The sequence below is a fragment of the Hypoxylon fragiforme genome (assembly GCF_022984875.1).
Source record: "Hypoxylon fragiforme strain CBS 206.31 chromosome Unknown GGS25scaffold_4, whole genome shotgun sequence".
Taxonomy (NCBI): domain Eukaryota; kingdom Fungi; phylum Ascomycota; class Sordariomycetes; order Xylariales; family Hypoxylaceae; genus Hypoxylon; species Hypoxylon fragiforme.
Genome location: NW_026054759.1, coordinates 3,848,350 through 3,900,601, shown reverse-complemented (window position 1 = coordinate 3,900,601; position 52,252 = coordinate 3,848,350). Strand labels below are relative to the sequence as shown.

General features: G+C 46.8%; 7 protein-coding genes across 7 annotated transcripts; 2 read left to right on the top strand and 5 right to left on the bottom strand.

Annotated features, from left to right (window-relative positions):
• Window positions 1-1,473: 1,473 nt before the first annotated feature.
• On the bottom strand, window positions 1,474-11,904 carry GGS25DRAFT_514136 (uncharacterized protein; the record flags this gene model as incomplete). The annotated part of the gene is made up of 13 exons (XM_049262958.1): window positions 1,474-1,971; window positions 2,049-2,809; window positions 2,884-4,290; window positions 5,198-5,629; window positions 5,687-9,563; window positions 9,597-9,713; window positions 9,753-9,842; window positions 9,876-10,351; window positions 10,391-10,430; window positions 10,464-10,554; window positions 10,588-10,828; window positions 10,859-11,511; window positions 11,579-11,904. 13 exons carry the CDS (start codon window positions 11,902-11,904, stop codon window positions 1,474-1,476), a joined length of 9,009 nt encoding a protein of 3,002 aa, XP_049118381.1.
• Window positions 11,905-15,281: 3,377 nt separating this feature from the next.
• On the bottom strand, window positions 15,282-17,300 carry GGS25DRAFT_259608 (L-lysine 6-monooxygenase (NADPH-requiring)-domain-containing protein). The gene is made up of 3 exons (XM_049257269.1): window positions 16,271-17,300; window positions 15,613-16,219; window positions 15,282-15,551 (listed from the first exon to the last, which is right to left on the bottom strand). The coding sequence occupies exons 1-3, from the start codon at window positions 17,170-17,172 to the stop codon at window positions 15,474-15,476; spliced, it is 1,587 nt and encodes a 528-aa protein (XP_049118380.1). The 5' UTR covers window positions 17,173-17,300; the 3' UTR covers window positions 15,282-15,473.
• A 3,541-nt stretch (window positions 17,301-20,841) lies between these two features.
• GGS25DRAFT_259552 (uncharacterized protein) lies at window positions 20,842-36,237 on the top strand. The gene is made up of 5 exons (XM_049257268.1): window positions 20,842-22,061; window positions 22,125-25,249; window positions 25,305-27,412; window positions 27,473-27,543; window positions 27,614-36,237. The coding sequence occupies exons 1-5, from the start codon at window positions 21,067-21,069 to the stop codon at window positions 35,943-35,945; spliced, it is 14,631 nt and encodes a 4,876-aa protein (XP_049118379.1). The 5' UTR covers window positions 20,842-21,066; the 3' UTR covers window positions 35,946-36,237.
• A 2,228-nt stretch (window positions 36,238-38,465) lies between these two features.
• On the top strand, window positions 38,466-41,484 carry GGS25DRAFT_259441 (elastinolytic metallo proteinase Mep). The gene is made up of 7 exons (XM_049257267.1): window positions 38,466-39,289; window positions 39,356-39,747; window positions 39,812-39,936; window positions 40,053-40,478; window positions 40,572-40,989; window positions 41,057-41,146; window positions 41,224-41,484. Exons 1-7 carry the CDS (start codon window positions 38,933-38,935, stop codon window positions 41,318-41,320), a joined length of 1,905 nt encoding a protein of 634 aa, XP_049118378.1. The 5' UTR covers window positions 38,466-38,932; the 3' UTR covers window positions 41,321-41,484.
• GGS25DRAFT_488671 (nagb/rpia/CoA transferase-like protein) lies at window positions 41,409-43,917 on the bottom strand. Its single transcript, XM_049260838.1, has 2 exons — window positions 42,452-43,917; window positions 41,409-42,331 (listed from the first exon to the last, which is right to left on the bottom strand). Exons 1-2 carry the CDS (start codon window positions 43,796-43,798, stop codon window positions 41,951-41,953), a joined length of 1,728 nt encoding a protein of 575 aa, XP_049118377.1. The 5' UTR covers window positions 43,799-43,917; the 3' UTR covers window positions 41,409-41,950.
• Window positions 43,918-44,020: 103 nt separating this feature from the next.
• Window positions 44,021-46,789, bottom strand: GGS25DRAFT_488670 (UPF0187-domain-containing protein). Its single transcript, XM_049260837.1, has 4 exons — window positions 45,859-46,789; window positions 45,435-45,796; window positions 45,012-45,358; window positions 44,021-44,950 (listed from the first exon to the last, which is right to left on the bottom strand). Exons 1-4 carry the CDS (start codon window positions 46,054-46,056, stop codon window positions 44,451-44,453), a joined length of 1,407 nt encoding a protein of 468 aa, XP_049118376.1. The 5' UTR covers window positions 46,057-46,789; the 3' UTR covers window positions 44,021-44,450.
• A 1,625-nt stretch (window positions 46,790-48,414) lies between these two features.
• GGS25DRAFT_521202 (uncharacterized protein) lies at window positions 48,415-50,297 on the bottom strand (the record flags this gene model as incomplete). Its single annotated transcript, XM_049264016.1, has 2 exons — window positions 48,415-49,989; window positions 50,244-50,297. 2 exons carry the CDS (start codon window positions 50,295-50,297, stop codon window positions 48,415-48,417), a joined length of 1,629 nt encoding a protein of 542 aa, XP_049118375.1.
• Window positions 50,298-52,252: the final 1,955 nt, after the last annotated feature.

Sequence of the window (52,252 nt, the reverse complement as noted above, 5' to 3'; positions counted from 1 at the left end):
TAACCCTACCCTAACCCTAACCTACCCTAACCCTAACCCTAACCCTAACCCTAACCCTAACCCTAACCCTAACCCTAACCCTAACCCTAACCCTAACCCTAACCCTAACCCTAACCCTAACCCTAACCCTAACCCTAACCCTAACCCTAACCCTAACCCTAACCCTAACCCTAACCCTAACCCTAACCCTAACCCTAAGGGCAGTACATAAGGGAATTAACGAAAGAATGAAAACTGATTATTGCTAGAGAAGTTAGCTAATAGTCCTGCTACCATAGGGCTAATGATAGCTGCGACATTATAACATATGGTCATAAGGGCAAATGCCTTAGCTTGGTAACTGGAAATAACTTAGTAGAACTTTGTACGAGATAATAATAAGATCCTGTACCAGCGTTCCTCAACAACCTCTGACACCATTGTTGTTACAATTGCAGTATTGCTGTTGACAGCACCTTCAATTAGGCGGATGACTACAGCCTGACGAAAATCGCGAATAAAGCGAAAGGCTAGCGTGCTGAGAACTTGAGGGAATATTATTCTAAGCCAGTTGACATCCATAAGCGACTACGAGAGATGCGATGTCTAACGCGGATGTGGGAGTAAGCTCACATGACCCGCCTAAACCTACAAGAAGCACCATCTTCCTATCTCCTCTTGGGGAGTCGGCCAAATGATCCCATAGAACCGCCGTACTGCCTTAACCGAGTGTGAAGACGGTCTGGAGCAATGCAGCATCACGAACGATGGACTTGTCAGCGCCGGCTCCGCTAAAAGAAGAATGCGAAGGAAGATAGGGTAAGGTCAGCGTTAGGTAGGTCTGTTTTTGGTAAGCATACCGAGATAGAAGTCCTAAACACTGGCTCAGAGAAACATGCAAGGACAATGATGGCGACCTCACCCTTATTTGGCAGATCTGACCAAGACACCTCCACTAGAGATTCTGATATGTCCGGCCGGATACGTCGCAGGGAAATGACCTGTCGACAACACTTGAACATCAAACTACGTAGGGGAACAGGTTGCTACAATCGTGATTAATGCTTGGGGAAGAAGGTAAATAAGGAGGTAAAGATTGGTATAAGATAATCTTATTGATGGGTGAGATATGTGACGTTGCAATAGGGTTCTTCAATAAGTCCCTCCAACCTGAAAAGCAACCCCAGCTATGTAGCAATATGCATAACTGACATAATATTACAGCTTATACCTCTAGCTACCTCCCCTCTTCCAGTATTCGAGTCCTAACATAATAATACCAGACAGTGTTTTAACCTATCTACCTACCTACCTAGTACCTACCTACCTAGTACCTACCTACCTAGTACCTACCTACCTAGTACCTACCTACCTAGTACCTACCTAATATACATATATTTTGACCCAAATACATGCGTAGATCACGTACGTAGGTAGACGTATCTAGATAAACATCTACCTGGATACCTAGGTACCTACTCAGTCATAACACGATCATTCTTCTTCTAGCTCACGACCTGAGCATATCTGTCCCATAGGTGTATGTAATACGTTCTCCACTTTGCGTCGCAGAGCAAGCCACTCTAGAAGAAACGCTGCAGGGTCTTTAGCAATCTTTGTGAGTTCCTGCCCATTTCTCGACCCTTCGTCGCTAATCCGCTCTCCGTCCTTTTCCTCGGCGGATGATCGGAGATACCGAGTAAGTGATTTGCACTCAGCAACGTCGGCATAGAGGCGCCCAGCTAGAATTCCTATTTCAATCCGGAACCAATCGGGGAATATACAGTTCTTCGGTAGTCTCGGCAGGGTGTAGTATTGGAAGGTGTTGAAAAACATCATTGATTTAGTTACAGGCGCGGCGTAGGCGATGAGGTAAACAGCACATTCGACATCGGAAGAACGTAGCGTAGGGATAAGTAATTCAGCTTCCTCTGGAATTATGACGAGTGCGGTTTCTGTTGAGGGGCTCCAGAGGATCCATTCCACAGGACGCTGTATTTCAAAATGTCAGTTGCAACTACATCGGGGACTTTCACTGTCAGAAGTAAATGAAAGATGGTACGACTTACGAGGAAATCCTCTGCAACCTTCTGAACATTTCCCATATCAACGCTCTTCCCAAATTCCCTCGACACAAAGAGTCTTGAGCCTGTGGGATGTATGCCATGCTGTTTCCCAATATCTGACCTTGCTAGGCAAGCAAATGCATGCTCGAATGGAGGATATCCTTGATGAGACGACAAAGTCTCGAGGATCCCGGTGCGTGTGAATTGAAGAATTACTTGATGAATCCCAGGGAATTGCAGGGCGCCATGTCGCGGCGGCTTTTCCGACTGGCGCACCTGCTCAAATTGAACATGTACCTCTCTCTGTTGCTCTACTTCTTCCAAGGCTCCTGTCTGAACGACGTTGGTGTTGTCCCGAGATTCACCAAGTCGATCTACAAACGTTTGTAGCTCACGAGTAGCCATGCGCTCTACATTTATGTTGCCCGCTGAATCCCCTCGGTACAACTGCTCTAATGTTTGGCGTTCCGGCTGTTGCAGGATACCGAGCAATTTCTTCCTGTGTGTAGGGTTGGTCAGAAATCCAGGACAAGTCCGCACTGCGTTGGAGCGACGGCAAAAGTCGATGCCCTGCGCGACATGCAAGTTGCGCATATCCTCAATTCCACGACAAGTTTGTTCAAGGAGCCATGCGACAACATGTGACGAGTCTATTTCTCTGACAATATCTGAGCCGCAGAAATACCTGATACTTTGGTCGACTTCAGGTGGAGCGAAGAATGTAACACATTGCGTGGTGCTCAGTTGGCGAAGGCGCATGGCGGCTGCAGAGGCAATCAGAACAGGTAGGTTCAATTGGAGATGGGGGGGGGCACAGAATAGGGGGGACACTACTAACCTTGCATGATAGTATCTTTGCTTTGTTTGGGCGCGAGTGTTAGCGCACCATGGGATTCTGCTGGCAGTTTGAAGTCCACACCTCGCGTGTGTGCCTGGTCAAGATAGACAACACATTCACTTAGGTTTTCCGCGAACGGTGTTTCTAGGAGTGGCACGTCATGCTTCATGTCAACTCGATAGTGCACCCAGACCTTGTTGTCGTTACCAAAGTATACAGCCGCCTTGGCTTTATGGTCAATGGCGAGCCATGAGCTGGCGAGCGTTTTGTTGTCCATCTCTAGGACGTAAGCTCCAGCATCGATGAGAACGCGAATATTTTTCTGAGTCAATTCATGCAAAAGGTCACTTTCGCTTAATCGCCTACCATAGTTGTCCGTGGTCACTTGATAGCCGCGATTCCGTGGTTGCAACAGGTACGAAAGCACCTCGGCGCTTGTCTGTCGCAGACTAGGGAGGTCGTCTTGTTGAATGGTGAAGGGGAGCATTAGGCGATTATCGTTGGTCCCGCTAAAGCCGGTTGTCCTGGCACCGCACTGTGACTTCAAAGTTAGGGGGATATCCCACGAGGAAGCCTGTAGTTTAATGTCGAACTGCCGGGCGTGTTCCGGAAAAACAAAGCAGTTCATGTAGTGGTTTATGACAATACGATCTAGTCGCAAATGCTTCCATAGCTCTTCCATTTGGCCTCCATCATGAACGTTTATTATATTCCAGTGATGAAGTGCCTCCGGCAAGCTGTTGGATCTAGAAGTCCAGCGCTCATACTGTGCTGCTGGATCATCTGCCTGGAGAACATGTTGTAGGTCTTTGCAGAATTGCTCCATCGTTAGGCCAGAATAGTAGAAGGACAAGCATGTGAACATGATCGCCACATCAGGATGGCCAAATTCCGATTGTTCAGATGGTATGCCTTTCGCCTCGAAGGGCACTGCGAGTTCGATGGGTTGCCGGTTCGAGTCTAAGCCATACTGCACATTCCAACGCTTGCCGAGGCAAAGAACTAATATTCTATTCATAATAAGACCTCGGACAACAAGAAGTATCTTATATGCCGCTTGGGGGTCGGTGAATGCGCTAGAAGCCTGCACAAACGCGAGCTCTTCAGGTTTCCGTTCTGTGAGAACCCGCCGAATTACCGATCTCTTCGTCAAGAAGCTCGTGTCCGCACGACGGAGGAATATCGTCCGGCCGGCGCAAATGTCGTCTATAATACGCGCGTGAAGAACATCTTCTATCTCACTGTCGAGAAAGTGTACCATAGGATACGAGCCTGGGCGTTTCAACACGTCAATGCTGTTAGGAAACTCGCGCTTCAAGGTTGGGACGTAATGTGCCGCCAATGCCAATATTTCCATAGCCACTTCCCATCGAAAGGGACTGCCATCAATACTCTTTGATGATCCTCCTGGATAATTCGGCCCAGGTGGAATGACCTTCTAGATCGGAGCGTTTGACCTTGTCTCCACCTTAAACCCTGCTTAAGCCCTGTAAACACCCACTTAGTTAGATTACCCATACAAATTGTGTGCTGATCATATCTTAAAGTATGAGTATCCTAGGTAATTACATATACGGCGTAGTACTGTACCTATTATTGCTATCGGGCCCTAAAACCTTAAATCTAGAGCCTTCTCGGGCCGTAAAACGCCGGTTTCGAATTGATATTTAGATTAATAAGCCGGTTATTTGGATGGCACGTGATCACCCTTAAGGCCAACATACAATCGCTTAAATAAAGTCTTAATTATTTAATATCCAACCTAAACGTTTAAAACATATAGCTACAATGATGCAACCGGTATCGATTAAAAGAGAATTTAATTGTCCATTAAATGATATAAGTTAAATATGAGTGCGATACTTGGTTGCAAAGTTATTTAGGTATATATATCGGGAGATATCATGTGACAGCTTATCATGTGACACCCCTAGGCGATCGTGTGCAGGCTCTTAGGTGGCTTCAAGGGTGATCACGTGCGCCCGCCCGCCCGCCCAGCTAGCTTATTTACCTGAATAACTTTACAACCAGATATCTCACCAACTCGAGACCGGTATCAATCGATTCGTTATTCAATGCGCTTTCAATTGATACCGGTTGCACTTATATAGCTATATATTTGAATAACCTATTTAAGATAAAAGAATTAATTCAAAAGAATTAATGTACGTAATACAGTGTATATAACCATTCATAATTCATATTTTAAGATATGATCGCCATACAATTTGTTTGGGTAATGTAACTAAGTGGGCTTTTACAGGGTTTAAGATGGAGACAAGGTCAAACGCTCCGATCTAGAAGGTCATTCCACCTGGGCCGGGATAATTGAGCTGTGTCTTGGCAGAAAGGGTGACGTCGCACTCGTCCAAGACATCACGACAGTTATTGTCTAACCAATTTTGAAATTCAATCATAACCCCAGCCTTATCCATCTCGCCATCGGCAAGATGCTGCCAACCGCCGAGTTTGAACGATAGCACATGTTCGTGGCTCGTAAGGATCAAACCCTTCGCATCTCGCATTTCGCGATGTATACTGCGGTAGAGCTCTAGCATGTCCGGAGTTGTTGGTGTCTTGCGTGAAAATGGGAGGTGGCAGATCTCACGGCCGACGAGGCCCCCTAATCGCGATTGCATTGTCTGGGCTGTCTGTGTTAGTAGCGCCTTAGGGACGATTAGGCGAGTAAGGTTTTTGCCGTCAGCCAAAGTAGCAGCAACCATAGGCATAATACACGATGTTTTGCCTGCCAGCAGGTTAGCTTCATCGTTCTGAAGGCATGCCATGCATGTAAGCTACTTGCCTTTGCCCATATTCATCTGTAGCACGCTATTATTTTTCGATAAGGGGTCGATGATGGCTCTCGCAACGTCTGCTTGCTCAGCCCTGATAAGAATGTCGCTTTCAATTTCCAACAAGAGCCAGTCCGGCTGCTCAAGCGGCGACCAATTCTCATGGCCTTTGTTACGAAGCTCTTCATTTAACCCTCGCACATCCCTTCGCAGCAAAGCCCTTCGCATCCGATTCAGTTGTTGTAATTCGGTAATAGCAAGTCCATAGCCTATTAATGCTTCTTTCATACCAATGCCAAATTGGTGCGATGAAATGGACCTAAGAAGTTCAAGCATTGCGACAGGAGTCTGGCATGGCCAGATCTCGCCGAGTTGCAACCACACAGCCCGAGGGTCGCTCAAGGCAAGAGCATTGGAAATGCGCTCGAAGTAAATCATCACTATATTTGAATGTTCTTCTATAGCTTGCTCGATAGTCTCTGAGCCTGGCATTGGAACTTTCGGGTCTCGTGGAAGTGCCGAAACGGTATTTTTCAGTGCATCCAGGCTTTGAAGGAGGTCACGAGAATATTGCTTGCGCAATTCATCATGAGACATCGCAAATTTGTGTAAAATTCGCTCCAGATCCACGACTTCTCTGGAATGCTCTTTCTCGGGATTTCGATTGAATTCGTGGTTCCCAACAGCGATTCCATGATTGAATAGGTCAAGTTTATCAGTGTTTTCTATGCGAGGTCCTTGCTTGACCACTAGGTCTAGGGCGATTGAAGGTATTATCCGTGCGTGGTGTGGTCCAGCAAGCAGCGCTGGCGGCTCTTGTTCACAATTTGGTACCGTGAAGACATTTCTTCGGCCCTTCCGTGAATATATAACGCTTTGGACCTTTCTAATATAACTTTCCAAGTCGTCGTTTGCTCTTCTACGGTCCCATTCAGGCTTTACCTTTTCCAAGGCAAGAGGTATGTCGATGACTTCCAGAACTAGGTCCTCGGTCGACAGCTCATCTGCTGGTGTCGGCCACTGCTGTAAAATGTGACTGACAAATCTACCGCCATCCTTTTCGCACTGGACTTGATGTTCGTGTGCGTTGCGCCCGGCTCGGCCCCAGGGGCAAACGGCACGGTCATATCGAGGGACATAAATAGGATAAGCCTGGATTACGAGCTCCTGCAGAAGTTTAGCCGAAGGTCGCCCGCGTTTTGCAAATTCAACAAAATTGGGATATGTAGGTGGCCGAAGACTTTTGAGCTCTTCAATACAAGAGAACGCGGCGAGCGACCGAATTATATCCATGTTAGGGCTTGGCGCAAACGCCAGCAGCCCTAGGCGATATAATAGCGTATACCGGCTGTCCGGGTTACAGCAGAACTTGACGAGATCACCCCATTGTTCATTGATTGGATCTTCAATCTGGTTGACGAGCGGAATGTTCCTCAACGACGAGCTGCTGTTGCAATGAAATCCCTCAATAACGGGCCAAGACTCCAATATATGAACCATGGTCATGTTCATATAGATAGAAGGACAGTCCGTAAGGACTGCACGAGCTATTTCGTATACACCAGATGATCCAATGTCCTTTATGCGGTCGCGAGGGGAGTAGATCAAATCTTCAGTGACTTGATCAGCTGTGTCAACTATTGGGCGTTCGTAGCGTCGCCGGCATACTTCACCGCGACAACGCAGATGACTTGGAGCCTCGACATCGATCACTTTTAACCCTACATTAGAGAAACGGGCATAATTCTCCGACTTTTTCATGATAGCCCGAACTAAAAGATCGTAACTATCATGCTGGATAGTCATAGTCAAGTTGCTGTCCCACCTCACTCTTTGAAAGCGGCGAATCATCGGTGGATAATATTCCCTGGCCGGGCATAAATTTCTCAGGCCTTCTATCTGATGAGCTTCACCGAGTGCAGTCCATGGTTGAGAAGCGCAAGATTTGAGGGTGTGAAACGCCTCTTCTGTGCCAGTACGTCCGGTTAGGGTATCGGGCAAACAGAACGACGTCAGAGCATGACAGAGAGCCTTGGCGTACAAAAGACGGGGTTCGGGGGGGCATGAGAGTCGATTGAGTGTCTCATCTATCAGGTATGTCCCATATTCGCGTGCGTCTTCGACGTAGACTCGAACATGCATACCGTTTGTCTTGTACTTCATTGCTCCGAGAGGCACAATAATACTTCTTCTCTGAGAATCGATGCCTGTTAGCACGATTTTGCTTTCTAATCCATACCAAGTTCCAGCATCCTGGTTGGGGTCCACCACTGCCTTGAGCTGTCGACACTCAAGAAGATAGCTGTTGTTAACATAGAATGATAATTCCAGATGTCGTAACTCTACGGAAAGTCTTCCTTTCCGAGGTTGATACACTGTTAACTTCTCTGGGCGCTCGAAGCCCTGAAATGCTGTCGCAATCCAACGAAACACATCCGAGTGGGAATCAACCAGACTGACATCACCACGGTAAGCACGACGTCCTGGGATATTAATAACCCAGTCTCGCGACCGTTTCTTCCAGATTACAGGCTTCCGACGAATTTCGAGGCAAGCGGAGTTGATGTTGAGCCAGTGTACGCAGCCATCCACCAGTTCCGATGGCAAATCAAAATCGCTTTGCCCGGTAAAGATAGACGAAGGCACAAGCTCGAGCAACCCGCCTTTCGTGCAAGCACGAATAACGACCTGGTCGCCGCGCATGCCAAAATGTATTTCTTGGTTTTCCACATAATTTACCAGTCGATGAGACATTCCCGGTAGATTTGAGGGGTATGTTAGAAGGTGCTGGCTACCAAACATGTCTTTTATAATCTCATCATTGCGAATCTGAAGCGGCAATTTACCCTGTGGTTTTCCGTTTACAAGCAGGTGCCCTTCAATGATGTTGTAATGAATAGTCTGGCCGAAGGTCAATTGTCCGTTTGGCTCTGATGTTGTAGCCACTATCCAGCGGCAGTTGGGCTCGGGGAGAAACGTCCACTGCGAGAAGGTTGTCATAAGGCCATCGACGGGATCGTACCAACTCCTAATAACCCCTTCTGTGACGCTTTCTGGGTGAGCTCTTAGGCTCACTTGGAGGGCATACTGGAGATGATATGCCATTTTCGTGTCCCGAAGAAGCATGCTTCTCAATGCCGGAGTTAGCTTGCTAATGTCAACCAACAGACTTTCCTGTAATGCTATGGACGCCTGAACCCAAGAAATGAGATCCCCAGGAGTTAAGGCTTGTCTAGTAGGCTCGGAAAATACGATAAAGGTTCGTCTGCATAACAAGGCGGCATAAAACCCATAACTTGCAGCCCGTTCTACTGTATCAGCGTCCAACGCTGTCTGCATCTTCTTCCGAAGTTGCGTAACCCAATTCAGGGTGGTATTCCTAGCATCCTCCAGCAATGTTTCCGCACGACTTCTTAGTGAACCGAGTCCTAAGTTAATCAATCGAAGAATAATGGTTATGAGCAGATCCATGTAATTATGTTCACGCCAATTCGTTTCTAGGCTGGTAAGGCGTTTCGCGATTAGCTCTAACAGACGTTCAAGAAAGGCTGGCTCTTGAAACACAAGATGAATAGCTCGTAGGTCATTCCCCGGTGACTGTGGCCCGGCTTGTAAAGCGAGTTGGCTGATTAAACGGGCTGTGTCCTCTTTACTAAAATTGAGGTTCGACGAGCCCATTTCGACTAGTATGTTAGGCCAACGTCGCAAGTTGCCGGCAAGTAACTTTTGATACGCCGAGAATTCGTGAACAGACATGTTTGCGGGGCATTCAGTCTGGTTGGCCTGGACCTCATATGACGATGGCCCATCAACGGTAGGTGGCGGATGCTGCGCTTCTGGAAGCACCGAAGCTCGAAGTTCTCCAGGAATATGAACACCGCAGAGATGCTGGAATGTCAACGGCATCGTAAAATCCCTGACCCAGGATTTAGAGACACTGTCGTATAGCTGAAACCTCGCCGCAAGTGGTAGTAACAAGTTGCGAAGTGGAATCTTCCCAGCTTTAAATTTGTAGTGTGTTTGCGTAAAGCATTTAATCTTCGATGCAAACGAGATTCTTTGTGTTTTCGCCCTCACGAAAGGTTGAAGAGGTCTGCAATCCAGTAAGTTTATTTCAGCGGCCTGATTCGTAACCGGACGGTTTGGATGTGCTAAGCCGTATACAATCTTCCAAGTAGCATCCCGATACGCAGATATGACTTGAGGAACGGCGAGCTCAAAAATAACAGCAGCTCTGGCTGGGTCTCTTCCTGGGAGAAATTCCTCGTGGACTTGAATTTTCATATTTTTCCGGGTTCGTCTGTGCCAGCATTTTTGGCAACCTCTATGATCAGGTTTACCATTAGACCACGTACAACAGCATGTATACTTTGAAATGCCATCGGTATGTTCGTCATATTTCCCGCAGAGTTTCGTCCATTCCCTTTCCTTAGCACTACGAGCTTGATCAGATGCTCTGTCGATGTGTCGCCCTAGGAACTGCATCTCAGGTGACTGGGAGACATATCGGACCCCTAGGGAATCCTTGCCAATTTGCGTCATGATATTATCGTACTGGGACATAGAGTGCCGTACAGCAAGATATTCTTGAATAGTTTGGAGACGACGCATGGATGATACGGTCGAAAGCTGCAGTACATCCAAAATCTCGGAGTCAAAGACAGGGCGATATTCGCCTAACAGGGGGCAGGCCATAATTGCATATTCGTCAAGACGAATCCATATTGTGAAGAGCGTAAGGATCATGATGCTCATCTGCTCAGGGTCGGAATCATATGTTGAACCAACCTGGTCAAAGACATTGTTTATTTGATCAGCGAGCTCAATGCACCGAGTTTCGTAACCACTTTTGTTGCAGGGTCGAGGTTGGTCATCCTGACTAACCCGCATTTCTAGGGTTGCGAGACAAAACACGTGGTCTGTAAACTGTTGTGTTTGGCTTATGGCTTGGTCAAGCGGTCGAGGAAGATCAAGGGATGCGGAGGGCCTCTGTCGCAGCGGCATATCAGACAGCAAATTGTCGAAGTATTTTCCGCTGTTGGAGAGAGAGAGTTGAAGGGCCTGGTCAGGCGCATGTGAGGGAAGCCTGGGAATGATTCGAGTCGTTTGTTGTTTGAAGAGTCTCCATGCATTCTCCACCTGAGCACTCGCTTCTTCAATGACGCCCTTTATGATGGGACTACCTCGGTTGAAAAGAGAGTCGCAATCAACCGAGTTGACTGATTCAGCCTGCAATTGCCTATCCATCTCAAGCTTTGTCATACGACGGCAAAGCTTAGTGCGAAGAGTGATGGTCAACTCTGGAATCAAGGTTGCAGTACAGTCCTTAAGAAGTTCAGCAAAGAGAAAATTCATAAGCACTTTATAACTGAACCGGCCTTTCTCATTGCCGAGAGACAGGCAAAGTTGCCGTTGGGTAGCGACACGCAGGATCAGCCAAAATGGAAGTCTTCGCCAAGGTAAAACCCCCTCCACGATATTGACATCATCTCGCACTCGTTTGCGGATGATGGGAGACTGAAAATGATCACCGATGCCCATGAGAAGCGGTATGAGCATTTGAGTTATAAGGCTTGGGTGGGTTGAGTCTCTAGCTTCGGTAACTGACACGTGGGCTTTCTGAGCGTGAGCTTGAAGGCGATAGAGAGACTCCATACCAGCCTGTTCGAGGAACGAAGCCAGACTTTCTTGGAATGACGTGTCGGTAAAAGTTGAAAGGGGAATTTGAGCCGAACAACCAGGAAAATCCCATATCAGAGCATTGTTCCCGGCAAGAACATGCTCGGAGGTTGGAGAGGCTTCAAATGCTTCGAAAATGACTTGTTGTTTACCGTTGCTTAGGTATTTTCTAGAGTTAGCAACGTTGAGAAGCAAATTTCTTGAAGGGACATGTAGGTACTAACCAGATCTCACGCCGGATGAGTAGAGCGGCATTTTGCTCAACTACATACAAAATCAGAATATGGTTTAACTCGAGTCGGCCAAATTGTTCGACCAAGCTTGACTTTTCGAGGCAGCCTGAATGAAGTCGACGGCAGATGTTGAGGGAAGTCCCGAGGTTGTAGAATGCTTCAGACCAGGGTTGTTCAGCAAAAGTGTGACTCCTTTCGCAGGCGTGGATAAGACGTTTCAATATTTCGTCTGAAATAGCCTCCACATCCTCTTCTTGCTTTCCCGGGAGCTTGGCCGGGAGGACAAGATGGTCGAAGATAGAACGAAGTATGCTCATATTTCCTCCAATGTTAATAAACAATGCTTCCGTGCCTAGAAACTTAGCTATTTACTGAAAGTCCCCCGGATTAGCAGCTCTTCAATCATTAGAAGGTGAGAGGTTGAAGGTCGATGGCTCTTTAGTAGATAAGCCCAGCTTCCATCTATGAATGTGAAGCTAGGTGCGAGAAAGAACTCGGTTCAATTGAAAACCTACGTACCTATGTAGCATTATATTTTAGGATAGCTCCCTTAATGTCTCCAGATCAGTATACATTCATATGGGTGTAGGTTTAAAGACAAATGGTATCTAACCTATGTACATACAGGTAGCAGCAAAATATGACGAGTCGTTTTTGAGAGGCAGTTTACCATGTTGAAACTCCTTGTTACTTACCTACTTACATACCTCATATGTAGCTATGTAGGTAAGTGTGTTAGAGTGCCAAATCCAATGTACTGATCAATCTGGATATACATGCATATGTTGACTTCTGATCAATATTTCTCAAAGTGAGGCTGCCCATGTTATCCAATGGTGCTCGTGGCACCCATGTAGATACCCAAGACATGATAAGTGGAAACTCCAACCAAATTCACACGTATGCAGCGGAATCAAGCGATCGGAACGGAAGGTTGTTGTACATATAGGCTTTCGGGCTGGCTGCTTGACGGCGTTTGCGGTATACTCAGTGTTGGTCTTGAGTCTTGACTGCATGTAATTTAACTTCAATGCTACCGTTCAAGGGTATATGCATTCACATATTCTGCAATACATATGTGCGTGTATGTTTCAGAACGTATCCAGATGCATAGATGTAGTAATTATGCTAAGGTATGTAGTAGGAGAACAAAGGGGGGACCTTCTGCATTGACTGTACCCGTGCACCCGTGACTCAGGAATCGTAACTGTCACAAATAGCGCCCCGTAAAGTTGTTACATTAGGCTGGTCTATCCGTATATGCATATTATGCAATAGAATATATGTAATTTTAACATACTGTAAGTCTGGTGGAAGTGTGGGTGGGAATTAGGAAAAGAAAAGAAACAACAAGCAAAGAACCCCTGTGAGAACATTCAATGTTAAAGTTGACTAACCTAGGATGATATTGAGCTGGCTCGTGATGTCTCATCGACATTGTGTAAGCTAGTCACGTGATCCGATCATGGATATATCACACTCATTGGATCAGAGACATTAGAGTAGAGACTTCATGCTTCACCACTTCCAATACACACACACATTCTTAGCGCAGCGCAGCAGTCAATTGTTTTATGAGATGCATTTATCCCGATCAGATTGAATTTAATTGTTCTTAGACTAGAAGCGGCAAATAGCTGAGCTGAGGGGCTTCGTGCCTTTCCAGCTAAGTAGTCCTCTATCCGCTGAAGAATCCCATCTTCAGTTCAATATGTTATACTTCACGATAGCGGGTATGCACCTTGGGTAGGTATTGCAGATATATTATGTTGATATGTAATTATATCTGTGGTGCAGGCACATCAAATACACAGAAACGGGTATGTACATATATGTACGTCCAGCGACTGCGTACTATGTAGTTACATCATTAGATACATACATGTAGTATGTGCAATGTACATACACATGCATATATTTATAGATGTAGAAATTGTCATATTCATTAAAGTTCAAACATAGATGTTCTTTTAAAATGCTTTACTACATGTAGGTATACCTACATATGTATACCTTGAATTATTACCTTCTTGTCGGGTAAGGCGCTACCAATGGATTAAATTGATCAAGATACGCAGATGGTGGCAATATCACTTCAAGACTTTCTATATATCATAAAATCCCTACGATTGATATCATGTACCTTCGTTTCTATCAATTATATCTAGGTACGTGTCTAATTTGGTGCCAATCATCCGTACCTCTAGACCTACAACCCAAGTTCAGTGAACGAGGCTCTACCTACCTTAGGTATCTAGCCATACACCAACAGTAATCGAGTATCCAATAACCTGTGTTGAACTACACCTACGTGGCTCCGGTATTGAGTGGAGTGTGGCAAAATTGGCGGCTATAGTTGCATTGCTATGTAGGTTAGTTGCTACCTGTACATAGTAGAGGTGCCTAAATACCTACCTACCCAGGTAGATGGGTAGGTAGGTAGGCAAATCAATATCATACATTCCATCAGACCTGCAGCTTCCAACTCTTCCAGTTCCCAACATACTTGGCGCGGTTTTCTAGGCCCAATTGCTTCTTCGCTTATACTAATTGCCTTGAAAATGGCATGCATGAGTACCTAATAATCCAGTATCAGGAATGCTTATTAACGGAGTACACTTCAATACTTAACTATGAACCCAATGGAGCTTGCAGTATGGACACAATATCAATGATTACTTAAGCTTCGATGTTTGGCATGCTTAGCCAGTGTGGGAGTACATATTAGTAACCCAACGATGAGGACTTTGATACATCTAAAGAAATCGGCCATAGAATGGCACGTATTATTTCGTAAATTTCTTGTGTTTCCGTAAAGTGTGATATTTTGTGTTTTGTGTTTGGTGGTGGTTGAACAAGGATGGCTCGAACTTTGAACTTATACCCCTTTTACCTAAAACATATGAGCAGTAAACTTATATACCTATTCAATAAAGCAGGTGCCGTATATCATTCACATTTTTTAACATTCATCAATATTGATGAGCTGACAAGAGTCGATATAGGCCATCATGCTGACATCACGTCGTATATTGCTCTGTATCTGTCTCGTGTCACAAATACATTCTCAGTAAACCCCCTATTTCCGCCTCCAGCAAATACATGTTCTTAAGACTAAAGTATGACTTGTGCAAGGTCATATATGGTGAACACGGGTGGGTTTGGATATATGTTCCTGAAAGGCTGGCCGGCAAAGCTACCTAGTAGACTACGTAAGGTTTATACAGTTGTATACCTACCTACCTACCTACCTAGATACCTGGGTAAGTAATAAACATTAAAAATATATTAGGAAATCTACCTCCATAGGTAATAAGCCCTTCGGGGGGGAGGTGTATCAATAGAAGGAAATCAATATTAGTGAGAAAGTGATCAATTGCCTGTTAAGAGCCGACCATGCGCGACACAACTGAGAAGGGAAACAAAGGTAAAAATAATTTGAACTTTTAGTATCTAGGGGTCCGAAATCCATCTCTAGATGATGCATAAAAGCCACGACCATGCGATCAGCAATATTTTCCCAAGTGTCCCACAGTAATGTACAAGAAACGTTTGTATGGCCATAGCAATTACCGGAGACCGTGGAAGTATATGGGACATGCTTATATTTTAAGTAAATAGGTCGAAAAGGGGCATTCCCAACAAGAAACAAGAAATGATAACTCAAAGCGTGTGTCACGCTCTACCATTTCAAAGCTGAAACGTAATGCTTCATAACCTCTCGCAGCCCACCTCTTTGATACATTTTATGTGCGAATCATCAACATCTATCTGGTATATAATGCAACAGCGACAGATAGTACACCATACAATGACAAGAGAATAAATATATACCTACCTGGGTACCTAGTGGTACAACATAGGTACCTAAAACCTATTCGCCTTCCTAAGACTCCTTGCAGAATATTGAGTTGACAATTTCTCCAGATCGTGTTGCCAAAACTGACAACAGAGTATCGCTTAACTAAAGGGAGAGAGTTAGTTGGTGATTTAAAGAAAAGACACGAGACAAGTACGAAACTTACCCCATGTGTTCCTTCACAGCAACCTTGAAGCCATACACCGGACCCTTCGGATACTTTGCCCGAAGCAAATTGCACACTATAATCTCGTGAAACTCGGACAACCCGATTATCAATCTGAGCTTCTGAGAACTTGGATCTAATTTCTTTCTTTGGCTGAGACCCATTAGTCTGAGAGACTTCGGGTAGTAACTCGGCCACGTCTCTTATCATCGATAGGTGACTTTGTCGTTGATAGCCCGTTGCTGCGATGATGAGGTCCACTTCTAAGACCTCATCCTCCGCCACACCGTTACCTAGGCCATTCTGGCCAGAGCCATTACTAGTATTCTCTGCGATGCTAAGTGGGCGAATTGATAGCCGTAACTGATCCGAGGTCACATCAACACCGACTACCTCAGTGGTGCCCAAAATACGATGGGGCCATTTTCGCTCATCACTGCCGAGCTCGCGTCTCTGCTCGTACATTCGCTCGTATAGACGCTCAATAAGTTCTAGCCGAACGACACCATAGTTGGTGGTTCGAGCATCCTCCAGGAGAGAACGTCTATTGTCGGTAGATCTTCGATACAAGGAATCCACAAACGATGGATTGAAGATTGAGTTGACACTACTATATGTTAGGGTTACCAAATATAATTAATTGTGAAGGCAGACTTACAATGGTGAATCGTCGCTGGGCTTCAAAAACTCAGAACGCATGATCAGCGACGTCCGCGAATTGGGATAAAGGGTGTGAATGTTGTTGAAGATTTCAGCCGCGCTCTGTCCGGCTCCGACGACGGCCACCCGGTACGGGTAATTTGGCTTATTCAAAATCTTTGGCACAAGGTGGGCATACTGAGAAGAGTGTACGACTTGGGGATGGTTCGACGGTAGACACTTCGGGATGGATGGCTGCCCACCGATGGCTAACAGGACGTTCTTAGCCCGACGCGTTGTTAAGGCACCCGTCTTCGTATTCCTAGATGTAACAGCAAAGATAGACACTGGTCCCACTGAGTCTGGGGCCTTCACTGGTGAGACGGAGACGACTTCCGTGTTGTACTGGACGACATCATCGAAGAAGCTGGCACACCATCGGAGGTAATCCTCGTACTCGGCCCGAGCGGGCAAAAACGTGTTCAAGTTAGTAAATTCGACGAGCCGCCCATTCTTGTGAAGGTAGTTCAAGAAGGTGAATTGGGAAGTGGGATCCCTCAAGCTTGCCATATCCTTGATGAAGGATATCTGCATCTTTGCACCGGGTAGTAGCATCCCGGCATGCCACGCAAATCGTGGTTGCTTCTCCAGAAATAGGACGTTCGGTGAGGACTTGGTCCTTTGCTTCGAGAGCTTTCCCTTCTCGATAGAATCATGAAGTGCAACCGCAATTGCAAGACTGGCCGGACCAAATCCAACACATAAAAGATCATGGACGTCCTCCGATGACGACGACCTTTTCAGATGCGACTGATTCTCCGAAAGGCTAGGTATGTGCTCTTGAACCGCATTGCTGTCATCAAGATGGCCATTGCTGGCCGGGCTATCATCGTGGCCGTCCAGGAGACTGTGAGGTGCCATAGTACTGAGGCGTATATTTGCTGGCGTGTTTATCTTCGCTCGTACAGGAGGCGATGGTAATGACGTAGTTGAGCTTGAGTGTTGCGGAACAAATGTTCGATAAAACTCGGCAGATGAGGATCCTTTGCTTCTTTGTCTCTTTTGACGTTGACAATAATTCCCACGCGGTTGTGACCTTTTTATGCGGAGTTTGATAGACCACGAAGTACGAAAAGAGTTGAAGGGGAGATGGACGTAGGTGCAATAAGACTTCCTTGATGAAGATTTGTGAAAGGGGGGAGGGGCCAAAAGCGCTAATAAATATTTACAACAGGGTCGTCCAGAAGTTGATGCAGCTCCTAAATATATACCTATTTATGAATCCTGGTTTAGATATTGCAAAACGTGAAGACCAGGATTCGGTATTGCTACAAGTCGAATGGCCTGACACACCATCCATATCAGGTGGTGAATAGTCTTGTCCCATTACGAGAAAGAGCCATTATGAGTCCCCAGTCCGGCTTCGACAAGCTCTACTGAGCTAGTACTAAGCAGGTAGGTCCCTACCGGTAGATGGATGAGATTGGACAGAAGGGGGCGATGGTGATTGAAAACTGCTCTAGGGCCCAGGAAGTAGGATACCCATGTACTCAAAATCGGTTGTGTGTGCTGAATTACATACACGGCCTAGACCGGATGGATCGTGCGTGGAGAGTCAATTTTCTTGGAATTTAAAGGCCGCAGCTACTACTAGGTACATATGGAGGTAAGCAGTGCACATCCAGTCTGTCTCACCTGTTTCACTTCAAGACTCCAGCGTCGGCGTCAGGCTAGAGGCGGCAGTACCTATACTGTACCGCACTGAGAGTACCTAGTACTATATTCATATGGATGTATTGTATATGTGTAAGTATCTACCTACCATATAGGCGAGTTCTTGGAACTGGCCGAGGCGGACATACCAAGAATGGAGATTACTAAAGGCTAGCTTGGGCGTGGCAGGATATTCCCGTCCTACCCTTACCTTGACGGGTGGATAAGTTTAGGGCGTACGGAAGATGATGGGTGGTATATTTGGTACCATGCATGTAGGTAGCTGGTACATGCCTAGGCAGGCTGATGATCGATGCAGCTGGGCAAACTGAGAGGGGCCCATTAAACTGGCGACATCGGCGTTATCTTCGGATCAGATAAGATGCTAGTGCATGAAAGCACGACACCTACCTACCTAGCATCATATAGTAGACATCCAAGACTCCCCCCTTGAGTACCGGTAACCCCCGATGACGGCCAGGTATACGTACTTCCATCTCCATCCTTTTCTTCCTCACCTTCCGAGTCGCTACGAGATTAGTTACTTCGTACTTAGGGAAGTGTCTACATATGTATTTGACATAGTAAGATGTACCAGATATATACTGTGAGGATGGATCTTAGGAATAGGAAATGATACGTCCTGGTCTCAGCGGTTCAGGTTAGCTGCTCGTTAAGTACGAGGTAGGGAAGCAAGGATACCCAGTAGGATACGCTGTTGCGTGGGTTGGGTCGATCAGCTGAAAATAGGTATCATCAACGAACGGACGATTGGCGATGCCCACCTGTGCTCAAAGGCTTCCCCGATTTTCATGAAGACACTTTATTCGTAACCAGGTGAAGGGAATAGGGCCCTAAGGTTACCGGTTTTCGAAACTACGCCCCCATGCTACTGGACTCGAAGTAACCTTGGAAGCTTATAGGCACCGTACTTAGTTGAGTATTTATGATTAGTATAGTATCATAGGGTTAAAGACTCCAAATAATAATGTCTTCTAGTTGCATTCAGACGCCCCTCTACATAGTTAATCCTTGGATAGTAAAACATGTACTTTATGTTGCTCATTCTGCAAGACGCGTTTACGGGCTGAACTGATTATGTTCGCTGTAAGCATATTCCATAAGTGTAAGTAATGTACCTGATGTATGAAGGTATTGCAATCTCAAAGATCTTACCGAGGTGTATTGTGTGGATGATATTGGGATAGCAGTTTGAAACTACTGTGACTAGGTATAAACATAGCATCTGCATGAACCCACGCCGCGTTCGGGAGTGGATGTAATTCGTGGAAGAAAAACCATTGAGTAAAAAGAAGCAGAAAATTTTTCTCGTGCATGAGGATACCTGGAGGCTCATTCCACATTAGCTGAGAAGTCATAGTATTCATTGGCCTAAGAGGTTGAAGTATCTGATGATCTGATAAGATCATTCAAGATCTCAACCTGGAATTTAATAGCTTGGCACTGCTAGGGATCCTGGGCGAGCGCCAGAACCGGCACTAGGTCATGAGCAGAAGAGGAATCTATGCCGAAGAATTACCTAGTGATGGGCGCTAGCTAGAAAGAGATAGGTACCTAGGGTAGGCTACAATACACATGTGGGCACCACCTGAGCTGCTGGGCAGTCACCCTAAGCGAATACGTACTCGGCATGTATGGATAGGTATGGATACCCGTTGACCTTGAATTAGTACCGACAGCGTTACCGACTGCGTATATATTTACATATATGTTGGTGGGAAGATTAGGTACATAGTTAGGTATGTAGGGGTAATGTTAGCCCTTCCCGCCATCTTAGGCTACATATTCATATTCTACATCAATCATTGATTAGTAACAAGAGATATTACAGCCCTACCTACATACCAGTAGGTTAGTTATCTGTCAAAATTCAATGTTGAATGTCCGTGACACGCAACCGATTCCTAGGTAGGTATGTATTACCCGGTAATTCACACCTTGGTGTATGGTCGGATTCAATTTGCATAGTACGTAACCTAACCCAGACACCTTCAATGTTCGTAGTAATTCAAAGTCATAAAGAGCTTTTATTGAAGCTTGCATGTGAGTGCATGTGAGTGCAGGTAGGTAGGTAGGTAGTTACTACATGTAGGTAGGTAGGTGTGTATTGTACATGGATGTACAACTACATACCACTACCTAGTATGTAGTAGGTACTGGCATCATGATGCGATGGCAGGTAGGTATGTCAACTGGTATCCACCAGTCCGTTAGCATCAGGTGGCAGTGACATTGAATTCTCTTAGGCGCTTACCGGGTTCTAAAGTACTAAAACGTAATAGAATTACAACGTTTAACCAAGGAGGGGAAAATAAAAGCCTCATAAGAAAATACCCTAACCTTACTTACATACCTAGGTACCTTAGCCAACTCTCCCTTCATCTGATACCAAGAGTTTTTTTTTTTTTTTTTTTTCTTCCTTTTGCGCAATGTGGTGACTCTTCTCTGTTAAGCACGATCACAGCTCAATGACAGCCTAAGGCCTTTCTCATGCCCATCAGTTACTGTATTCCAGTTACTACATGTGGCGCAAAAAGAAGCACAGCATAATCCGTACCTACATGTACCTAGTGGTATAAGGGTCTCTGCAGCAAAGAAAGAGACAAATTGATGCCATAACAGACCACGCATACATCCTACTCAGTCCCTGTCGGCTTGTAGCACCTCTCAAGCTGGCAAGTAGGTCGCTAGGTAAGGCTACACGTGAGCATGATACTGCACTGTATCAGGCCTTGACGATGCAGTCATTGCCGTAATTCTTTTTGGCTAATGTTGGCCGAATTTATAGAACAATACATTGTTATGTTGATCATTCAAGGACAACTTGGAGACAAGAACATTACATGTAGGCGTTAGACAAAGGTTCTCGCGGGCAGCGTCAACTTGTAACTATTTAAACAGAGAGCTCGCTTGTTCTCAGAAGCACACGCAAATCCCTTGCAGCCTCCTTTACTCTCTGAATATTACGCTTACGTTTCCGAGACATATTTTTATCGCCATCATATATAAAAGCAATAATAACGGGTCATTTCATCTTGCTGTCACTGCCATTCTATTACGAAAAGTCGCCTCCTCAATTCGATGGAGTCAGATATAGCTCCAAGAGGGCTGTCAATCCTCAATGCCTCACCTCGTCTTATTCCAGGGCCATCCCTTTTACATGAGCTAGTGGCAACATCAAATAGCAATGGTTTTCCAGCAATAGAATACCGTTCAGGTACTGGCGACAGGACCAGCGTATCCTATTCTCAACTTCATAGAGCGGCTACTGCATTGGCTGCGCGGATGTCTGAAACCCTACGTTTCCTAGCACCAGCGATAGATCACCAACATCTTGTTATCCCGATTCTCATGCCACAGTCCCCCGCATTATATATAGGACTTCTTGCTATTCTAAAGGTCGGCGCGGCCTTTTGTCCGCTGAATCTCAATACACCAATCGAGCGCATCAAATTCATTTTTCAAGACGTCGGGGCCAGGCTCGTCCTTATCGACCCCAATTTCCTATCGAATGTCCCGAGAGATGATGGCTTATATAAGATTATATCCATAGATGAATCCTCATACCTCGACACGGGTGAAACGGTGCAACCGGCTTCTTACAGGATACCGCGGGCCAGTGACCTGGCATATGTCATGTACACGTCTGGCTCTACCGGGACGCCCAAGGGTGTTGGCATATCCCACCTTGCCGCGACACAGAGTTTACTTGCCCACGACCGGCATATTCCATCCTTCAAGCGCTTTCTTCAGTTTGCAGCACCAACGTTTGACGTATCCGTGTTCGAGATATTTTTTCCGCTCTTTCGCGCCACCACGCTCATCTCTTGCAATCGCGCAGACATGCTAACAGACCTGCCTGGTATCTTAAGAGATATGCGAGTAGATGCTTGCGAACTCACACCATCCGTGGCCGGTAGCCTTCTGAAAAGGAGAAATAAAGTTCCCGGGCTTCGACTTTTGCTGACTATCGGAGAGATGCTGACAGAACCTGTAATCCAGGAATTCGGAGGTGATCAGTCCGAGGGCAGTGTACTCTGGGGTATGTATGGACCTACCGAGGCCACAATCCACTGGTAAGTCCTTGACATCCCATGCTTTTGTCAGCTGCGATAAACGATATACTGACATGAGCATAGCACTCTACACTCTGCTTTCCCAAAAGCGTGCGGCAAACACAGTATCGGAGTTCCTCTTGACACCGTATCAGCGTTCGTGATAGACGGCGACTCATCTAATTTCCAAATTCTTCCTCTCGGCCAAGTTGGGGAACTTGCGGTTGGCGGTAGCCAGATTGCCACAGGTTACATCAATCAACCTGAACAGACGGCTGCTGTGTTCATCGATACACGTTGGGGACGGATCTACAGGACCGGAGATAAAGCCAGAATGCTGCATGACGGCACCATTGAATGTCTGGGAAGGATCAGTAGCGGCCAGGTTAAGATAAATGGGCAAAGAATCGAGCTAGGTGAAGTCGAACATGCCATCCTGCGTACACAGGGATGTCATGGTGCTTTTGCGACTGTAATCTCAAACATCTTAGTGGCCTTCGCTGCAGTTGAAGAAGGCCTAGAGCCTGCACGGATACACACGGCGATCATTTCCCAATGCAAATCATGGCTACCAGCCTTCATGATCCCTACCGATGTCAGGGTTTTAAACCACTTTCCTCAATTGCCTTCGGGCAAGGTCGATAAGTCCACATTGGTTGAGCAATATAAAGCGATAAACTCTCATGATATAGACGTGGAAGAAGTGGAAGTACATTTCAAGGATGATCTAGAATACCAGCTCTGCGAGATCGCGGAAACGCTTCTCGGCCAGCATATCATTCCATCAACCCACATATCCTCGCTGGGGTTGGATTCATTAGCAGCTATCGAATACGCATCCATGATTAAAAGTGTCGGAATCGTCGTCAACCCCATTGATATTCTAAATGCATCAACTATCCGCGAGCTCCATGACACACTCAGAGATCCACAGAGGACGACCTACACGTCCATTTCTGCCAAGGAGTCCATAAATCAGGATCGACCGGACAGGGTTAACCATCTCATGGATATCCTACGATCCGAGAACGCGACGCAACCATTTCTAGATGATATTGAACGTGTGGAAGTATGCAGCCATCTTCAACAGGCGATGATAGCGGAGACCCTCAAGGATACAAGATTATACGTTAACCAGACAGAATTTCAATTTCCTAGCCACATCCCAATCGAGTCAATCAAGTCATGGTTCTTCACTTTGGCTCAGTCCAATGAGATTCTGCGAACAGGATTCGTACACCTGGACCACGAACTTGTCCAAGTGATCTGGAAAGAGCTCGCTGAAGAACAGGTCACAATCCTCAGCCATGCCCGTCCTTTTGAAGAGGTTGAAGCTGAATCATTTCTGCGTCGCCCACTTCAGCTAGAAATCATTCCAGGTGACCCTCTAGCGACACATCGAAAACTGAGATTAATCATGCACCATTCAATATACGATGGATGGACAATCGATTTGTTAATCGAGGACCTTTCATTATTGGCACACGGTCAATCTCCAGTCGAAAGGCCTCAGTTTAGTCGCGTGTCTCAACATCTTGGAGCCACCTTGCGAACTGAGATGATGGACGCAAAGGAATTTTGGGCAGAAACCCTTCAGGGCAGCCTCCATACTCCGTTTCCCAATTTCAGGACTGTAGCTACCACGAAACCCAATATCATGACTATGCTTGAACAGATCGATCTGAACCCTACTCATGCTAGAGACTTTGCTCTTCGGGTTTCTATTACCCCCCAAGTTCTATTCCAGGCTTGCTTGAGCTGGATATGGGGTGCAACCAACGCCGTCGATGATATAATCATTGGCTCCGTGTCATCTGGTAGAACGATTCCGGTGGTAGGGATCGAGAAGATAATGGGGCCGTGCATGGCCACCCTCCCTCTGAGAGTAGTCTTCAGTCGACATAAAACCATCGCCGAACTCTTACAAAACATTCACATATTCAACCGAAAGACGCTCAAGTACGGTGACCTTCCTCTTGTGGATATCAAGCGGGCTGCTGGGTTTTCAGCTGCGCAGAATTTATACGACATCGTCTTCGCCTATCAAGAAACATTGATCAGTCGAAGGCGGGGTGAGTGTACGATACGAGAAGTCTACCACAAAGATGCAATAGAAGCCAAGCTTCTGGTTGAAATTTACCCGCACGTGGATCATTTCTCGTGTCAGATTACCTGGCATGCAGAAATATTCCCACAATCACAAATAGAAGCCCTGTTCCAGCACCTGAGTTGCTTGGTCAACTACTTCATCGAAAATTTGGAGGAGCCACTCGACACTATCTCACGGTGCTTCCCGGTGCAGAACCTATCTTTTTATAACGAACGTCCTAAGCATATAAAAGTACTCCCAAGTTTGTGCGAACTAGTAGAAAGAACCGCATTGAGGTTTCCGACATACGATGCTCTATGCTTCGCGTCTTCTATCAGCACACAAGGCATCGAAGCAACTACCTTAACTTACCAGGAGCTCAATTTGAGGGCCAATCGGATCGCCAGATGTCTGCAAGAATCCGGTGCAGTCTCTGGGGGGATAATTGCAATAGTAATGGAGAAGTCTCATCTGCTATATTGCGCCATCCTCGGAATACTTAAGGCCGGCTGCGCATATCTTCCCATTCTTCCCAACACCCCTAAGCAGAGAGTTGAACTAATCTTGCAACAGTCACGGCCTCAACTTTGTCTCGTCGATGAATCATCTCCACAGCATATAGCCGAGACATCCCTTTGCTCGGTCATCAATTTTTCGCACACCATGCTCTCCCAATATTCTGACTCTAACCTTGATATCCCTAGAGATTCCTCCAACCTTGCCTATATCATTTATACTAGCGGTACCACGGGGAGTCCGAAAGGTGTTTCGGTTACGAATGCAAATATGTTAAGCAACCTTGAGATTTTATCCTGTATTTACCCTCATGAGACTTCCGACCGAATGTTACAAGCCTGCTCTCAAGCCTTCGATGTGTCCGTCTTCGAGATATTCTTCGCTTGGGGAAATGGAATGTGCCTATGCTCAGCTACCAATGACACGCTATTTGAAGATGTTGAAGAAACCGTGCGAGCTTTACGTATAACTCATCTCAGCATAACGGTCACTGTAGCCTCATTGATGGAACCTAGCCGAGTACCTAGTGTTAAGTTCATGGTTACTGCCGGCGAGCCGATGACTGATAGAGTGCTAGATACTTGGGCAGAACATCTATGGCAAGGTGAGGCTTATACCCAACAATCCTTTGCGTTGCGTTGCATTGCTAACATAACCAGGTTACGGCCCATCTGAGACCACTAATATTTGCACCGTTAGAAAAGTATCCCGGGGAGACTCATCGCAATATTTAGGGTGGTCTTTAGAAAACACATCATCATTCGTCTTCTCTCCAAATACCACGGCGTTGGTGCCGTTCGGTTGCATAGGTGAGCTATGTTTCGGGGGCGACCAAGTCGCTGCGGGCTATCTTGATATGGCCGAATTGACGGCAACCAAATTCTTTGAGCATCCCGAGTATGGTCGTCTATATAGATCGGGAGATATTGGCCGCATGCTACCAAATGGTTCATTGATCATCCTTGGGAGAATCGACAATCAAGTGAAGCTCCGCGGGCTACGAATTGAACTCCAAGAGATCCAAGCAACCGTTCTAAGGAGCGATATCACGAAGGCCTGCACGAGCGTGCTTGTCACCCTAAGGAGCGATTCCTCGCAACAGTTAGCATTGTTCTTCGTTCCAAAGACGCACAGGTCATCAAAGTTCACTATCTTGCCTATCACAGACTCAGAGAGGCAGTCAATTATCACAATTCAGGAACTTCTGCGTGTAGCTCTACCGGATTATATGATTCCATCCTTTATTTTCCCTATATCTCTTCTGCCATTGACATCATCTGGGAAGATCGACCATGACCTGCTACACCAATCTGCCAGGGGCCTCTCTGATACAATCCTCAGTCAGTGTAGCTCCGTACAGGATCTCGCCGGGGATTTAGTTGAATGGTCCGAAACAGAGACATTGATACTACAAGCTATTTCAGAAACAATTCGAATCGATAGAAAGGTAATTGGTCGTTGGACCTCGTTTGCAGTCCTCGGGATTGATTCAATTTCTGCCATGCCTTTAGTTCGCAGGCTGCAATCTATTTTTCAGCAGCGAATCCCCCTATCATTCATCCTATCACACCCAAGCATCGGCAGGCTAGCTTCTCTCATCGCCAAGGAAATGCCATCAGTGCACATACAGCCAGGGAAACTGACGCCAATCCTGCCCGAGGAACTGGTGGAAACTGTCAAGTTGCGCTTTTCTATGGGAGGAGATGTCGAGACTGTTCTCCCGTGCACCCCATTACAGGAGGCTATGCTATCGTCTTCTCGGCTGTCCAAAGTTGGGTCGTCATACAACAACCAAATGCTATTTCAACTTCGGATACCATCTCAGATCATGATAAAGCATTGGAACATGATGTTCGAGCGGCATGGAATTCTTCGAACATGTTTTATGACGACTGAATCTTCCCAGTATCCGATAGTCCAAGTGGTTCTAAGATCCCACCTACCTGCATGGCAGACCTACGAAGCTAGCAGCTCCAGCTTCCAAGAGCTTGTGCACGAACATGGCCTCTCCCTCCCATTTGCGATTGACTCATGCCTTCCTCCTGTTTCGCTTGCTCTCGTCATTCTTGAGGACTGTACAGAATACATATCATTTGTTTGTCATCATGCTATATATGATGGTGTCTCAGTCAGATCCATGCTCGCGGAGATAGAGTCGCTATCCCGTTGTCAAGCCCTACCAGCTCCTCAACCATTTGAGTCATTTCTCAGAGAAACACTGCCTTTACCTCCCGAAACGGATGATTTTTGGGTTAGGCAATTCCATTCTTATTCTCCCTATCGTTTTGATAAATTGACATCCACTGGAGACCTTGACCAAGACACAGTACTTAGGAGGGCTTCTGGCCGCCCATTTTCTTCGATCTTATCTCAGCTGCGTGACCTAGGTGTGTCGCTATTGCCGTTTTGCCAAACAGCCTGGGCAGTCACCTTGTCCATTTTACAGGATGACGATGATGTTTGTTTTGGGAACGTTGTGAGCGGCCGTTCCATTGCCTTAGAACAGGTCGATACCCTCGTAGCACCATGTTTCAATACAATACCTATTCGGATGAATATTTCTCGTACCAAGTTCGTTCTGGATGCTATAAAGGTATTCCAGCGTTTGAATGCCGAGATGATACCATACCAATTCACAAGTTTACGTCGTATACAATCCCGACTCGGCTTATCGCATCTTGTCGACACCATATTAATTCTTCAACCACAAGCGGTACCACTAGATGAAAATATATGGTCTTTGGAGCAAGAACACGGCGCAATGGATGTATGTCACGCTCTGAATCCCGTTTACTCAGTGCCTTAAACTTCGCTAATGACTGATTAGATGCCCCTCGTGTGCGAGGTTATCCCCTCGGAGGAGCAAGACACGGTCATGCTACAACTCCATCGTGATCCGTGAGCTCCACTCCAATTTCTGGGCCATTTATGGCTATTATCTCCCCGTTTACTAACTACTAGCGAACAGTTCGATATTCTCTCACGAAACATCCCTGCTCATTCTCGATATCTTCGAGTATGTCCTTGATACATGCCTAGAGCATCCGCTTTCACATACCTTGTCCACTTCGAAACTACCAGCTCGATGGCAACGCCAGATAGCACAGATATCTCTCTCAAGGGAACTACCACGAACACGGCTGGCTAGCACGACTTCCGAATCGCCTACCGGCAAAGAAGACTGGAGTGAAATTGAAATAGAAGTTCGTTCGGTATTGTCGAGACTAACTAGAGTTCCAGAACGGAACATTCGACGAGAAACTTCGATATACCGTTATGGCCTGGACAGCATTAGTGCAATGCAGTTCGCTTCTATGTTACGTCGAGAATCATACAGCGTTTCCGCACTAGACGTGATCGAGAACCCGACATGCGCCGGAATCGCATCTCGCGTTACAGCCCAGGAACCCGGCCAGGCCGATGTTCTTTACGATTTCGACCAGTTCGAAAAAGTTGTTCGTAATGACTTGAATGATATCTCAGATACGATTCCGGGTTTTGACGAGCTGTTGCCGTGCTCTCCCACACAGCAAGGCATGATTTCTCAATTCCTTAACTCAAAAGGGGCAAACTACTTCAACTTCACAAGCTGGGCATTGAAACCTAGCATCAACTCCTTACGAGTAGTTGAAGCATGGGCTCATCTCACCGCCCACCATCAGATCCTCCGCACAGGATTCGTACCTGTCAATCACCCAGATACCTCCTATGCTATGGTCGTTTATTCTAGGGCGAACTTTACTGCTCCAGTATCAATTTGCTCGTCGAATTCATTTGAAGTTTCCAAATGGCGCGCAGAAGCTGCTTCCGAGGCTCTAACAATGCTCTCGAGACCACCCTGGCAGGTTGTTATCGTTGTCGACGATGATCCTAGTCAGTTGACGATGCACCTTGCCATTCATCACGCATTATACGATGCACATTCGCTCCGGATCTTACTTCATGCATTAGTGCGAGTTGCATTAGATAACGAGGAAGAAGCGGCATTGTCGATCAAGCCAGCGCTATCGGCTTGTTTCAATTTCACACATTTTCAGTCTGCCTCGGAAGCATTCTGGAAAGGCAAGGTCGAAGATCTGGTGGTGAACAAGTTTCCGATCATGACACCCCTTCATATTACTGGCCATAGTATATTAAACACGTCAAGAGTTTGTGATGAATCGATTGAGAGCCTACGTCGTGGTGCGACAGAGGCTGGTGTTACAATTCGAGCAGCACTCCAGGCGGCTTGGACTCGCGTGCTTTCGGGATATATTGGCGAATCTTCGGTCACATTTGGGATTGTACTTAACGGGCGACACACAAATGAAGAACAGGACATAACCTTTCCAATGATTACGACCTTGCCTATTTTTGCGCGTAATACAGATTCAAACACCGAACTTCTCAACTACATGATGAAATACAATACCAGCCTCCGTAGGCATGAACGAACTCCCCTCTCCAAGATACAGCGATGGCTAGGCCACTCGGATAGTCAGCTATTCGACACAATACTATCGTATCAAACTGTGTCAACTACGAAAGATGACATGCCCGGGGAGGTGCTAGATGAGGCTGCATCATTAGAATATAAGGTAGCGCTAGAAGTAGTTGAAACGGACTCGGACAAGCTGGAGTTGAATTTAACGCACGACGGGGACATTCTACCAACTTCACAGGCGCACATTCTACTTCAGCAATTCGAGGCGGTGCTTGTAGATCTCCTAACCACGCCTCAGAGCTACGCAAATCGACTTGCTTGTGAGAAGCCAAACCTGTTCTCTATTCTGCCAGCAGTTTCCCCTCAGCTTCCCGGCCCCGGCGCACTCTTGCACCAACTTGTTGAGCAAACCGTGCAGCGTATACCCCACATGGTGGCTCTGGAATTTGTCGAAGAACTAGGGGACCCGATCTGTAGGCGACGGTGGACATACCGCGAGTTGGATGAAATGGGAAACCGGGTGGCGAGCATGCTCGTAAATCGTAACGTGCCATCTGGAAGTATCGTCGCAACGTGTTTCAACAAATGCCCAGAGGCCTATTTCTCGATTCTCGGGGTTCTTAAGGCAGGCTGTGCATTTCTATCGCTTGACCCGACTGCCCCGGCCTCCCGTTTGAGTTATATCTTGGAAGACTCCGGCGCTTCATGTTTGCTGATTGAATCAGACCTGAAAGAAAGCTTGGATATCAACGCGACCATACCAATACATATCGTTCGTGAACCTGAACTATTGACTATCCCAGCAATATTCCAATCCTTGAAGCAAATATCACCCTCAAGCACATGTTATTGTCTCTACACCAGCGGCACCACAGGCACTCCCAAAGGCTGCCTGATAAGTCACGACAACGTTGTCCAGGCGATGCTTGCCTTTAAACAACTATTTGCCGGACACTGGGATATTGATTCTAGATGGCTCCAATTTGCCTCATTTCATTTTGATGTGTCGGTCTTAGAACAGTATTGGTCTTGGTTCGTCGGGATTACTCTCGTTGCGGCCCCAAAAGACCTCATACTCGGTGACATTACAGCAACAATATCAAGATTAGGCATTACTCACATCGACTTAACGCCGAGCCTCGCAAAGATCGTGCACCCAGATGAAGTACCAAGCCTTTGCAGAGGGGTTTTTATCACGGGGGGAGAACAGCTACGACGAGAGATCTTGGAGGTATGGGGACCGAAAGAAGTGATATATAATGCGTATGGTCCCACCGAGGCTACCATAGGTGTTACTATGTTTCAGAGAGTGCCTGTCAATGGCAGGTCGTCCAATATTGGAAATCAATTTCCAAATGTTGGTACCTACATTTTAGAACCTGGGACTGAAAATCCCGTGCTTAGAGGGGGTGTTGGTGAGCTGTGTGTGTCCGGCAGACTAGTTGGTCAGGGTTACCTGAATCGAAACGACCTCACAGAGGAGCGCTTCCCGACCCTCAAAGAGTATGGGGAGCGTGTTTATCGCACAGGAGATCTCGTCCGTGTTCTCCACGACGGCTCGTTTGATTTCTTAGGCCGCGCTGACGATCAAGTCAAGCTTCGAGGCCAGAGGCTTGAAATCGGAGAGATTAATCATGTCATTAAGACAACTCTATCTACTCAGTTGACTGATATCGTTACCTTCGTTACAAGGCACCTCGGGCAGGATAGAGATTTCATTATATCCTTCTTAGCCCCTGCCACGAATTTACCTCCTCCCACCAAGCTACATATCTGTTCTGAGGATGAATCTCTTGACATCTCCCGAGCTGCCCACGAGGCTTGTAGGAATCAGCTCCCTGGGTATATGATTCCTACCTACATCTTATGCGTACCATATATCCCTCTATCGTCGAACAACAAGGCAGATGTGAAACGGCTAAAACAGCTTTTCATGGAACTATCTCATGATCACCTACGCAATCTTACGACGGGCTTAGCTGGGGCTTCCAGAGGTCTGGGTGAGAAGGAACAGCTGATAGCTCTGGCCATTTCAGTTATTACACAAGCCACAGATACTGATATGCGACCCGCTTCTTCCATTTTTGAGCTTGGAATTGACTCAATCAATGTAGTCCGGTTAGCCAGGATTCTTCAGTCTCAAGGGTTCACTCTAGCAAGCCCTTCGCTGATTTTGCGTCATCCTCATATAAACAGTCTCTGTCAAGCTTTGCAACAGACAAACACAACAATACTTGGTCGGCATGCCATTCAAGTGAAACAATCTATTCGTGCTTGCTATCAGAGATATATTGGCATGGCTTGCAGAGTGCTGAGCATTGGCAAAACGGACGTGGAATACATCGCGCCATGCACACCTTTACAAGAGGGAATGATTACAAGGTCAAATTATACAGACACTCAATCAATATACTTTAATCAGTTCCGGATTGATCTTGATTCCCAGATCTCTATCAACCGTCTAAGATGTTGTTGGGATGAAATGTTAGCAGAAAGCGCCATTCTCAGGACGGCTTTTATTCCAACAACTGGGGGCTATGTTCAAGTGGCTATCAAACAAAAAGCTACACGCTGGTTTGAGGTGAACACAGGCGGGAAAGACATTGACCTGTTCATGTCAGAGCGCAGAGAGCAGTGGGTTTCTTCAAATCATGATATTTTACGCTACACAGTCGAAGTCGACCATTTAGAATACAATGGGCATCAAGTGCTCCTCCTCCGGCTGTTCCATGGTGTTTACGATGGGCACAGTTTCGAGCTTCTACTTCGACGCTTGAATGCCAAGTACCACCATGAAAAGTCACCCAGTAGCCCAGCATTCATTGACGTCCTACCCCATGGACCGCTTCTCAAATACCATCAATCCAAACCTTTCTGGAAAACAATCTTCGAAAATCATGCATTTCAACCGACGCCAAATCTTGCGGACGATCCCGCAGCATCCGATGTTTCTGTGTCTCGAGTATTCCATCAAAGCGAGGTAGAAGCTCGACGCCTATCCCTTGGGGCAACACACCAGACTATACTTCAAGCTGCATGGTTAGTCACATTGCAACAAAAGCTTGGTTTCGTGCCGACTTTCGGTGTCATCTACTCTGGGAGGTCATTGATTTTCGACGGGATCGAAGACGTGGTTGGCCCCGTTTTCAACACACTACCTTTCCGCGCGGAAATTTCTAGCGGTACTACTTGGGCTTCACTCATACGAGATGTCCAGAATTATAATACATCAGTTCTTGAATTTATTCATACGCCACTTCGAGACATACAGAAATGGTGCTCAGGTGGTCAGCCGCTATTCGACATTCTATGGACGTTTAATCGAGAAGATGCCTTTCCAACAATAGAAACACAACCATTCTGGTCCACCATAGACTCAGATGGGTCCATCGACTACCCACTCGCGGTGGAGATAATTATGTTACAAGATAAGTCACTCAAGGTCAATACAGTCGCTCGGAAAGACATTGCTACGCATGCTATTGTTAGCTCATTGCTAGACGAGTTTGGGAAAGCCCTCAGATCTCTCGCCACCTTAGATGATGATGCACCACTTCTGGGTATGTCTTTGACGACCAACGGTCCCGCGCTCGTATCACAAGCTACGCAGACACCAAAAGCACATCCTTCTGATATCAAGGACCTGGCCGGATCAATCTTTTCTCGTAGCAGTGAAGCTCGAGAAGTCCGGCACGAGGTCGCTTCCCTAGCTGGAATACCCGACGAAGATGTCACGGAAACAACAAGTTTTTTTGAGCTTGGTTTGGACAGCATTGATTCCATAAAGCTGGCAGCAAGGCTGAAAAGACTCGGGCTTGACGTCACAGCCAGTGAACTGATGAAAAGTCCCACCATAAAGGACCTCCTAGTTTTGCATGGTATGGCAGACGTGAAAGGGGGTGACAATGACAAGGAGCTGTCTAGCCTAAATAGTACGGCCACATTTTTGAAGGACTATATTCTACAAGAAAAAGGATCTCTTGAAAATATGAAAGCTGTCCTCCCACCGACACCATTACAAGATTCTATGGTTGCTGAGATGTTGCTCTCAGACTTCGACCGATACTTCAATCACGACGTAATGGAAATCACAGCCGACACGGATATCGATCGGCTAAAATCGGCTTGGATAGAAGTCCATGCTAATTCCCCAATATTAAGGACCACTTTCGTAGGGGTCGATCATCCAAATAGCAAGGCCGCATTCTGCCAGGTCATCCGAGAGGAGCCCCTTGAAATCCCCCAAGCAGTAGAGCTTTCGAGCTTAGATGATATCACAACAGTCATCGATCAAGCTCGCCATAAAGCACTACTCGGTCAAGGGAAATCACATCTATTCCAGCTCGCATTCATCACAACACCAAAGAGTCGCTATTTAGTCGTCTCTATCGCCCACGCTCTGTACGATGGATGGTCACTTGAATTGCTTCACAGGGACGTCGAAGCAGCGTACGTGGGTAACTACCATGTACGAAGTAGATATGAACCATATCTTTCCCGCTTGCTTTTCATCCCCGCAGCTGCAAGCGAAAGCTTTTGGGCCGGATACTTGGACGACGTTCGTCCAACCATCCTCAGCCCAAAAATGGGAGCGCTCGACGATGGCATGACGACAGTTGTACATCGAGCAGAATTAGTATCGAAGCTCGGCGCACAAGACTTAAAGACTTTATGTCAACGGTATCGCGTCACGCCGCAAGTCCTGGCTCAGGGGTGCTGGGCGCCTGTACTAGCTTCGATGTTCAATACCCTGGAAATCACTTTTGGTGTAGTCTTGTCAGGGAGAGATACCGAGGAAGCCCAGAGTCTACTATTTCCAACGATGAATACTATACCTCTACGCATCGTGCTCCACGGTTCGGTTAGAGAATATTATAACTACTTACAAGCCACCATGTCAGAGATTATGGAACACCAACACCTCCCACTTCGCGAGATACAGAAGACAGCTCGTTTCAAGGGTGGAAAACTTTTTGATACGCTCTTCCTCTTACAAAATGTCAAGGAACATCGGAGCGAGTCCCATAGTCGCATTTTAAGGTCTGTCCAATCGAAGTCAGCTGTGGAATATCCCCTATGTGTCGAAATGGAAATCGCGGGAGCCTCGGTTATGTGGCACGTAGCAGGTCATGCGCAATACTTCTCTCTGGACGACGTAGCCCAGATCCTAAACAATGCTGAAGCGGTCCTAGATCATATTTTCCAGAATCATACCGATGTCCTTGAATTCAGCCAAACGCCAGAAACAGTATCTGTCTGTGGTCTGGCGCCTTTCTACCTGGCTGACACGGTCGATGATGGAATAGACACTAGCACTATTTCATACGACCTACCAACCCAGGGAACCGTATCTGCCGGCTTGGAGTCACCCATTATGGACGTCTTGTCGGAGTTGTCGGGAATTGAAAAGCACTCTATCAACCAAAACCATTCCATTTATCACCTGGGTCTTGATTCTATTAGTGCCATCAAGGCTGCTTCAATGCTTCGAAAGCGAGGCCTGGAAATTTCTGTTCGAGCTATGCTGAAAGCAAATTCCATCCACGAAATTCTAGCCTACTCAGCGGGAGGCATTCGCCAACCTGCAAGTAGCACACAAAGTGTAACGCTGGACTTGGATTCATTCCTGGAAAGGGCCAATATTGACTCTCTTCTTAAGAACTCTGGTGTGGAAGAAGCTGAAATAGAGACAGTTCTTCCTGCCCTACCCATGCAAATACACATGTTGAGTGCCTGGCAAAACACAGGAGGCCTACTATTCTTCCCACAATTCACATACAAGATTTCTGGGCATTTGGATCGAAATGCAGTTTTGGGAACATGGTCTGCATTAGTTAATGAAACACCAATGCTCAGAACACGGTTCGCTGCCACTGAATCCGTGGAGATTCCATTCATACAGATCATTATGGCACCAAGGTTAACGAACTCTACCGATCATCGTCTTGTGGATCACGGGCGGGATAGATGGGCTTTTGAGGAGGCGGTAACACCTTTTAGCTTCGTGCATGTTGATAATTTACAGTTGGGCGAGACTTGGCTTCATCTGCGCATCCATCATGCCTTGTACGACGGCGTGAGCCTCCCGATCATGGTGGGCCGATTCCTAGAGTTGTACAAGAGCTCGCAGATTTCGATATCGAATATATATAGACCGAGATGGTATGATTTCGTCTCAAGCCACTACCTCCCCGAGACTCAGCAGCAGAGGTTCCGCTTCTGGACACTCTATCTTCGAGACACAAATATAATTCAATTACTGGATCGGCGAGATATTGTACAAGAGAGCCAAAAGACTCAACGTGCTGCACAACTTAGGCGTAACGCCATTAGCAACGTCTCAAAACTCAAGATATTCGGTTCAGCCAACGGTACATCGCTACAAGCACTCTTCTTCGCGGCATACTCAAAGGCTCTTGTAGCTTTTCATCTTTCTAGGGAATCCGACCAACGGAATGCCGATGTCGCTTTTGGAGTTTATCTTGCAAACCGAGCAAGTTTCGAGGACATCCAGAGAGCGCCTTTTCCGACTTTGAGCATTGTTCCCCTCCTAGTCAAGAAACCGTTGGCGCGGTCGCTCATTGATGTAGCTATCCAGATTCAAGAAGACCTCGTGAAAATCGGAAGCTTTCAAAATTCGAGTGTCAGCCTGTGGGAAATATACACCTGGACTGGCATACAAATTGAAAGTTGTATCAATTTTATGTTTATGCTTGATGCACCCACCGCATACACGAATGGTGGTATTACAATGATCGAGGAGCCTCGAGAGCCGACACCAACTCCGGACAGCAACGACCAACCATGGAACCTCGTACAGCCGAACGCCAGTTTCCTGTCGCAGAATGTAGCGGGAAAGGCATATAAAGTAAGATGAATCTTGAACCATTCCAAGACATAAAGTGTATTGCAGTGCTAACGTTGGGAATTCAATAGCATACGATTGATGTCGAAGTGGGATATCGTGGAGATATCATGGACATTGGCGTGTTCTGCCCGGCGACCTTCTCAGAAACCTGCGCAAACGGATTGATCGGGAGCATTGTCTCCATATTGGAAGATGTAAACTAGGTTAGGTTGAAGCAAGCGACAGACTTGTGTGATATCGGCGCGTACGGGTAGCGAGAAGCATGTTTTCCGTTACTACTAGCGATGCCCAAGACGTGCCTATATTGGACAAAAAAAGTCTTGTGGCTTGAATACGAATGCGCTGCTTGAGTTTTCTTACGTACCTACCTTACTAGGGTCCTATCGCCGTTGAGCCGATTTGGTTTAAGTTGGTAGATTATGTCCCCTGATATTTATGCAGCGTCTCTTTCCAGCGCTGCCGGCGGGCCTATCGTAACATCGTGTACAATACCATGGCAGTCAAGGCAAGTCTTCTTGCTCCTTCATACTAGATATGCTGTTTGCCTAGATACCTAGTTACGTAAGGAATGATCGGTAAAGTAAGTAGTAAGAATGTGTAGAACCTCTGATTGTACGATCACATTACCGTCAATAAAAGAAAGTGTTCATAAACATCAGCCGGGAAAGCCACCACTCGTGGTGTCGGCCATGTGGCAAGCCTTCAATGTTCCCCTCGGCTTCCCCTCATTCAATAATTACAGGGTAGGTAGGTACCTAGGGCATCAACTTACAGCACAGCACATCGCCAAATGAGGCTTTGCGACATCTATTAAAAAGTGAATCAATACGAAAGCCACAAATGAAAGCATGTATCACCCTATAAATGAACGTATAAATGAACGTCTACTATTCATTCCATGCATATTCGCCGTACAAGCGCATTTCATACGTGGGGGGAGAGAGAAGGGGGGGTATTCTTGGTAATGCTGACATCCATGATGTTAGGTAAATACCTAGGTTAGGTCCTTGGTAGACTCCCTAACCTAGGTATGAATTGTATTATCGTAGGTAATTAGTAATTAAGTAGGCATGGTACACTACCTACGTACCTAGGACACAATCCAATAACTTAGAGATCCGAGATCTTAACTGAAAGGCTCTCAAAGGTGGATTTGAAAGCAACAAATGTGTTCCGTGATAGTGGTACGTTACATGTACCTGTCTAGGCAGGTAGGCAATACCTATTTGAGCAGATGCTATCTCATCGAATACATTGCAGCATCCTCTTATGATGAGTATTAACAGTCCAACCCTCAGGCAGTGAGTTAATGCAAAAGCCAAGCTGTCTGGCCGCGATAGATTCAAGTTTGAATCATGCCATATTATGCTGAGACGGAAACATCCGTACTAGGTAGCTATGTAAGATGGTATTGGAACGAACTTCAGCTCTAGCCTCTCTGCTCTTGTCGGCGTCGCTACTATGTATAAACTGAACTGCCAAACACGGCTCACGAGGTAGCATTTGACTAGGGAGCAGTAAACACGAATTCTAAACCAGCTTTTTATACCGTAGGGCTAGGCAAGCTAAAGAGAACAAGCTAAAGAGAATAAAGATCGTATCTCACTTGATTCCTAACAATGCAGTTGGGGCATCGGTTGTCTTACTTCTCCGGGAAGGTCAACGACATTTGCACCAATCATGCTGCAGAACTTCAGAGTCGTATCAATTATAGTTGCACTTCTATAGCATCCCACGACTAAATTGGGCAGAATATCCATAACTACCTACTAACCTAGGTGCTGTACTTGTACCTACCTACCTAATGCTAGCTAGTTATGGTAGGCACTTAAGCTTAAGTAGTCAAGCTCGCAGCTTTCTGCCACTCTAGAGGTCCTTGAACCCCTGAGCAACCCCCCATGTTCCATCTGCCGGGATGCAAGCTTGCTTATCTCACAACTTTATAGGACCCCCCCCCCCCCCCCCCCCCCATAGCGCGTCGCAGCCAGTCGACGTGATAATTTGTCCTGGCTTACCGAGGAGTAGATTGCGACATTTGGGTCATCCGATCTGCCAAGGCTGACCTTTCAAAATATCAAAGGCTTAAGCTAAACCATGACAAGAATGTGTCATTGTCCAGAGGCTGAGCAAGACAATAAGTGACAAGAAAAGACATTCTCAAATTGGAAGTCAGTCAGCTAATGCCATGCTCAAGTTGCATCTTTCTTGATGAGAATGAGTGACCATAGCAGGTCAGTAGGCAGACGGCCCCGAGGCGACGGGTTTCGAAGTCCTAAATCGACCAGTTCAATCACTTAGCAAGTATGCCTACTATTATCCCAGTTCAACGCCGAGGCCCGTTTCGCGGAAAACTAGGCCCATCTAGTGAGCCCCCCGTATTGTAAGATTGAGGCCGACATATAACAGTTCCGGCGCTATTCTGTCCCTCTCATCCTCCGACCTCTTGGCATGACATGCAACCGGCCTACCGTGCTAAAGACTTGCCCCGAACGTCACCAAGCCCCTGTAAAGGCGTGCGGTAGGTCGCTGCATGCGATAAACACTTTCCTTTCGTGAACTTTGTTGAACTCGTATCAGGCAAGGGGAAGCTATCAAGTTCAGTCAGTATGTGTCGCGGCCCAATGAAGTTGTTGCAATGTATTTTGAGACTGCCTTACCTCGAATAGCGGATGATCGCAGAGCGAAGGGGCACTCGCCATGGCACGCGACCACAATCGGCGGGGAAGCGCAAAAAATGCTTAACCCCTACCTACCTACTCGATAAGCGCTGTGTCTTTCAAGCAAGTCACAACCCTCCTCAATGAGGAAGCTCGGCCATGATAGGTCTCGGGGCTTGGCCGGAGACTTCACTACCCAGTATGGATAGAATATATAAAGCTCGACGTCGATCCGCAAATAAGTCAACAGCAAGCCAGGCATACCAAGCGGGTTTTCTCAGTCTTCCATAGAAGTTGGCCGATTTTCATTAAAAAGGGCCCTTCCGCTTTGTCTTCATCATGATGCGATCGCTGTTGCTACTTGGCCTTCTCGGCGCATCGCTGCCTGCCCAGGGCCACCCCACCCATTCCTACAAGGGTGGACTTCGACGACGAACGGTAGACCTCAACTCTTACCGTTTGAAGGAGACGGCTCAATACAGCAATCGTGCTTCGACGAGCTCTAACAATGCCGTTCAACTACTCAAGCGCGACTCGTATGTCGACACCGCGACCGAACTCGTCAAGAGTGTCGTTCCTGATGCCACTTTCCGCTTAGTCGACGACCACTATGTCGGAAAGAACGGGATTGCCCACGTCAACTTCAAGCAGACGGCGCATGGAATCGACATCGACAATGCCGACTTCAACGTTAACGTGAGTCCGAATAAATAATAATGAATGAGGGAGGGGGGTTAGCCTTCTAGTGCTAATACGTGATAGATCGGTTCTGATGGAGCGGTCTTCTCTTACGGCAACTCATTTTTCGCAGGGTCTATCCCCGCGGAGAGTCCGTTGACCAAGCGAGCTTTCTCTGACCCTGCTCAAGCCCTGTCAGGAGCTACCAAGATCCTCGAGATTCCAGTTACCGGAGAGGCATCCGCCGAAGCAGCCGAGGGAACCGAGACCTACGTTCTCAAGGGAACTTCGGGTGCTCAGAAAGACCCGGAGGCTCGCCTGGTATATTTCGTCAAGCCGGACGGGAGCCTCGCTCTAACTTGGAGAGTGGAGACGGACGTCCTTGACAACTGGCTACTTTCATATGTTGATGCGACCACCAACGAAGAAGTTCACGGTGTAGTTGACTATGTTTCCGAGGCCTCGTACCTTGTCTTGTATGTTGAGCTCAATTTCTTGTTTCCAACCTGAGGCATTCCTCACTAACCGGTATATCGCTAGCCCGTGGGGAATCAATGACCCTGATGAGGGCTCACGCTCGACCGTGACGGATCCTTGGGATCTAGCGACCTCCGAGTTCACCTGGCATTCCGACGGCACAACTAACTATACCACCACTCGCGGAAGTAAGTCAACATAATAGGTCTCTTATATCATCGCTCGCACCAGATCTGCTTGCCAGGTTTCCCTCGTCACGCTATCTTTGAGGAACGTTGACTAACCCGGGATTCTTCGTCAACAGACAATGGTATCGCTCAGACAAACCCTGATGGCGGGTCTGACTACCTCAACAACTACCGCCCCACCAGCTCGTCTCTCAAGTTCGAATACAACTGGGATAAGACGTTGACGCCTCCCTCCACTTACGCGGATGCTTCGGTCGCCCAGCTTTTCTACACGGCGAACGTCTACCACGACCTTTTGTACGATCTTGGCTTCACCGAAGAGGCCGGCAACTTCGAGATCAACAACAACGGCCAGGGCGGCCGAGGCAACGACTTCGTCATTCTCAACGCCCAGGATGGCTCCGGCACTAACAATGCCAACTTCGCCACCCCTCCGGATGGTCAGAATGGACGCATGAGGATGTACATCTGGACTCAATCCACCCCCTACAGGGACTGCTCGTTCGAGGCCGGTGTGATCATCCACGAATATAGCCATGGCTGTAAGTGACAACGCATTTAGCCCCCCCACCACCCCCAACAAGAGAAAAATAGCCATACAAGATACGAGGCTGACCACATCTTCTCTGATATAGTGTCGACCCGTCTAACGGGTGGCCCGGCTAACTCGAACTGCCTGAACGCCCTCGAGTCTGGCGGCATGGGTGAAGGTTGGGGTGATTTCTTCGCCACGGCTATCCGCCTAAAGGCCGGCGACACCCGCAACACCGACTACAGCCTAGGCGCGTGGGTGTACAACGACCCTGCTGGCATCCGAAACTACCTATACTCGACGAAGCTCGACGTCAACCCGTACCAGTACACGACCCTCAACACCTACAACGAGGTGCACGACATTGGTGAGGTCTGGGCCACCGTTCTCTACGAGCTTCTGTGGAACCTGATCGACAAGCACGGCAAGAACGACGGCCCCAAGCCCGAGTTCGATTCCAACGGCGTCCCGACCGACGGAAAGTACCTGACCCTCAAGCTGGTAACTGATGCCATGGCTCTGTAAGTAACCCCGCTCCTACTGTGACTCCAAGTAAAGGGGATGATGCTAATGTTGTAATCCTCACAGCCAACCCTGCAACCCCAACTTCATCCAGGGTCGCGATGCCATTATCGATGCTGACGAAGCCCTAACCGGTGGTGCCAACGCCTGCGAGATGTAAGCCATACCCCTTGATGATCATACTTACCTACTCTGTTCGTGGAAGGCAGTTACTAACTCTTGGAACCTTTTAGTTGGACCGCCTTCGCTAAGCGTGGTATTGGCCAGGGTGCTGTCTACTCCAGCAGCCGACGAACCGGAAGCAACACGGTCCCGAGCGGAGTCTGTTAAATAAAGTGTCTAATCCATACCACACTGAACATGTTTGAGTGACTTCGGTCTTAGGTGGATTGTAGGAGGAGGGAGTGTTTCATTACTACCTGTATCTTAATCTTGACTTAAATAATGTTGGACTGATCGAAGTCCTATAATATGATAGTTTCCAAGACGAATCTCAAGTCTTACTGCATCACATCGTGTTCTAGTAGTGCACTCATCACAGCTAAGTGGGCAGAGTAGTTGGCCAGGAACAGGTTTGATCAACACATGCGCAGATGAACTTGAGTGCAGCCGTTCTTCTTTTAAATCTCCCAGAATCTGAATTCAGCCGGCTCCCATCATACTCACTTTGCACATCTGATATTAACCATCTGGGCAACTTCCTAATGCAGGTAGTACCTCCTTTAAGGATAATATATACCAAACCACTTCGTGTCACCATAACTACCAGCAGATATACGAGACTGCCTAAGTAAGTAGTATTCCTTCTGCAGTACCCAAAGTGAGTCTCCTTCATTCATAGAAACACCTGCAACACTGGGCACGAATCTGGCTGGGGTGGCTCTCGTGATTGAAGATGCCCAAGTGCGCTTCATGCGTTGTGTATCGTAACAAAATTGGTGAAGTCCATTATATGAGTTGCTAGAGGTCCCTAAAGAACCTATCTGCTTCGTTACCAACCCAGTTTGATCTTGTAGTGATATCGCCAATAGACCAAAGTCCTTCCTCGGTGACGTAAACATCAATAAAGCCAGCAGGTACCCATTCAAAGTACGTGTTCCTCACGCGTACGTGTCCGTGTGTTGAACCGCTCTCTATATTGCTTAATGCGCTTTGGATAACGTTGGCACCCTTGACATTTCCTGTCCAAGTTTTTGTGAGCTCTGCCGGGTTGTTCTCCTCTGCTGGATGCTGCTCTTTCAAACCCGGACTGGCTACCTTCTCAGTCTCACTCACTACAATCACTTTTGCGCGCGGCGCAACATGTCGTTGACTTAGCACGGCAGGGAGTGATCCGACTTTCTAGATCTATAGTTAGCCCCCAGAATGAAAGAACATGAAAACTAAAGAGGGCATAGTCCGAATCATCACTCTCTAGATGTAAGGGTGGGGGTAGCAGATGAAATATGAAACTCGACGCACATTGTTAACATCACCTTCTGAACTAATGCGATCAGCTCCAAGCACGAGAATATCAATATCATCAGCCGCAAAGGCGACGGATGCATCAGCGTAGAGCGTGACGGTCAAATTCGGGTTACCGTTTCCCCCCTCAATTAGTTTTGAAGCCAGAGTCACACCTTCACAAAGGGGTCGAGACTCTAGAATACGAAGATCAAGCGAAACACCCAGATCGGTAGCAAGTCGCATGAGACAAGCTAATATAGTAGAGCTGAAGGAAAGAGTCAGAACCGAAATAGTTTTCCTTGGATTATTCACATCTTGAATTACATTTCGTCGCACGTATTCGACAAACGTGTCGCGAAGGCGGTCAGTCGTAGACTCGCGCTGTTTGAGCTGGGTTTGAATGGCTTCAGTCATCTGCAGTATTTTTTCTGGTGGAGATAGATTCTGAACAAAGACAGCTTCGACTTGATCAAGTGCTTTGACGATAGCAGTAGTTACTGCAGCCCCCATACTCTCGCGAGCCTTGCAGAGATGCCACGCGGCCATTCGAACCTTAGCCCACCATGCGTCATCGACAACATCGGAATTCATCTCCGCGATGAGGTTCTTTAGAGTAGATACTGCCGTCTGGGCGAGCTGCCTTGAGCCGCTTTCATGGTCGTCGCGTAGCTTCTGCAAGCCGGAGGTTAAGATCCTACCAGCTCTTGGACCGAAGTCATACTCGGGCCAGACCCTTCGCAAACTATTGACGAGCTTAGGAACACCACCAAACTCATCTGATTCGTTTACGTCCAGAGGATTGAACCACTCAAAACCCTCGTGTTCCCAGTCAATAGTGATACCCTCTTCGCCTTTGCCTCCTTCGGCCTTGCTCTTGAGACGAAAGGCGAAAGGATTGATAGTCCACTCGCGTCCAATGGTTTGGTCAATAAAGGTGTAGGGCTTCCCCACACGTAGAAGTTCGATAGAAGAAAGGGTCAGACCCGTTTCCTCGTTGATTTCCCGCAGGGCTGTTGCCATAGGACTGGCATCGTACTTCTCAACACTGCCGGAGATGGGGGCTAACTTGTGTTGATAGGTGCTAACTTTGCCACTGCGTCTAAAAAGAGCCACTTGGGGGTGGTTTTCATCACCATCCGGTACTTTAAAAAGGAAAGAACCGGCTACTGATCGCCTCTTCAGCTCTCCCCTCTCATTTGAAGCCATAGCGAGTGAAGATTGGGGCTTGAATGATCTCAGTCTCGGTCTTAGTTTAAGGCCCAGTCCCAGTCTAAGTCTTGGGGTTACCGTTGGGGAGAAAATTAATTTTTGCAACGGAAAGGAAGCCAAGGCAGTTGTTGATAATAGAATGCCATAATACATTCCAGGATGCTACGTCATGTAGATGAATGAGGTTATGTGGTATGTTTTTTTTTTTGAGTTATTATCACGATAAAAGGTGCACAGTGTACAGTACTGGGGTAACATATGATTTACATGGGATCTCCAACCTTGAAATTTGGGCTTAAGATTCAGTATGATGATAAGTCTCGATAATATGAATATTTCATCATTGATGTTTTGCTTATCCATAATGTACATATGCCAGTAAGTAGATAACCTCATATAGTACTCCGTACCTAACCTAATACAAACATTTGAACTCAAATAACTCGAATACATCCGTAACTTTTATACCCTTACCACCTACATAGTAGTAGTATGTAGGTTCAATGTTAGTGCCTAACCTACTATGTATATGTAAGCAGACAGGATCGAAGGCGATTTCGTGTACTCCTGCCGAACTAAACCAATTAACTCCCCCCCCAACCTACATCCTACTACGCTAACCTAGTACCTAGTAGGCATGTAGGCATGCATGTATGTATGTAACTCGTGCTTTTTTCTCCCTCCTTGTTAACCCAATGATTATACCCAAGGATAGATGTGTCCATACACCTAGTATTTGGAAATAGGAATATCATTATCCAAAAAGAAAAGAAAAAAGAGATCGGCCAAGATTTCCCTATTTTTTTTACACGTTCTGTTCTCCGTCTCTGCTGTTTTCGTTCGTCTGATTGTAATACGCGTGGGGCCTGTTCCGTAGTATATTGCGAATCGCTGTCTCTGGTCGCTGCGCCCACACACTATAGCTTGAATCGCTATGGGGAAATAGGACCTTATTCCTTGGGTTGTTAACCCATTCGGAGAGGCGAGGTTTCGGTCGCGCTGCAATGGTCTCCATGTCTTCTACGATTTGCTGACAGAACAAATCCAGGGGCAGGTCGTTAACGTCGTTACCGAAGGGGTTCTCGATTTCGTGTCCGATGAAGAAGATCCCTAGGATGATATAAGATGCAGCTACGGTAGCCGGGATCGTGATCCAGCCGAGCTCGAGGAGCAGTTGGAAGGGGAGGAGGAACACGTAAAGCCAGGTGATCTGCGAGATGGCAATCGCGTAGGCAATAGGAAGAGGTGTGTTGGCAACACGTTCCGTATTGACTAAAACGTCGTTCAACGCCTGAAGGCCATTGTCTAAAGAGAACTGTCAGCAACTTCAGATATCGCATACTGGCCTTGCTCCTGCTCAACTTACAGGCTGCCGTCTGCTGCATTCCAATGGGGAGTTGGCCATTCAGAGCAAGCTCATCCACATAAGCGGTTAGATAACAAAGAACCTCTAGAGGAAGATTTCCAAGAGGAGATTGATTCTTCTTCATCATCTTCCGGGGGTTAGATGCCGCGAACGACAATCCGAGGTTTTCTCCAACTGCCTTGAACATGCCTGATTTTGGTCTAACGGTGTTCTCCTTCGTGGCAGACCGGGCAAACGTGTCGATATGTTCGACTAACTCGGCAATGTCGTCATAGTAGGTGTACGGCTCAAATCGTAGCTTATGCTTCAAGGAGACAGCAAACGCTACCAGCAGGTTCATAGCAGTCCTAGTCCTAGTTAGAAAATGCCGCACAATCTGGACACAGGCCTGTATGGGAGGGAAGGAAGAAGATAAAAGCTTACAATTTGCCCAATAAATCCTCCTTACGAGAGCCCTCGCGCTCGACGGCGTGCAGCCAAAAGACGCGGCCAAGTCCCTGGGAGGCGAAAATCAACTGACCCCAGAACTTTCTACCCTCTGCATATCGCTCGTATGCCGTCGAACTACGGAAAGACAGGCCCAGACCAACAACGAAACCGGTAATTGTGAGCAGGATGGAACTAATACCGAGGTTTACGTTGGGGACCTTCATCGAAATAACCGTTATGAGGGTGGCCCAAGCAGCGACGACAAGTAACGGAATGATCATCTTTGGCAGGATGCTGCCGTGTAACTGCATAAAAAGAGGCCATTTCGAATGCTTAGACAGGTCGCGAGGTCCGGTCTGCAGGAGGAAGAAGTTAGTCAATCGTTAGCGATTTCGTGGAAATGGAAAATTTAACATACAAAGTAGCCATCCAGGTCAAGGCTTGTATTCCTTCGACTGTATGGATTTGGCGTATGCCGCTGTGGTGACATAGGATACGCATCCTCTTGGACAATCCCCGAGCTCTTCTGCTGATCACTGGGGATTTCAAGCGGAGTCGGTTCGCCATTGCGATGAGTGTAGGCCACTTGCACCGTGGTACCTGAGTCTTCGGACATTTTGGAGATAGGACCAGGACGTGCGAACAAGTGGACTGGTGGAGAGAGATCTCGAGAGAAAAGGAGGTGATCTGCGAAGCTTAGTATTGCGCAATACTCTTATTCCCAAGAATTCATAAAAGATCGAATAATCCACACGCCGACGATCAATGGGGCCACGTTATTGTATGTTGTTGACTCATAGACTCAAATTTGGATGTATACAGTTGTGAGCTGGGACCTGCCAAAGGGGAAACCGAAGTAATAACACGGATGGATGTATATAACTACTTGAGAGTATCGATCCACTACCTAGTAAGTACCCTGCGCAATCCCAAGATCGAGAAGCACCGCGCTTTTTAACTATTTCAGCATTTCCCAGCCGTCAGCCTAGACCTTGTCCATGCTGCTCAGCTCTATCCTTTAGAGTCTAGTCCTGCCCAAGACGGGTCCTTCATAATTTTCCTAGGCCGAGCCTCTCTTATACTATGTATGTGCAGTAGATGGGGTGAGAACTCATCGAAACTAAGGAAGAGTTTTAAGGGGGCCAATCAGACGGGGTGTCATGGAATTAGGGACGAATTAGATGCGGCTGGCCAACGTGGACCTGCGTGGAAGGATTTCTTAGTTGGAATTATACCTTGGCAGTGCAAGGGGTTCAACATTTTGTAGCACATAAATAGCAGCTGCTAACCTAGGTAGCTGTTAGGTACCTACATAGTTGAGTGGCAGCCTAGAGGTCCTTTCATTCACCCACCTCTCTCTCTGTATGTCAGACGCTTTAATTGACAATGATTGATACTTACGAAGGTTGTGGCCAAAAGTTTAGACCAAGATATACCTCCGCCCCACAGTGCGCCACTCTTTTTTGGGCCTCTACCAATAATAGGTATACATTTAACGTCAAATCCCCCACAACCCTTAAAAGTATAGCACCTTATAGCACACTTAAGCGCTATAATGTGCTATAAACTTAAAGCTTTCAGTCCTAAACAACCTTAGATTATTATACACATATTTACATTAATTTAATAAAGAAAAAAAATTACAGAAATTTCTATTATCAAATACACTAATTAAATAACGTAATAGCATATTTAATATTTATTAAATAAATTTATAAGGCTTTATAAGTAGGTAAGTATATTGGCGATGATATTTCTTACAGTGGTAGAAAAGTGGAGGAACTGTGGGGCTAAGGTATATCTTGGTCTAAACTTTTGGCCACAACCTTCGTAAATATATATTTAGAAACATAGTTGATTATTCTAGAATACAAAGGCCAAGCTGAAGTAGTTTTTGACTTTCGGTTCAACCTCTCAACCAGCCATGTATGGACTACGTACGGTGTAGAGATGGAAAATTGGTGAAGATAGGAATACGAATAAAGTGGGTGTCTCGATTCACAGGGGTTCATAGCATGATCCTAGCCGACCCCTATATTGTAGATGCATGCGTATTTACGTCCCTAGTATGTACGCCGTAGTGTACAGGTACAGGCTTCCATATAACTAACGGTGTACTAAATCTGAAACGGCTATTATGTAGACATGTGCCTCCAAGTTTTGCAAACATTGAAAGGGTTAAAGGCGCAACAAGCTCTAACGGTGATCGAGGAGCACTGACACTTTCCATGTCCAGACTCGAGAGGGGGTATCATGCATTCAACTGAGTCCGTACGCCAGGTACCCAAGTATCTACCAACATGCGTACTATGTTATGTTATGTTGAGAATTAAAATTTATTGATACTCTACATCTGTAGCTTTGTTATGTAGGAACAAGGAAAGCGAGTAGAACATTGAAGTATGCGAGTTACTACCTATTATGTAGTATTTAGGACTTATGTACATAATATTAGTACATATGTATGTAGGGACAGTTATGGAGCAACTTTGAACCTGCTTACTACCCAGCATATCTGCAAGGTACTCAAATCCATTCAAGGATGTTTTCAAGATTCTACAAGTCTTCCATATATGTACTGGGTAGTCATACTATAACTAGGAGTCATACTATAACTAGGTACATGGACTATAGTCGTTTGTAGGGCTGGCAGTGACATTCACTATGGGCTCAAGTCGCTAAGACAGATACATGAATCATTCATGAATTGAATTGAATTGCACACCCTAAGATTCCTCACGTCATCCATCGTCTGACTTATGTAGGTATGAACAAATTCTGTGCGACACAACCGCTCGCTATATGCTTCGTGCCCATATGCAAGATATATCCCTTAAAACTCCTATGACGATCATGATTCTAACCCCTCCTGGACCCTGGTATCCTACTATTCTGTTGTTTGTCATGCATGAAACTGAAAGGAAAAGGCTATGTGTAAATGCCAAAACAATGACTCCCTAGGTAGGTAGGTTATCTATTCAACTACCGAATAAGCCCGGTCTTTCTCGTCTCGGTCCTTCTTCTTCTTGAACAAAGACTTGAGCATGTTGTCCTTCTTCGGACGGAGTACTGCATTGGTTGAGTTATCTCGGTCGCCGTGGCCTTCGTCGATCGACTTCAGCGTTACTTTTTCGGAATGCTTAGTTTTGGAGGTGCGGTCTGTCTTGTCACTCCGATGACTTCGTGTGCTGCGGTGGCTACGATGGCTACCCGCTTCACTCGCAGCGTCGACCTCCTTACTATGGTCACCTGAGCTTTCTTTCCGGCTCTTGTGCGCCTTCTGCGACTTGTCCGTCTTTGTCGTCTTGTCTGTCTTGGTCTTGCTGGTCTTGGTAGCCTTGGTTGTTTTTGATGACCGATGAGTTCGGGAACTGCGCTCGGTGCGTGCATCATCCCCACCGAATTGATTCCGCATCGCACGATCGGCCTCAGGGCTGATTAGCTCCAGATCTGCCCCCTCATCTTCACCAAACGGAACAATGCCCCGGCGCCACGTCTCGATAGAACTCAGTTCTTCCTCGAGAATCAGCGCCTCGTCGAAGCCCTCACTAATCTCCGACTCTGGATAAGGAGCCTGGCGGGGTTCGGCCATCTGCCCCTGGTTTGCTGCAACGGCCATCGGGGAAACAGTTTCTTTGGACTCTGTGATTCGCTTGACGATCTTCCAGCCTCCAAACATAACCACCGTTACTCCTACCGTCACTCCTGCCGCGATTAGGAACTGGGGGCTTGCTAATAGCGCAAATATGGCAGGGCTTCCGCCTTTGAGGACGGCAAGGAAAGAGGGTGACATCTTTCCAAGTATCGCAGAAAGCTCGGCGAGGGTGAGGGCGACGGCCGCCGCCGCGTCAGGATTGGTTTGCAAATGCTGAATGATATGTGTTGCCGTATGGTGCAAGCATTGAGCTTCCGTCAGTAGATGCTCAATTTTTTCTATCAGAGTCATCGCCTTTTCCTCCTTCTGTTCTGGAGGTTGCTCAACGACAGGATCCAAGTCATCCCTGTCTCCCAAGTCGGGAGGCACATCTCCGTATGCCAAGTTCATATCAATATCCTTCCCCTTCCCCCTCATGGCCGGATCCGAGAGTGATCGGGACACAGGTACCATATGCATCGGTGTTGGCTCAGCAATGTAGGTAGGCGCTGTTGGTGCATGTGCTAGGCTTGGGCGACTTAACATCATGTCCCGGGGAGTGGTCTCTGCGTATGGCGAGCGGTACGCAACAGGAGGGCGTGAAGGAGCCGTAGACGAAACCTCGCTGAGTGTCTTGAGGTTGTTTTCCGTCAATGCCCGCCCCGGCCGTGAACTGGACCGGAATCTAGACCCCTCGCGGGTTTTTGAACGATAGCTCCTACGAGACGAGGCGAAGGAGGCGTTGTCATCGTGGGATGCTCGGCGAGGTGAAGCATCATAATCAATCCCATCGTAATACCGTGGTCCCACATCAAAGGTCTCGCTACGCCTAACAGCGCGTTCTGCTTTTATAGCAGCTTTCTTTTCTTGATAAGAAGCTCTCGCCTCTTTGAGGACGTTGATTAAGTGTCTGCCCTAAAATAGCAAATATTGTTAGGTAATGCGCATTGCAGTGGTGGTTTCTACTCGAGACGGCTTCACTGAAGAAAAAAATAGAAAAAAAAAGTGATTATTCTCTGCGGGGTGTCTGTAGAATGCCTGCGGAGATCTAATGCAGACCTGTCCGTAGCGTGTACATGTGATAATACTCATAACAGTGGTAATGGAGGGGTAAATAAGAGGTTGCATAGACGCAAAAGAAAAAAAAATATATAACGGTGGCAACTTACATTGCTAATAATCTTCCCCGACGAGTTCACAACAGTGACGATTTCCACAGTCATTTTTGCAGCACTTAAGTCTTCTCACAAAGTTGGGTGTGGAGAGAGGGAAGAAGACGTGTGCTTGATTTGATTATTTATGAAGTGGTGGAAAAGGGCGACAACCTTGCTAGGCGGGCCAGCACGGTTGCGTTTGGCTGAAGAGGGAGCTCGCGGCGGTGAAGGGATCGCTAACGACGAATGGGGTAATAAAGTGGAATTGTATGAGAGTGTTAACGTTGACAAAATCGACGGGGGTGGCTTTTCCTACGATGGAAGCGCTTTGTTCATGTAGCTACCGACCCAGCTGTCCAAGGTAAGGGTCATACATATACCTAGATAGTAGGTCTATACATCGAATGGTTGGTATGATCATGGTACATATATATATGTGTGTGTGCACTGTATCCAACCCGACGAAAGGAGTAATGAAGAAGACGAAGGGTCAAAAGGGAAAGAGATATACCCTGTTTAGTAAGAATCCACACAAGAGCCAACAGCGCAGCCCGAACCATCGGTCTCAAGATGCAGGTATTTAGGTATTAACGATTGGCTGGATAGGGGGTAGATCAGGCGTGCTTGCAGCGCTTCCACTGCTCCACGTTGTTGACGGCCTTATGGGACAAGCGAGATCAGTATGCAATATGATGTTATGCCTCTCATTCGTGGACCCAATTTAGTTTCCATCGCAGCGTCTACGCAAAAGAGATGGCGTGCCTCTGGCCCTCTGCTATGGCCGCATTTACAATCCCAGTGGTTCGGATCATAAAATGCAAGTACTATTAGTACATACTAAGGCCGAAGACCGCACTGGAACCGAAAAGGGAAAGGTTCCGAGGTTATGTCGAAATAGGGAACAACATTGAAGAGAAGAACACGACAACTGGGACCAGTCGCAAGGTCTCGAGCCAGCGAAAACTCAGCGCGTCCGCCTCATTGTTACTTTAGGGATGAGTGTGGGCGAATTGAACGCTGATCGCGGGAGGGAGAGGTCAAACAGCACTTCAAGGAGCACTTGTCAATTAGGGCTTGGAACTGCAGGCTTTGAATGGAGACAAGTGGCAGCTATCGTGACCGCCCAATCGTTCCCGCTCGCGATCAAGCCCACGATCCCCAGTAGGGGATAGTCGGTGGAGAAGATATGCCCACCTAGACTAGGTATAAATCGTGACAGCGGTTCCGACGGGAAGAGCCCGCGGGAGAAAAAGTTAGGGGCTGGAGACTGGTCCCTCTATTCTATTATCATAAGACATCTTCCGAGGTCATCTTTATAAGATACAGTACTGTGGTACCTACAGACAGAATCCATGGATAGAACGAATAGAACAACTCAGATGCCTAGTACCCACCGTTATCGGGGTCCAGAGGTAATTGATCCTATTGATCGCCTGTCGTGCAGTGTTTCTCACTGACTGATCCTCTCATTTCCACCGCCGCGGCGATCGGAGGATTTAAAGGCTAGTCGATCTTAGATTGGTACGTCAGCCAGTGCCTGACAGTCAGTCCACGCCAGCCACGTTTTGTGCCTCGTGAGCCTAGAAAGTCCAGTTAGGTTTCAAGGCTTGTGGATAAGGACCTAAGAGTGAGGTTGATAGGTACTGTATGTATTGTACTATGGTATGTACGTATGTATGTACGTATGTGTTTGGAGAGATTAGAGATTCAACGTTGGTGTTGTGTATCAGATGCTGCAACATGCCGTAATATATCCACTGCATCCACAAGTACAACAAGCAGAGGTCAGGTTAGACAGATCTATGTATCTACATATGTAGTCAACGAGTCCGGGGCATACATATGTATGGCATATGCAGGTGTTCATGTACAATACAGAACGATGAAGCATCACATGCAAGCATACATATGTTGAACGAGACCTGAATACTACATACGTACATAACTACTATTATCAATGAAATGTAACTACATATAACCTACATATGTAAGCCCATTAGCCACATTGTGGCTACATGTAATGT

Excerpts from the sequence above, each read along its gene's own strand:
- GGS25DRAFT_488670 (XM_049260837.1), bottom strand. The coding sequence starts at position 46,056 with ATGTCCGAAGACTCAGGTACCACGGTGCAAGTGGCCTACACTCATCGC. Across the intron at positions 45,359-45,434 it reads GAGGATTTATTGGGCAAATT|GACTGCTATGAACCTGCTGG; the intron begins GTAAGCTTTTAT and ends AACTAGGACTAG. Across the intron at positions 44,951-45,011 it reads AATGCAGCAGACGGCAGCCT|ACAATGGCCTTCAGGCGTTG; the intron begins GTAAGTTGAGCA and ends AGTTCTCTTTAG.
- GGS25DRAFT_259608 (XM_049257269.1), bottom strand. The coding sequence starts at position 17,172 with ATGGCACCTCACAGTCTCCTGGACGGCCACGATGATAGCCCGGCCAGC. Across the intron at positions 16,220-16,270 it reads CCCAGCGACGATTCACCATT|TGTCAACTCAATCTTCAATC; the intron begins GTAAGTCTGCCT and ends AACATATAGTAG. Across the intron at positions 15,552-15,612 it reads GCTGTGAAGGAACACATGGG|TTAAGCGATACTCTGTTGTC; the intron begins GTAAGTTTCGTA and ends CTCTCCCTTTAG.
- GGS25DRAFT_488671 (XM_049260838.1), bottom strand. The coding sequence starts at position 43,798 with ATGTATTATGGCATTCTATTATCAACAACTGCCTTGGCTTCCTTTCCG. Across the intron at positions 42,332-42,451 it reads CAGAAGGTGATGTTAACAAT|AAAGTCGGATCACTCCCTGC; the intron begins GTGCGTCGAGTT and ends CTATAGATCTAG.
- GGS25DRAFT_259552 (XM_049257268.1), top strand. The coding sequence starts at position 21,067 with ATGGAGTCAGATATAGCTCCAAGAGGGCTGTCAATCCTCAATGCCTCA. Across the intron at positions 22,062-22,124 it reads ACCGAGGCCACAATCCACTG|CACTCTACACTCTGCTTTCC; the intron begins GTAAGTCCTTGA and ends ACATGAGCATAG. Across the intron at positions 25,250-25,304 it reads GGCAGAACATCTATGGCAAG|GTTACGGCCCATCTGAGACC; the intron begins GTGAGGCTTATA and ends TAACATAACCAG.
- GGS25DRAFT_259441 (XM_049257267.1), top strand. The coding sequence starts at position 38,933 with ATGATGCGATCGCTGTTGCTACTTGGCCTTCTCGGCGCATCGCTGCCT. Across the intron at positions 39,937-40,052 it reads CTATACCACCACTCGCGGAA|ACAATGGTATCGCTCAGACA; the intron begins GTAAGTCAACAT and ends CTTCGTCAACAG. Across the intron at positions 40,479-40,571 it reads CCACGAATATAGCCATGGCT|TGTCGACCCGTCTAACGGGT; the intron begins GTAAGTGACAAC and ends TCTCTGATATAG.